At 44.4% G+C, this 72,089-nt stretch overlaps 1 protein-coding gene and 1 pseudogene across 1 annotated transcript; both read left to right on the top strand.

The window, feature by feature from the left end:
• The first annotated feature begins 18,434 nt into the window (after positions 1-18,434).
• LOC148543001 (5S ribosomal RNA) lies at positions 18,435-18,553 on the top strand (annotated as a pseudogene).
• Positions 18,554-31,721: 13,168 nt separating this feature from the next.
• LOC148543000 (gap junction beta-5 protein-like) lies at positions 31,722-42,750 on the top strand. Its single transcript, XM_088462667.1, has 2 exons — positions 31,722-31,932; positions 39,537-42,750. Exon 2 carries the CDS (start codon positions 39,544-39,546, stop codon positions 40,348-40,350), a length of 807 nt encoding a protein of 268 aa, XP_088318793.1. The 5' UTR covers positions 31,722-31,932; positions 39,537-39,543; the 3' UTR covers positions 40,351-42,750.
• The last annotated feature ends 29,339 nt before the right edge of the window (positions 42,751-72,089 follow it).

Below are 72,089 nucleotides of genomic sequence, written 5' to 3'. Positions count from 1 at the left end.
ACAATCCCAAATGGCAAAGTTCAGGAAAATTACCTTGAAAAAGACATTTAGATCAAGAGAAACGTAAACTTGCCAATATGCCATTTACGACACGGAGTGGCAAGGAACGGCTAAGGTCGATCCCTAGTATGTTCATGACTAGTGGTTCAGCTTCACATGACGATGGAAGCCCTCCTCCAACTAAAAAAATCAAAAGAGTTAAGCTGGCAAAAGCACAGCGAAGCACTGTGCTTTCTAAGAAGATATCACAAATCCCCAAGGAGAGTCCAAGTGTGGTGGTGGTTGCGATGCCTGACCTTCCCAGCACTGGATGGGAAGAGGTGGCTCTTTCCACCATTTGCACGCCCCCTGCAAGTGCTGAAAGGAGCACCCACAGTCCACTTGCTGATATGCAAATTGAAGATGTCACTGTTGAAGTACAACAGGATGAGGATACTGATGTAGCTGGCGCTGAGGAGGAAGTTGGCGAGGAGGATTCTGATGGTGATGTGGTTTGTTTAAATCAGGCTCCGGGGGAGACAGTTGTTGTCCGTGGGATGAAAAAGCCCATCACGGTCATGCCTGGGCAGAAGACCAAACATTCCACCTCTTTGGTCTGGCAATATTTCTATCCAAATCCGGACAGCAACTGTCTTGCCATATGTACCATATGTAAAGGTGAAATAAGTAGGGGTAGGGACGTCAACCACCTAGGAACATCCTCCCTTATACGGCACCTGCAGTGCGTTCATAAAAAGTTACTGTCAAGTTCAGAAACTTGGCTAAGACCGTAAGCAGTCCAGGGACACCTAAATCCCATTGTCCTGTTGTATCCAAGCGCCTGCAAACCACACCGTCAACTCCCTCCTCATCTATTTCCTCCTTAGTCAGGATCGGAAGTAGTCCTGCAGGCCATGTCACTGGCATGACTGACTCTCCTATCCGGGATTCCTCCGGAGGATCCTGCATTGCTACGCCTACTGCTGCCGCTGCTGCTGTTGCTGCTGCTGGGAGTCGTTCATCATCCCAGAGAGGAAGTAGGAACACCACTACTTTTACTAAACAAATGACCCTCCAACAGTCCTTAGCAAGGAGGATGAAGTACGACAGCAGTCATCCTGAAGCAAAACGTATAACTGAGGCCTTGACTGCTATGTTGGTGTTAGACGTGTGTCCGGTATCCGCCATTAGTGCAGTGGGATTTAGACAATTGATGGAGGTAGTGTGTCCCCGGTTCCAAATCCCGTCTAGATTCCACTTCACTAGGCAGGCAATACCGAGACTGTACAGAGACGTCAGAAAAAGTGTCCTCAGTGTCCTGAAAAATGCCGTTGTACACAATGTCCACTTAACCACGGACTTGTGGACAAGTGGAACAGGGCAGACTAAGGACTATATGACTGTGACAGCCCACTGGGTAGATGTATCACCTTACACCGCAACAGCAGCAGCGTCACCAGTAGCAGCATCTCAGAAACGCCAGCTCGTTACAAGGCAGGCTACGCTGTGTATCACCGGTTAGAGAAACTGAGGGAAATCATCGCCCAGTGGCTTACCCCACTTAGACTCTCCTGGGGATTTGTGATATCTGACAACGCCACCAATATTGTGAGGGCATTACATCTGGGCAAATTCCAGCACGTCCCATGTTTTGCTCACACAATAAACTTGGTGGTGCAGAATTTTCTGAAAAGCGACAGGGGCGTGCAGGAGACGCTTTGGGTGGGCCGAAAAATTTCTGGCCACTTTCGCCATTCAGCGACTGCGTGCCGAAGACTGGAGCGCCAGCAAACACTCTTGAACCTGCCCCGCCATCACCTGAAGCAAGAGGTTGTGACGCGGTGGAACTCAACCCTCTATATGCTTCAGAGGATGGAGGAGCAGCAAAAGGCCATACAAGCCTATACATCCACCTATGACATAGGCAAAGGAGGGGATATGCACCTGACTCAAGCGCAGTGGAGAATGATTTCCGTGTTGTGCAAGGTTCTCCAGCCCTTCGAACTTGCCACACGTGAAGTCAGTTCAGACACTGCCAGCTTGAGTCAGGTCATTTCCCTCATCAGGCTTTTGCAGAAGCAGCTGGAGAAAGTGAAGGAGGAGCTAAGACGGAGCGATTCCGCTCGGCATGTGGGACTTGTGGATGAAGCCCTTCATTCGCTTTGCCAGGATTCCAGGGTGGTCAATCTGTTGAAATCAGACCACAAACATTTTGGCCACCGTGCTCGATCCTAGGTTTAAAGCCTATGTGGTGTCTCTCTTTCCGGCCAACACAAGCCTGCAGAGGTGCAAAGACCTGCTGGTGAACACTGTCAGCTGAAGCGGAACGTGACATGTCAACGGCTCCTTCTTCATTTTCTCCCGCAACTGGGGCTGCCAGGAAAAAACTTAGGTATCCTAAGCAACCCGCTGGCGGTGATGCAGGGCAGGCAGGACCAAGTTTGAACATCTGGTCCGGACTGAAGGACCTGGCAACAATTTCTGACATGTCTACTGTCACTGCATATGATACTGTCACCATTGACAGAATGGTGGAGGATTACATCGGTGACAGCATCCAAGTAGGCATGTCAGACAGTCCGTACCTGTACTGGCAGGAAAAAGAGGCAATTTGGAGGCCCCTGTACAAACTGGCTCTATTTTACCTGAGTTGCCCCCCCTCCAGTGTGTACTCCGAAAGAGTGTTTAGTGCAGCCGGGAACCTTGTCAGCGAAAGGCATAGGCGGTTGCTTCCACAGAATGTGGAGAAGATGATGTTCATCAAAATGAATTATCAGCTCTTCCAGGGAGACCAGCCTCCAGAAGGTACAGAGGGACCTGTGGTGGTGGATTCAAGTGGGGACGAGTTAATACTTTGTGAGGATGAGGATGTACACACTGAAGAGGGTGAGGAATCGGTGGATGAGGAGGATGAGGATGACATCTTGCCTCCGTAGAGCCAGTTTGTGCAGGGACACATTAATTGCCAGCTTGTTTTGTGGGGGCCCAAACGAACCAATCATTTCAGCCACAGTTGTGTGGCAGACCCTGGCGCTGAAATGATTGATTTGTTAAAGTGTGCATGTCCTGTTTATACAACATAAGGGTGGGTGGGAGGGCCCATGGACAATTCCATCTTGCACCTCTTTTTTTTCTTTGCATTATGTACAGTTTGGGGCCTAGTTTTTCAAACTGCCATCCTGTCTGCCACTGCAGTGTCACTCCTAGATGGGTCACGTGTTTGTGCCGCCCACTTGTGTCGCTTAGCATAGTCATCCAGCTACCTCGGTGCAACCTTTTGGACATAAAAACACTATTGTGAGGTGTGAGGTGTTCAGGATAGACTGGAAATGAGTGGAAATTAAGGTTATTGAGGTTAATAATAGCATAGGAGCAGAAAAACCTACAAATTCTGTGATTTTAGCTGTTTTTATGCTTTTTTTCAAAAAAATACAGATCCAAAACACAAAACCCAGAACCCAAAACACGGAAGGGTGGTTTTGGCAAAACCAATCCAGATCCAAAACACGAAGAAAGATCCAGATCCAAAACCAAAACACAAAACACGAAAAGTGGCCGGTGCACACCCCTAACATATACATATAATACATTTTTATATATATAAATTGTCTGGCCCCTTATAAAAATGGGCGTTATGGGGGATGAAGAGGAGGGGCGGCCGATACCGGAGGGAGTGGCCGGATATCTAGAACAGCGACACTAGCGGCGGCTACCAGAGCCGCCGCTGCAGTCTCTACATTGCCAGTGATCACTATGTGATCACTGCCGGAGCCACAGCGGGAGGGTGTCCCGCTGGCGGCCCAGACACATAGCACAGCGGCGGCTACCAGAGCCGCCGCTGCTGCTTCTCAGCCAGTGATTACTATGTGATTACTGTTTTGCTGGAGCCGCAGCGGGAGGGTGTCCCGCTGGCGGCCCAGCTATTTAGCAGCAGCGGCGGCGGCTACCAGAGCCGCGCTGCTGCTTCTTCTACACAGTGATCACACTGATCACTGTGTCTTCCAGGAGCCGCAGCGAGAGGGTGTCCCGCTGGCGGCTCCGATACATAGCAGCAGCGACGGCTACCAGAGCCGCCGCTGCTGCTTCTGCTCAGCCAGTGATCACTGCTGTGCCGGAGCCACAGCGGGAGGGTGTCCCACTGGCGGCACGGCTACTCAGCAGCAGCGGCGGCGGCTACCAGAGCCGCGCTGTTGCTGCTTCTGCACAGTGATCACACTGATCACTGTGTGTTCCTGGAGCCGCAGCGGAAGGGTGTTCCGCTGGCGGCTCCGATACATAGCAGCAGCGGCGGCTACCAGAGCCGCCGCTGCTGCTTCTCATTAAAGGGGGTGGGGCCGGCCGGGCTGCCCGATCACTGCTGGCCACAGTGATCGGGTCACAGCAGCAGCCGGGGCTACATGAGCCCTGGCTGCTTCCACTATTGAAGTGGCGCCGGGAGGGGGGTGCCGATTGTGCCCGATCAGTGTCCAGCAGTGATCGGGAAACACAGGACAGGGAGCTGCGGGTGTAGAGGGACCAGAAGGTCCCTCTGATATAGGCGGAAGTGGGAAGATTAACTTCCCATAGCCGCCTAGTGGCCATTTCTGACTGGTCGTATCAGATACGACCATGTCAGGGAAAGCCCAGCCTGGTGTGATCGTATCTGATACGACCGTGCCAGGCAAGTGGTTAACTAGACGCACATTAGCGAATGCATAAGATCCTGTATGAAAATGCTGTTTATTAGCCTCATGCGCACGCATCTGCCCCAAGTTAACTAGCGTCTTTCTATCAAACCCCACATACTTACACATTACATATTTACATACAAGGTTCCATAAGCTTTAAAGTATAAGATTCAAGTTTGTTCATTTAATATAATTGCTGTGAAATAAAGGTTATTTAGTAGCTAAGGTTTAATACATGATAAGTATGCTGTGCTTGGTATTATACTGATCCGCACTCTTTCAACAGTATTCCGGTATCATCGGTGTGGAGATCGCAACATGCATTCTCAACTTATGGACCGCAGAGACTTCAAGCAACAAAATGTATATTATATGACCAACTGTTAGGATTTGCATGAGGCGGGAAACAGAGGCAACCATTTGTCGGAGGCTGGATTGTGTCTATTTGAATCAACCTGTTCAATGCTCTGTAACAGATACATCCCCCTTGGGAACCAATGGCATCATTGGGTATAAATATGTGTGCTCTGACCCTGGGATTTAAGTCTTCTTGCTTATTGCTGATTGACGGAGGTTATCTTGCTGATGCCGGGATCTGGTCCAGAACGCTTGTGTATGTATAACTGTACTTGGGTCTGTATAATTTCTTTACGCTAAATTGTACTTAGATCATAGCGTGTAACTGGCTGTACTTTTACTTGAATAATACTTTGTGCTTTGGAACCACAGGTTCAAGGTCTGGAGTCTTTATTTACTGTATGACTGCATACGCAAAATAGCGTCATCCTTAGAGGTTTATAGGAAGGATATTAGAAGGTATAGGCAGGAGTGTATAGAGGTTCAAATTCAGTATTGTTAGCCCTTAGCAGAAAAAAGGTTCCCCACCCCTGGTCTACATGTTCTAATCTGAACCAGTTGAGGATTTTGGAGGGGTACACTTTGTTAGTCATTCATTTGTTAGTATTATAATGTACTGATTCTGAAGTGTTTTGTTCAATTAAAACTATACAGGAAACCCTGATTTTCTCTGTCACTGCATTGGTGCAAAATCATATCCTTTTGTAAAGTGCCATGCACCTCTCCAAAGGGTAAGACAGGATAGTCTTTAAAAACCAGGACAATGAACAAACTATTAGACTTCCTAGTAACAGAGCGATAGTTGATGTCCTAAGTAGGTTCTACCTCAGTAACGTGATGTTATTTTAATGTGACATTATATTAAAGTGAAGAGTCTCCTGTGTAAAATAGTTGCCTAACCTACAGTAATCTCACACTGTAAATGTGCTAATAATAATATTCTGTATATGGCTGTAAAAATAAAAGTCGCCCTACAAAGAAAACTCCAGAGTCAGTTCTAAGGCTAATAATGAAGAGAAATTTGGACAACAGGTACAGTACTTAAGAGAACACGCTAGCAATTTATTGAATACATTTGTTATGGTAATGATATGGTAATACACCATCTTGCATGAATTTGATATCCTGGAGGCACCCGCATTATTGTAGTTATGATATTACAAAATTTACCAACATGTCTGTGTGCGCTCCATGTTACTTCTTCAAAAAATCTGACCTAATGGCTCTTCAATTAATTTATATCACCATACAGATTTACACACATTACCTATCCTCAAATCATGCCAAATAGCCCCATTAAGCACACCACAAACTTTGTTACTTAGCCATCCAAAGGCATAGCTTAAATACCTAGGGCCTGATTCAGAGACGAAGCAGTGCTGATGTTCCCCCCGTTGAAAGATTTTAATGTTCTTGCGCATGAATGAAAATTTTGGAAATCCCTTATTGCACATGCGTGAACCCAAGTGTCCTATGCCATTCTCAATTCCGTTTGGCATGCCTAACACTTGAGAATGGTCTTGCGATCTCCGGGTGGAGACTGAGAGGTGGCCTAAAGTGATCGCAAAAAGGCTTCTTTTCATGGGCGTGTTAGGGGAGTGCCACAGGTGTGTCTGGGAATGATGCATTCCCAATCGCAAAACCACTGCTTGAGAGGCCATTTTAGCTGGATTTGAGGATGACAGCTAGAGCAGACCTTAGGCTACCGTAAATGTCGATGGTGTGATGAAAATCGCAGCACGCAGACCGGCGGCCAACAGGCAGCAAGTGCTATTTGAACTTGACACTGGGCGCAAGCCAATCACGGCTCGCAGACCAGCAACCAAAGAAGCAGCCTCAGTGAGCCAATCACAGCTGCATCATAGCTCTGTCCATCAGAGCTCTACGTCAGATGCCGCCACGAAGAGCCTTCAGTACGGCAGCAACGGTCAAAAGAAGAGGACTTTGTGTGAATAGCTCCTGTAGTAGATGCTAGATGCTAAATGAAGCTCTCCACTGCAGCCTCAGCCAGCTTACTGGTAGATGGTAATCTGCCACTCCTCCCTCCCTAGACCTCCAGGTGTCCGGCATTAAGCCTGTGGGTGAAATCAGGCCTCAGGCCTGTGGGGCATGTTAGGTGGGAAGATTGTCCGTGCCATAAGTAAAAGTGACTCTGGGCACATTATGCACCCTAAGGTAGCCTGAGCCCCTGTTGAGTGACTGGGTATTAGGCCCAGTCCACTCTTAACAGATAGGTGAGGGGGGGTCCTACTGTGTGGCATAATATGTATAAGGGGTACTACTGTATGGCATAATATGTATAAGGGGTACTACTGTGTGGCATAATGTGAATAAGGGTATTAGGCCCAGTCCACTCTTAACAGATAGTTGAGGGGGGTCCTACTGTGTGGCATAATATGTATAAGGGGTACTACTGTATGTGTATAATGTGTATAAGGGGTACTACTGTGTGTCGTAAAGTGAATAATGGGTAAATAGGGTGTACAAAAAATTTGGGTTTGCAGAGAGTCACCGAAATCCTAGTACCGATCCTGACAACCACATTACCAACCATCTCTGAATCAGGCCCCTGGTGCACAAGAGGTCTAATTTAGAGATGTACGCTAATGCCACCACAGCTGCATACTTGTATACAGTGACTGTTGTGCGAAAATATGCAAATGTCAAAGCCACCTGGATTTGTATTGAGACGTCCACCGGTGTCTTTGCAAATCCAAGTGACTCTGTACAAAGACACATCTAGGTCATAGACCAGTTAATTATGAGACTTCTGAGTAGCCCTATGGTCACGAAGAATTGCCGCAGTGGCAGGCTGAGACACACCCTGAAAATGGTAGCGTCACACCTGTATTTTCATATCCAACCCCCCATTGTCACTCATAAATCTTCCCTGTCTTTTGCAAATAGATCCTCACTGCGAGTGACCTTGGTAAAAATAAGTTGTGGCCTTGCAGGAAAAGTATGTGACCTTGTAAGAAGGCCGTGTCTATATCATTACGGGAAAGTGCCCAGGATTCACACAATTATAAGCATATTCAAACTGGGAAGAAAGAACATGTATGTCAGGGCAGGGCCGTAGCTAGGGTAGTGCGGCCAGTGTCATCGCACAGGGCACCACAGGTCAGGGGGCGCTGTTTGGGCCTGTCAAATTTCTGTTTATTATCATTCTTGCTTGTAACTTCCTTTTATTTCATCCCCAGCATCTCCTGGCCTCTCCTATCTCTTCCCTGGCCCTTCCCCATGGAGCCATGGCCCTTTTATGGGTGCATTATGTCCCTTTGAAAAAAGAGGGGGGCGCCAATGCTCTTCAAGGCACAGGGCACCAAAATGTCTAGTTACGGCTCTGTGTCTGGGGAAGCCATATTATTTGTAGATCGTCAGGAGCAGATGCAAATAACAGATGATGAAGATAACTGGCTGTTTGCAAATCCTGCTCTGGTAGTGATTTTTTTTTTCATTGTTATGAATATGATTTATGAGCTTATTCAATCAAATTAAGATGCATCTAATATACAGATTTGTCCTCATACTGTACACTGTGACTTCAGCCTAGCCAAACAGTCCTTCTCAGGGTGCCAGGTTCCGGGTGACTTGGCCATGCTGAGCATCTTTCTTGCTGAAAATGTGCATCTTATTCACATAAATAAAACAACTGGGAGGGACAAAACTACTTTGCTAGATTACCCTGATCAATTTGATATGTGACACATATGTGTGTGAATGAGTCTGATGGCGTGATTCAGCAAGCAACGCAAGGGAGAGAACCCACGGTGCGAGACGATATTTACGATCTGCGCATGCCTATGCATCGCATTGTGTGTGCGCGAACAGGTCACTGAGTACGGTAAGGGCTCTCTCAGAGTACACAGGGAGCCTGCAGAGACCTTCGATGTTGATTGACAGGAAGTGCCATTTGTGAGTGGTGACAGGGGGGTGGTCAGCCGAACGCAGACGTGCCAGTGCATTCGCACGCCGTCACAGGGGCGTGCATAAATTTATTTCAGCGACGCCGCACGCAGCCAGGTGCCTCTCTGCGTGCTGGCATTTCTCAAAACCTGCGGCATTGTCAGGTCTACCCTTAGCTTACACGCAGCTTCGATGGCACTCGATGTTCACGATGTTTATGCTGTCAATCACGGCATAGGTGGGTGACTTTATGTTTTGCTGGGTGCCTGCCCCATGTAATACAGTAGTTGCATGCCATAGTATTTATTTAATTGTGTTTTTTGTTGCCACTGGTTTTTTGGTTTTGTGTTTCTTCTTGTTTATTCATTTTGTCCTGGTTTTTCCTGTGCCTACTGTATATATGTATTTTCTGCCCCTGTGCTGTCTTTGGGCAAAATTTACTAAGCAGCAGGTTCTAAACCCCAGCCGTTTGGTAGCGGTTTGACGGCGGGTTCTAAACCCTTGCGGTTTGGCGGTGGTTTCTAAATGACAGCCCTATTCTATTCTACTCTAAAATTTGTTTTGATGGTGGTTTTTCAGCGGCTTTTGCCTTAGTAAATCTGCGGTTTGCAAAACCTCCGGCAAACCGCCACCAAACCGCCGGGGTTTACAAACTGCCACTTAGTAAATTTTGCCCTTTGTCTGTATCCCTCCCTCTTTTTTACTTGGAGCTCCTTGTCTCGCTTAATTTGGCAGGGGGGAGGGTGTTGAGAGATTTTTTTAATTTTACCTGACTAAACAGATCTGATTGGCTAAACAGTCCAGTGTGTGGAAGAGTTTTCTGTACATTTTGTTTTGTGGGGAAAGTAAGGTAGAACAGCAGACCATGTGCAAGTTTAAAGCTACAAGTTATGGTATATTTTTATTTGGTTTTGTGGTGCACTGACCTTCGTGACTTTTGGCCTGATTCAGAGTTGTAGCTATTGCGTTCTTGTTCACAATATATTGGCGGAAATACACTAATAACTAACAGACTCCCCCATCTAAAATAATAATGTGTGACAGACTGCACAAATGTTGTGACACCCCCTTCCCCTCTCTGCGTTGTATGCGGAACCTCCGGGAGTTGAGAACACACCACCATATACGCAATATCAGCTACACATCACCTCCTCAAGTAAGTCCAGGGCTGTGCAGATTCCGGGTCAACTGTTTCTCTGAAACTGGTTGCTGAGACACTGGTTCTGTGATTGGGGACACAGCCGCGATCGCAGACACAACCATGAAACTCCCATAACACACCCTTGGACTGGCCGCTTTTTGAGAACACTTTTGGCCACCTTTCCAACTCCACCCAGGAATGCCCATGGATGGCAGTGGTCTGTATTCTCAGGACCTTACGATTATGGTGACATTGTAAATGGCATCTCAAACTTTAGTACACATGTGCGAAGTGGGATTTTACAAGGCGTTACGCACATGCGCATTAGCTAAAATTTGCTCAACTGTGTGAATATTGGCATAGCGTACAAATCTGAATCAGGCCCAATGTTTAAAGCTGCATCCCATTATGGGAGCAGCAAGACTTCCCTCACAGGATAATTAGTCATGTTTGCAAGGATGAGTTGGATACCCATATGCTTGTTGTGTTGGTCTCCGCCTGCAAAGTTGGTTGTATATGATATGGTTTTGGCTGTCCTTTACTTGCCACCGTACATAATATTTACTTTCATTTTAAATAAATAGCTGACCTAGGGCCAGATGATGTACGCTATGCCATTATTTTCAAGGGTTGAGAGATTACTGGCTGTCTGTGCATGCATCTGAGTCGCACCGTGCATGTGTCAAGGTACATTACCGTAGTTGCTCGCAGGGAGTATCTTTTCACAGTGTGGTTGACAGTCAGGGAGCACCAGCTAAAAATGCAGGCATTTCACAACCTTTTTTAGTAGCATGCCAGGGTCTTAATTCCTACGTTCATTCTGCAAAACCATGGAGTTACTCAGGACTGCTAACATCGAATGTTCTGTGATCGATGCTGCGTCTTTGTACACAGATGCTTGGAGTTGCAAAGCTGCAGGCGGGCATCTCAATACATATCCTGGGGGTGGCTACATTTGTATATTTATGCACAGCAGCTGCGTTCAGGATCACAGTTGGTCTGGCAATAGTCTACAAATATAAATCAGGCCCCTAATCTTAATGTCAAAATTACTGTGTCCGTGTCTTTATTTTAGTGTTAAGATGAAATTGTTATTTTAGTGTTAATATCTATAATGTGGCTTGCACAGGAGACACCTTTCAGCCAATAGGAGGTTTAGCTGGTGGTAGAAGCAAAACACTGTTGTCAGAGAAAGCACGAGCAAGCAGCTAAGGTCCAAGCATCACATTCTACAAAATCAAACAAAAAGTGGGGTTACTGCATACCTCCCAACTGTCCCGCATTTAGCAGGACAGTATGAATACCTAATAATCTTTATACCCAAATGTTGCTATTTAGCGTTGCAAGTAGCACAAGAAATAATTGCTTTCCAGACTTTGAGTGTGGTTCCAAAGCACAAAACGTTATTATTCACATAAAAGAATTCAGTTACACGCCTTGATCTAAATACAATTAGCGCAAAAGATTATACATTCAAAAGTACAGTCGATACATACGCAAGCGCTCTGGATCCAGATTTCCCAGCATGAAACGTGAAGCCTCCATCAAAAGAAAGAATATGATGACTGACTACTGGACATAGAGCGCTTGAATATATACCCTACAGAGAGTGAACAGTACAATAGAAACGAGTTGGCATAATCCCATTGGTTCTTGCTCTTGGTTCTTCTGTTACGATACAGTTCATAGGTCAGTTTGTACAGTGTTAGTTCAGCCCTCCAACAGCTCTTTGTTTGCGTTTTAACTAATCAATAGACACTACATACAAAGTTCATTCTAACACCTAACTCTCTATAATCCATAACTTGCAGACGCATGTTGCGATCTCCATGCCGATGGAACCGGAGATCTGCAAATAGACAGTGGTTTACAATGGTACCAAACATGGTCTGCTTATCATGTACTAAACCTTAGATATCAAATACATACATTTAACATCATAATTAATAACTTTAATATAAACCATAATGTGCAGGAACCTTTTATGAGTGCGTGTATATTTATGATTATATGTAAGTATGCATTGTGTGTCTTCATGCAGCGTAAAAGGTGCGCTGTATGCAGGGGTTGTGTACAGTGCATAACATGCGCTGTGTGTTTTTGTTTCTATTTACAATAGCAACTGTGTATATGTGTGCAAGCATTGTGGATACACATGCGATCGTTTAAGTGTATAACTATATATATATATATATATCTTTAAACAGTAACTGGTTTTATTAATACTTCTGTCTGGCCTAAGTTATCAGAGATGGCCAGCAAACACTTGATGGAATCACAATGTAATCAAAGGCCTATCCAGCCTACTTGGAAATGTAAATGCAAGTTCGTTTAGGCATACAATGATAGTCAGACTTAAAGACAATGGTTCAGTTAAAACACTTGTCTGCACCTCACAGTATCTTGTGTATTCCAATTAATAGTCCCAGACATGTCCACAAGACTTGTCTGTCACCACTGAATATATAAAGTCTTTAAATATATATGTGTATTCGTGCGCATTTATTAGGTAAAGACTTTAACAGTGTGCAGCAACACGGCAGATGTACACAATGTTAAAATAGCGCCGTGCACAATGATATTATACTGACTACGCCAGATGGCGTCATACAGACTATGCAAACATGGCATCTTCATATACTATTTTTACAATTTAGATCTCAGCCAACCATCCGGCTTTGACAACAGGGACTCTGGGACTGTCACACTGTCCTACCCACGGGCCACGGTGTCCCGGGGGGGGAGTTGGGGAGAGCACATACTGCTGTTCTACATAGCAGAGCAGCAGGTGTGCAGAAGGTGAACAAATTTCATGTGCATGCGCATGGCATTTGTTCACCTGTGTAGGGAGAGCCTGGGGGCTGCCCAGCATCTCGGAGTGTGCTGGGCACGCCCCCTATAGGGACATTAACAGGGGTTGCAGCGCGACTCTGCCCTTTTTCCACCAGGCCCCACCCCTTTCCATGAAGCCCCGTCCCCTTTTTGGATGCGCGCCTTCCAGCAGGGCCTTCCTACCTATATATCTGTCTGTTATTACCAAGTTTTGTTCAAATAATGTTTACAATTGTAAAGCTCAACGGAATATGTTGCGCTATATAAGAAACTGTTAATAAATAAAATAAATAAATCACAATATATAATAAAACACGCAACTCTGTATGTTTATTAACTGTATAATACTTTGAATCTTTTAATTATCAGTATGGTGATTTGCGAATAAACCTTTATGTTTATGTCCCGCTGCTAGGTTAATTATTTGTCTGTGAAGATGCCAAGTGAGGGGGAGGCTAACAGATTTATGCAGTATGTAGCCCAGTAGGATTTCCAGCAAATTATCCAACAGACAGATCAGATATTGGTAACATTTATTGGGTCTTATTCATTTGGGACTTGCCATATCGCAAACTTGTTGTTGGCCTGTGGCGTGTCACCGCCCCCTATCTTAGTGCCACAATGCTCATCCCCTACCTGAAGAATGTTTGTGTTTGCGAGCAGAATCTTGGCTAATTTGCATTGACACAGGAAGCCATACACCCAACTATGGTTAAATACCATATCATAAATATTATTTATTATACAATTCCTGTAAGCCAATCTGACATTAGGAATTGCTCCATCTTCTTGTTTCTCATAGCAAGCAGGCTCATGTGAGACTTTTCTGTTATTTTTATTCCTTTTTGTTTATAAGAAAGTTATTTGCCTAAAACTTTCATTCTTATCTGTTTTGTATATACGTAAAGCATTGTGAGTATCTTTCTCAAATTAAACTTCATTTAACAAGATTGATCTCTGTGATTCTTATCAGATCCATTTTGCTTGTAGTTTTGCTCAATCCATGCTACATATCTGTACTAGAAATTATTATTTGGGCAATGATAACTGGGACTTAATTGTAGTTGTGTGTGCCCTTTCAGAACCAACTTCCATGATGTCATTATTTTAACAAATAATTGCGCTAATCTATATATTGGATATTCCAATCAACTTAAAAAATAGAAGTCTGGTTTACATATAAACATAATATTTAATTATAATGAAGACATAAAAACACATTAAACAGATAACATCACATCATGATATAAATTACGTTAATAGAAGCTGGAACAGTATACTACACTGTATTAACTACTATCCCATCAAACTATATTTTTTTTCATCCTTTTAAAAGATTGATTTCTCCATAGAAAATGACACTTGCTCCTTACATATCCGATAGTTCTAGATGCGGCAGCTGGATAATATTTGATTTGAGACACTATATCAAATTCTCCAGCAAACATCTATAAATAACAACCACATGAATCAACCAGACATGATATACACTGTTGCAAGTAAAGTTAACTGTTTCAATCAAAGAGGCTTGCTTCGTGATACTTGTCAGCAGTATATACCTGAGAACATGGACGGCAGACCTGACTATCTCAATATCGTCATATACCTAACAGGTCTGCACCAGGTGATAGTATAGGTCTAGATGCTGGCTCTGTAATACTGATCAGCAGTGTGAGCCTTTATGTGTCTGTTAAGATCCTTGGTAGATGATATCATTGTCCGCAGAAGTAGCTCAATGCAGTAACAGCCAGAGAAGGAGGTATGCAGGTGTAGTCAAGAAGCCCCACAGTCCACAGACCACAGTTCACAGTGTGAAGGTTCATCAGAGGATTGTATGTAGGAGTCCATGGTCAAAGTTAAATAGTATCCTCTATTAATTCATTAGCCACAGCTGTGCAACTTCAATCATGGATATTTGGAAGATTAACCCTATCTTTAGCATCCTATATATACTGATACATCACATTTCTCAATGAGTGTATTATTCAGTACAATAAATAAATACATTTAAAATATGTATATTAAGCATGTTACTAGACATTGTTCATTAGTAATATCTAAACCAGACTTATCTTAATCATGATGCAACAAATAATCATTGCAATAGAACACAAAAATATATATTAATATATATATATATATATATATGCATAAGAAAGAAAAATATATATATATAAGTAAGAAAATGTATAAGAGAGCCTATAAAACAAACAATAAGTTAAATATCTATCTATCTATGTATACATATATATATATATATATATATATATATATAAATAAATCACAACAAAAATCTACTCATTTTACTTCAATCATGACCAAAAGGGTCTTACGGAACTAGAACAGATGATATACAGACAATTAATCCACTTCAATTTGGATACACTCATTAAGTCCCTCCAGACAGAGGGTTCTTAACTTGTGGATCCAATAATAATAATTTTCTCTAAAACATACTGTAGTTTCCTATATCTAATACTCCCTCTACTAGTTGGGTCAATATATTCAATGGTAGTTAGTTTAAGACAAGAAGGGTTCTTGTTATGCTTTTCTGTGTAGTGACAAGAAAAGCTATGTGAATTTAAGCCTTTTTACAATGTTTCTTCTATGTTCTAGAAACCTACTTTAAATCATTCTTGTCATTCTACCAATATATTGCCAATGACACCCACATTTAACTAAATAAATTATATAAGCAGTATTACAATTAATAAACAAGTTAATGGGAAACTTTTCCCCTGTGGTAGTGGGAGAGATACTGGGGAGTGTAACCATTTCTGTAGACAGAGCAGGTGGTAGATTTTGATTAACTCTGAGTCAGACCCACTTCATGCAGACTCAAGTGAGGGCTGATCTTGACAAAGTTACGGACAGAGGTTAAATATTGGAGTACCATAGAAATGACAGTATTGAGGTATTTTAACAAGTTTGTTCCCTAACCAAGCTTTCTATAAAAAAAAACAATTTTAAAAGTGGATTACTGATTTTCAAAGATTTAAATGATCCCCATACCAATTACTGCACCATCTAGTCTCAGTCGCATCACCCTGTTCCAGACACGCCATGGCGCTCAAGGCTGCTCCGTCTTGTCTTAAGTTGCACTTCAGCCCTCAAGGTTGCACCACCCTGTTTCAAGTCACACCTCAGCCCTCAAGTATAGTCTCAAGTCACATTTCAGCCCTCAATGCTGCACCTTCTAGTTCTGGTCTCACCACGGCCCTCAAGGCCACTCCATCCTGTCTCAAGTTGCACCTCAGTCCTCAAATCCTGTCTCAAGTCACACTTCAGCCCTCAATGCTGCATCGTCTAGTTCTTGTCTTACCACGGCCCTCAAGGCCACTCTGTCCTGTCTCAAGTCGCACCTCAGCCCTCAAGTCCTGTTTTGCCTGTTTTGGCCTTGTCAGTCTACTCTTGCCTGTCTTGTCCTTGCCAGTCTTGCCTGAAATCCTGCATACCATAGACCTGGTTGCTCCTGCCCTGCAGTTCATATCATGTGTCTAGTCATTCCTTTTCTAGCTTCCGAGCTGCACTACAGTCCCTAGACATTCCTCAGATTATAGTGACCTGCCGCTGCTTGTGTTCCCTCTGTGTTGTGACATCTTTCTGCAGCATTGCACCAGCTAGCTCCAGTTGTGGAAGTACTGCCACTCCTCTACCTAGTCTTGTCCATTGTCAGCAGTCCTGCGGTCTCATCATCGTGTGAGATCGTAACAGATGTGTGGGGAAAAAAATATACAAAATTAGTATTATTATTGTTAAAGAATTGAGCATACTCTTCTAATTGTCAAGATGAATGTTCTAAAATAACTGAACAGACTCTTACCTCATGGTAATGGAGTGAGTACTGGAATCAAATCTCTTCTCAGAGTCCTACTGTACTTAACTAAGACCAATCCCAACTGATCCTTCTCTTTCACAACATCCTCCTCCGACTTTTTCCCGCTCCATTCCCACTCCATTTAGGGGTCCCTCAAGGCTCCGTCCTTGGCCTCTATTCTTTTCACTTTACACCTCCTCAATTTATCAGCTCTTTTGTCTACAGTACAATCTTTATGCTGATGGTGCTCAATATGACCTGTCCTCCCCCGACCTCTCCAATTCCCTCCTTTCTGTCTATCTGATATCTTCTTTTAGAGGTCTCCATGCTTTAAAAAAGGGGTAATAGCCACAGGCACTGAAAATTAGGATATCTACTATACAAAATTTAAAGACAAGGGGTGACGTTCCACGCTGCTGTTAAAGGTTGCAAACCAAAAGTGAAAAACAGAAAAGAAAATAACAGCGCTGTGGACAACCCAAATTAATAATTAGGCATATATCGTGATGGCATAAATATCAATTTACCAAAGATAATATGTGAAGAAAATAAATAATAGAGATGATTTATAATAAAAATGTTTAAAATATATAATGATGAAAACTGTTCTATAATAATGTTAAAAAGAAAAAATAAATATGTATGTGAATGTGAATAAACAATTATGCCATATGGTGTTAATAATAAATAAAAAAATATATCAGTTTATTAATTGCATATAATCAATTACAATACATATAAAAAAATAATTAACTGATATGAAATGAATAAAGGTATTTGTGTTTAGAACACCACAATAAATGGGAGATGGTTCTGATAAAGCATACGGTCCACATACTCTGTTCTGGTCCACACAATAAAGTGGGAGACACCAAAATTCATGTCCAAATCCAAGTCAGCCAATGCCTGAATATATGGCTGGAAAAGTGCAGTGCCCAGGTGCATCAACAGGTGCAATGATGTAACACTTCCAGTGCTAAATAGTAACAATCATTAAGCTCGTACTCATACCTTATACTCATTGCTTTCTGAACACTGAAGTGAGATCCGTGGTATGTCCCTGCATTGATGTCCGGCGATTGAGCCAAATTTATGTCAAATTTTATGTCACCAGCCTTGGAAGCAGTTTCTTTGACACCACTTCACCCTTAAGCTGCGGACGCAACCTGGTCATACGACATGCGCCTTGTACTGGCTTTCCAGTGGGGACGCAGTGGGATTAGATGGACATTGCATTTTTTTCATGGTACTCTTGGTTCGATGTGCTATTTACAAAAAGGATAGTATATGACCATATGAGTGGAGGCACAACATTGGATACAATACTTAGTGATTTTTTGTTTGATGGAACTCTGATACTTTATTTAAGTGTTATGAGCACTGAGGATATTGGAACATTGAGATAGGTAAAACTCATATCTCTTTATTTTGATACGCTGTTAAAATCAATATTAAGTGATTTATGTGATATCTGGGGTGGCAATACCACCTTATCATATATTTACTGAGATATTTACACCTATTCTGTTCAGCTACACTGGTATTATCTATGATCAAGTATGAACTAAACTGATTGCATTTATGTGTAACAAATAAAGTATGCTCATGCATAACTTTTTTTGATTTGAACATCATGTTTTATTAATAAAATGGACTATACATTTGTGACAGTCCTACATTTATTTTTGCTCTGACTGTGTGCCGGTGTGGAACACCATTTTCCTATTATTTTAAAACCTACAGCCATACATTACTTGATTTGCCCAATCTCGTCTGATCTTGGAAGTTATACAGTAATTGGCCTAGTTAGTACCTGGATGGCAGACCACCTGGGAATATCAGGTGCTGTAGGTTAAAAGCGGTTACTTGGGAATAAGAGGCACATGGTTGAGAAACTTTTGGTGCGACAAGTTTTCTTGTGATGTGTCATTGCTCTATCAAATTTTTAAATTATAATTTTTTTGTTCATTTGCAAGAATCATTTATGTACAGTGGATTATAGCTTTAAAAAAATATATATTTCACCATATAACATATGTATTAATATTAATTAACATATGAATGATATAATTCTCAACATAAGTTTGTTAGCTGCAGGTAATTAATATACTATACCTGTAAGCATTAATGATTATATCATATATAGGTACCTTTTAATTTTACAGAAATACATTAAAGGTTACATTTTATCAGTTTTTTTAACTATCATAAAAGAGTGCCCCAGCGACCAGCCCTTCTTTCTTTCTTCTCACTTATATTGACGTATTCATACTTGACTTTGTGAGCACCACCAACAACGTATAATTAAATATTATAGTACTATATACTAGATGGTTGGTTCATATTTATATTGTTGGTTCTGTGCGGAATCTCCCCCTTTTTTGTCTCACATACATTGTTTATCAGTGATGCTAAGTACCTGAGTGTAAGTGAATTTAAGTAATGTCAAAGTAACCAATGTAAACAGTGGAAATGGGTTGAGATTTAGTAGATTGCCTCAATCTTTCACTGTTTCTATCACAATTTCTGATCCTTCTGAAACTTAACTGCTCCACCTGCAACTTAGTATTTATCATACTCAGAGTAATCCTACCTGCATTGTGAAATATGGTAGACATATCATACCTTGTGGAAAAGTTGCACAATTCCCACAAGGTATGATATGTCTACCATATTTCACAATGTATTGATGTCTAACCTCTTCCCAACCTCCTATATTTTACCTATTTTGTGCCATACTACTTTCTAACAGCCTTGACTACCACAGAACCGTCTGTTGCTACAAGTTTATGGACTCTACACAAGTACACATGTAACACCCTAACTGGGATTGGTTTGCGCTGTGAGGTGTATAATTCTTACCCCAGGAACAACTGATTACACTTGAGGTTTTTCCCTTCACAAAACAGATTCTCAGTCATGTAAAGAGGGGTTCACTATTTGCACAATAAATTCGTGTCCGATGTCCCTCTTTTTATTAAAGGTAAGTATTATTGTACCAACAGTGTAGGTATTAGAACAAACATCAATACAATTAAATCATACAGAACAGAGATTGTCACTTCAGGTGAGTAAATCACACTGGAACTCTGCTGGATAACCGGTTTCTCCAGTCATGATTCCTGGATCATTATGCAATATTAACAATGCACAAATACATACACGATGCAATTCTTAACTGAGGACCTGATTCAGCAGTGCACACAAGTGCACTGCTGAACACAGATACCCAGTTACCACCTAGCTCCATCCACCATTGTGGCCACCGCTGGTCGTGATGGTTATCCCAGCCTGTGACCTCTGTTGCAGTGTTGGGATTGCAATTGAAGCAGGAAATGTCATACACCTCCATCTGCATTTGCATTATTGCAAGGATTGTGATTGCAAAGCTGCCTGTCACTTTGCAATTGCGATCCTTGCTGAATCAGGCCCTGAATCCTGTAGCTAATGGTAGCCTAAGTGAATCTCACAGTTCCTGACACTAAGGTAAATAGTTCTACAGTGCAATTAAACGTCTTATTAACTTAAACTATAAGTGTGTTCAAAACAGTATATTGCAATACTGCTGGCCAGCTGGAACTTTAAAGGTGGTGCACGGAGGTTATTTTTGTAGCAATTATAATCCAGAAGCCTAACTATCCAGATCACAACAATTAAGTTTCACTGTTTCTCCTGGATGAAGTTAACTCTCCTGTCACTGAGGACTGTGGTATATACGTTTCTGTTCTCACTATCCTTTCTAGGCAGGAATAATGATCCAAGCTGATGCCTAAGAACTGTCTCTCTTATGAAGCAGGTCTCCACTTAAAAGAGTTTTCATTAATCTTTGTGTATTTGTATGACATGATATCTTTTAGGCTATCCTTTATCTCAGTTTACAGCTGATTAGATTTATCCAATCTTTCAGTAAAATGTCTTTACTGTAATTACTGCAGATTAGCGGTGTAGTTAATTATACATCAGTCCCTAGAACCTGTAAAAGCTGGCCTCTGAAGTGGATAATGCAGAATAATATGCTGAACTCAGTAGAAATATAAATTCTCCCTGATGGCTGCGCTGTGTCTAAAGTAGTTGGTAGTGATAGAGCCACTGACTCCTGTCACTCACCACCTCTCCGTCGGCCTCCTATAGGGGCAAAGTTTGCCTTTTGCAGCCTCCCAGCCACCTTATAGGGAGTGAAGTCTGATACAAATAAGGGAAAGGGGACAGGAAATATCCTAAGCACTGGTCCAGAACACAGAGGTTATCAGGAAAAGGTAGGTGTAAACCAAATCGTATAAGAATACAGGAATTTATTATAACCAAAAATCTCTCTTTTTGGGGTGCGCCCTTGAGAGTAATATATATATATAATATATATGGTTTCAGGGAGTGAAACCATATATAATATATATGGTTTCAGGAAGTGAAATCTGCCTGCTGCCCGGCTATTGCCTGTCTCCAGTTCTTTGCCTCTGATTGGCTAGGGAGGGCCGGCTTATCCTCCTCTGATCCGCCCCACTCTGCCTCCCAATCACAACAGGAAGGAAGCAATGGGAACGCTGTACTCTCTTCTCCGGTGCCGTCCCAAGCTCCGGACTGAACCACCGGGACAACGCTGCTTTTCCAGCACCTTCGCAAACACATAGGTAAGAGCCACCAAGTGCAGGGGACTCTTAAGCTGGGCATCCACTATACAATTTTGTGACAGATATCTGTCCAATCTGGCTGGTTGGAATGAAAGCCTGGTAATGTATGGGAGCAAATGACAATCGTCCTTTTGCTCACAAACACTGGAAAATAGCCAAAAATGGTTGTTCAGACAATTGTTTATGTGAGGATATGGGGTTCTCTCAATCACCTAGACACCAAGCAGATGAAACCAAAGTGATGGTTTATTTTTCCACAGCACACAGAAGTAGATAATATATAAGGACAAGAGTTAAATACAGTGAACAGGCAATAAACAGGTAGCAGTCCAGATTGGGCCAGTCTCAGCAGTGTATAACATCCCAGAACAATTCCACGAAATAACTAGAGATGCACAGTCCCACAGGAGAAACTATCACTGATCACACAGCAGTGAATAGTGTATAAGTCCCATGTTATGTAAGTGTCTTAAAGAGTGGAAAAGTGTCTCACCAGAAAAAGGCAGGAAAACTTGGCTAGATTAGTTGCCTGCAAGGAGGGCAGGATAAATTGGCTAGATGAGTTGCCTGCCAGGAGGGCTGGATAACTTGGCTAGATGAGTTGCCTGCCAGGAGGGCAGGATAACTTGGCTAGATGAGTTGCCTGCCAGGAGGGCAAGATAACTTGGCTAGATGAGTTGCCTGCCAGGAGGACAGGATAACTTGGCTAGATGAGTTGCCTGCCAGGAGGGCAGGATAACTTGGCTAGATGAGTTGCCTGCCAGGAGGGCAGGATAACTTGGCTAGATGAGTTGCCTGCCAGGAGGGCAGGATAACTTGGCTAGATGAGTTGCCTGCCAGGATGGCAAGATAACTTGTCTAGATGAGTTGCCTGCCAGGAGGGCAGGATAACTTGGCTAGATGATTTCCCTGCCAGGAGGGCAAGATAACTTGGCTAGATGAGTTGCCTGCCAGGAGGGCAGGATAACTTGGCTAGATGAGTTGCCTGCCGGGAGGGCAGGATAACTCTTCTAGATGAGTTGCCTGCCAGGAGGGCAGGATAACTTGGCTAGATGAGTTCCCTGCCAGGAGTGCAGGATACAACAGGCTGAAAATAGTACAGGTGTAAATGTACAGTTTGATTACACACAGTAGGGCTTAGAAAGTTGTAGCTGCTGATTACACAGAGGAAGCACGGACTCAAAGGCTTGAGCCTGCATACACTGAGCACAGCATGTGGATGGTGAAAACAGACAGCAAGCTAACGGCAATCAGAGCAGAGTGGAACAACAGTCTGAATAACTGAGCTACCTGCTGAAGCCTGGAAGGCAGCGTGGAGGGAGACGGAGAGTCGTAAACAGAAGCTGCGGCTGAAGTGTAGACAATCACGGAGGATAGCTGGAACAACCAGACTGAACTGTAGGAGAAAACTCTATAACCGGCGAGGGGGAATGAATCTGGAAGCTACAAATAGGAGGGGCGGCCAATCAGCAGCATATGGGAGTATGAGTCACTCTCTGCAGCATCCCCGGTGCTTGGTAATCAGTGGAACCAGGTTCTGAATATTGTGAGCCAGTGTAGGTCCAGAGCCGGTGGGAAACAAGCCACTGCCATGGCTTGTGACTGTACCCCCCTCTTGATACGGGGTTGAAGAACCCCCAGAGCCTGTTTTAAAGGGAAATTCCTGAAAAAACATCCTCTTCAACCTGGGAGCATGTAAGGCATCTTCTGGAATCTAGGACCGTTCCTCCGGACTGTAGCCCTTCCAATGGACCAGAAACTGAAACCGACCTCTAGATACTCTAGAATCCAGCACTTCCTCAACCACAAACTCCTGTTGACCGTGGACCACCACCAGAGCAGGCCTGAAAGAACTCCAGTTCCCAAATCTATCTGACTTATTGGCTGGCTTTAATAAAGAGGCATGAAAAGTGTTGTTAATCTTTAATGAATTTGGAAGTTGGAGTTTGAAAGCAACTGGGTTAACTTGAGAAATGATCCGGAAAGGACCAATAAACCATGGACCCAATTTTTGAGTGGGTTGCCGGAGTTTGATATTTCTATTGGACAGCCACACTAAGGCCCTGATTCAGAGCCGGATGCTCTGACAGAGCGCTCGCTCTGAATTAGGGCAGTCCTTCTTGATTTTTAGAGCGGCCTCCTGGCCGCTCGAATAGCTGTGGGTGACCACCCACAGTTATTGCAAGCGGCCAGGAAGATGGTCGCAATGGTCAAGACCATCGTGACCATCCAGCTTGCGACAAGACCCTTGTGGTAGGGTCTCATTGCCGCAAGCCTTAGAGTGCTTTCGGCTCAAACAGAGCACTCCCACTGACATCACTTGTGATGTCAGTGGGGCCGACCCCAGACGGTAGGCGTTCCCATGGGAACGCCTCCGTCTGGGCAGCCACACCCCAGCACACCCACCAAAGGGGGCATGCTGTCACTCAACATCGACAGCACACCCCCTTTGGTATGAGACCCGGAGCGAAGGTTTGCCCGTCGCTATGCGGGTCTTGCGCATGCGCACTGGGCCACCATCAACTCGCTTGCGAGTGCTCAGTGCTCGCGAGCGGGTCTGAATCAGGCCCTAAGTCCCTCCTTTTGAACGTGCAAGGCCTCCAATGTCTATCTGCCAATTTCTTCGAATGGAGAGATGCCTTGAGGAGATTATGATGCACCTTGGCCCAAATACCACGGAGTCTGGAAACAGACCCTGAATCAGAGGATGTGGAGAAAGATAAATCAAATGAATTGGCCTGAGGATGTTGGCTAGTCACACAATAGAAGGGTGAAACTGAAGATGCAGAGTGACAGGAATTGTTAAAAGCAAATTCAGCCATGGGAAGATGAGACACCCAATCATTCTGGAATTTTGAGACATAACACCGTAAATATTGCTCCAGGGTTTGATTAGAATGTTCTGTCTCCCCATTAGACTGTGGGTGATATCCTGAAGACAAGCTGAGACTGATACCCAGTGCAGTGCAGAAACATCTCCAAAACCGTGCAAAAAATTGCGTCCCATGGTCGGAAACAATGTCACAGGGAAGACCGTGCAAACAAAAAATATGTTCCAAGAAGAGGACAGAAAGTTCTTTGGTGGACGGCAATCTGGACAGAGGAACAAAGTGTGTCATTTTTCTAAAGCGGTACACGATAGTCCAAATAAATGAACTGCAGAGTGAGGAAGGTCCACAGTGAAGTCCATCGCAATGTGTGTCCAGGGTTTTTTTGGTGTGGAAAGAGGAAGCAGTAATCCTGATGGTGGGGTACGAGGAGTCTTGTTACGAGCACAAACCTCACATGCCAAAACAAACTCCCGAACATCCAAAGCCAAAGATGGCCACCAAACCGCATGAGATATTGATTCAATTGTCTTATTGATGCCTGGATGTCCGAAAGCCCGTCTCACATGAAAGTCCTGTAGGACAGCTTTTCTCAAATTTACAGGAACAAACAGGCGATTGGACGGTCTACCAGGAGACGAATCCACTTGAAACACCAACAGATCCTCAGCCAAATTTCGAGATAAAGCCACCTGGATACAAGATCTGGGAATGATGGATTCTTTGATCACAGTATCCTGTTGGACAGGAGTGAAACTCCTGGACAATGCATCATCCTTGATGTTAGTAGATCCAGGTCGAAAAGAAATGAGAAAATTAAATCTGGTAAAAAATAGTGCCCATCATGCTTGCCTGGAGTTAAGCCTCTTGGCTGATTCAATGTATGCCAAATTGTTGTGGTCGGTGAGGACAGAGATCCAGTGTTTGGCTCCTTCAAGCCAATGTCTCCAATCCTCAAAAGCTAACTTAATGGCAAGAAGCTCCCTGTTCCCAACGTCATAATTACACTCAGCTGAAGAAAATTTATGTGAAAAAAATGCACATGGATGGAGTTTCCCATCCAACGGATTATTCTGAGAAAGAATAGCTCCAGCCCCAATCTCAGAGGCGTCCACCTCAACCACAAAAGGGAGATCTGGATCCGGATGTTTGAGAACCGGGGTGCTGGTGAAAGCAAGCTTGAAATGTTCAAAGGCCCGAACTGCCTGACTAGGCCAGTTAGAAGCATCTGCACCTTTCTTGGTTAACTCTACTATGAGGGCAACAATGGAGGAAAAAGAGCCAATAAATCTCCGATAGTAATTGGAAAAACCAAGGAAACATTGAATGCCTTTCAATGAAGTAGGCTGAACCCAGTCCAATACTGCTTTTACCTTTCCAGGATCCATGGAGAAGCCATGAGGAGAAATAATATAGCCAAGAAAAGATACTTGCTCCACATGAAACTCACACTTCTCCAACTTGGGAAAACAACGAATTCTCTCTCAATTTAAATAGGACCTGACTGACATGCTGGTGCATGGAGTGAGAGTAAATGAGGATGTCATCGAGATAAACAACCACAAAAATGCCAAGAAACTCCTGGAGTACATCGTTGATAAAGTCTTGAAAGACTGCTGGAGCATTAGCCAAACCAAACGGCATAACTAAATTTTCATATAAGCTCCACGGAGATCGATCTTGGAAAAAATGGAAGCTTGCCGGAGCTGATCAAAAAGTACCGAGATCAAGGGCAAAGGGTACGAGTTTTTGATGGTGATTTCGGTTAATGCCCTAAAGTCAATGCAAGGACGTAATGACCCATCCTTCTTCTGGATGAAGAAGAAACCAGCCCCAACCGGAGATTTAGAAGGATGGATGAATCCTTTAGCCAAGGCATCCGCAATATACTCCTCCATTGCCTTATTCTCAGGAATTGAAAGAGAATAGAGACGACCCTTGGGTAACTTGGTTCCTGGTAACAGCTGTATGGCACAATCATACGGATGATGAGGTGGTAGAGAATTGGCCTTTGATTTATAAAAAAACATCTGCGAAAAGATGGTATTGAGCAGGAAGTCCTGGAAGAGACTCTGAGACAGCAGAGATAGCCGTCCGGATGCGTGTAGATAAAAGGCAATTTAGACACGCTGGACTCCATTTGACAATATCCCCCGTAATCCAATCAATGACGGGATTATGGGTCATTAACCATGGAAACCCCAAAATGATGGGAGCAAAAGGACACTGGAGTAGCATAAAAGAAATCATCTCCGAATGCAAAATTCCAACTGAGAGACGAAGAGGTGGTGTCTTGAATTTGATAAGACAATTAGCCACCAGACCACCATCTAACCCACAAATAGGAACCTCTTGAGGTAAAGGAACTGCAGCTAAACATATGGAATGAAAAAATGATAAGTCCATGAAGTTCCCAGCAGCACCGCTGTCCGCAAACGCCGATACAGAATGGACGGACTGCGACAGATGTACCACCGCAGGAACTAGCAATCAATTTTTTTGAGGAAACAGATGCCAGGCCTAAATGTAACTCCTCCTTTACATTCAGACCCAATCTTTTACTGGCCTATGTGGGCAAGATTTCAGTGGATGATCTCTAGCTCCACAATATAGGCCGAGGCCTTGAGATCGTCATCTTTGTCTCTCCCTGGGCGATAGCCGGAAAGCTCCCAGTTGCATGGGTTTCTCAGAGTCCTCCGCCAGCAGCCAGGAAGGTGAACGAGGCGACTGTACAGAAAGACTGCGTTCTCGTTTGCATTCTCGGAGGCGACGGTCAATACAGATGGCTGAAGAGATTAAGTCGTCAAGGGACTCAGGTGATGGATGTTGGACCAAAATGTCCTTGATGGCATCCAAAAGACCCAAGTGGAATTGGCTATGCAATGCCGGGTCGTTCCATCCTGAATCCACTGCCCATCTCCGAACTCTGAGGAATAATCCCTGCCGAAGGGCCCGCAGCTTGGATTCAGCCAAAGAACTACAGTCAGGATCTGCATACAAAAATAAAAGGGCATTAAAAAAGGCATCTACTGAGAAAACCACAGAATGTGTTGAAGCAAGACCAAATGCCCATGTCTGTGAATCTCCTTGTAAGAGCAAGATCACTAATCCTACCCGCTGAGTCTCGGATCCAGAAGATAAAGGTCGGAGATGAAAATAGAGTTTACAACTCTCACGGAAGTTCAGGAACTGAGTACGGTCTCCAGAAAACCTATCGGGGAGATTAATTTTAGGTTCCTTGGGAACGGCTCCAGGAGTGGATGCCCGAACATCCTCAAATCTTATAGAGAGCTCCTGAACTTTTTGTGTAAGCACTTGGATCTGTGCGGCGAGGATTTGTGCAGGGTTTTGAGCCTGCTCCATAATGAAGGACACGGAATGCACAGACTTAAATACAAAGTTGGCCGGTTATAATGTTATGTAAGTGTCTTAAAGAATGGAAAAGTGTCTCACCAGAAAAAGGCAGGAAAACTTGGCTTGTAGAGAAGCCTGCCAGGAGGGCAAGATAACTTGCCTAGATGAGTTGCCTGCCAGGAGGGCAGGATAAATTGGCAAGATGAGTTGCCTGCCAGGAGGGCATGATAACTTGGTTAGATGAGTTGCCTGCCAGGAGGGCAGGATAACTTGGCTAGATGAGTTGCCTGCCAGGAGGGCAGGATAACTTGGCTAGGTGAGTTGCCTTTCAGGAGGGCAGGATAAATTGGCAAGATGAGTTGCCTGCCAGGAGGGCATGATAACTTGGTTAGATGAGTTGCCTGCCAGGAGGACAGGATAACTTGGCTAGATGAGTTGCCTGCCAGGAGGGCAGGATAACTTGGCTAGATGAGTTGCCTGCCAGGAGGGCAGGATAACTTGGCTAGATGAGTTGCCTGCCGGGAGGGCAGGATAACTTGGCTAGATGAGTTGCCTGCCAGGAGGGCAGGATAACTTGGCTAGATGAGTTCCCTGCCAGGAGTGCAGGATACAACAGGCTGAAAATAGTACAGGTGTAAATGTACAGTTTGATTACACACAGTAGGGCTTAGAAAGCTGTAGCTGCTGATTACACAGAGGAAACACGGACCCAAAGGCTTGAGCCTGCATACACTGAGCACAGCATGTGGATGGTGAAAACAGACAGCAAGCTAACGGCAATCAGAGCAGAGTAGAACAACAGTCTGAATAACTGAGCTACCTGCTGAAGCCTGGAAGGCAGCGTGGAGGGAGACGGAGAGTTGTAAACAGAAGCAGCAGGTGAAGTGTAGACAATCACGGAGGATAGCTGGAACAACCAGACTGAACTGTAGGAGAAAACTCTATAACCGGTGAAGGGGAATGAATCTGGAACCTACAAATAGGAGGGGCAGCCAATCAGCAGCATATGGGAGTATGAGTCACTCTCTGCAGCATCCCCGATGCTTGGTAATCAGTGGAACCGGATTCTGAATATTGTGAGTCAGTGTAGGTCCCGAGGGAAACAAGCTGCTGCCACGGCTTGTGACATCCCCTCAAGCATTTCTGGGACCCCACACATAGAAACTATCACAGATCACACAGCAGTCATAGCCCCTAGGTGAAACCAAGCGTTTCCAGGATCCCATACAGTAGAAGCTAATCACAGAACACACAATTTCCAAAGTATAAATCCGCACAGAACTGGTGATGCATTCCACTAGCACCTTGGCAGAGTGAGACCTCTTAGCCAAAGTCAGCGACTAACATTCGCAGCTGCCTTTGGTGACTTCTTTTGAAACCTTCAAATTTCCCACGATATTTTGACCACCCAGGGGAGTTGCATTGTTCCCTGATTGGTGTGGGTCTCTTAATCTCCTACCTCCCCCAGATATTACTTCCCTGACGAACACCTGCTGGGTTGGCTCCGTGTAGTCTGCCAGGTGTCAGTGAGGCACAAAAGCAGGCAAATGGAAGGAGGTGTAAATCCTGAGCGACCCCTGTGGAGGCGGAAATTAATTTAGGAGATCTTTTGTTCTGTGAGGTGTTACATTTCTCTACTGGTTATGAATAAAACAGGCATATGGACAAGGGCTAAACAAAGGCTAAACATCAAGGGCTAGACAGTACTAAACATTACATTTCCTGACATTATTACAGTAAATAATATACCTGCTAATGGAAATGTATAAGTCCTGTGAATGAACACACATACTCTAGGAGATGGGTAGGGGAACACAAAAGGGCTAAAAAGTTAATTAATCGCTGCAAGGACTGAGATGTTGCAAATACATTTTTAACACACATCTCATTTTCTCACAGGTTAAAACACACAAATGTAACCAATTTGAACTATTTTTTTGTCCTTTTTTCAGTGTTTAAAACCATATGATCGACTGTCATTCCAACCTGCCAGATTGGACAGATATCTGACAGAAAATTGTATAGTGGATGCCCACCTTAACAATATCGCTGCCTCAGACACACTCCGCCCAATGGTCTGTTACCGGTCTCTTTTATAATCTCTCCTCAATCCTCAGCGCGAGCCTGCTGTTTCCTCCCACCACACCCACGTGCCGGCCACTGCTCCCTTTGTCACATATAAGTATCTCGTGCCAGCAGGGTTCCCCCTTTGAGGTTGTAATGGATGAGTCCTTGTCCCGAGGACTCTCGGCAATCCTGCCGTGCTGTTTCTTTTCTGAAAAACCCATTAGCTCATTGGGGGGAACAAGAAAGAACTCCAGCTAACAGTTAAATTATGTGTACAAACGTGAATTACCAAACACTACATATATTTCTACTTTGTGTACATATATGAAATTACTGTCAATCACCAATTAAATGGGGTGCCACACACATATTTATTTATTACCAGCTACTTATATAGTGCACACTTATTCTGCAGCGCTTTACAGAGAATATTTGGCCATTCACCTCAGTCCCTGCCCCAGTGGAGCTTACAATCTATGGCCCTCATTCAGAGCCGGACACAATTAGCGCTCGCTCGTCCAGAAAATAGGGGTGGCTATTCAAATGAATCGTTCGCTGTTTGTGGTCTGTTCACGCCTCTAGGTCTGAATGAGCGAACAAAACTTGCGGTCGTTTTTTTGGAAACTACGCCCCCTGGCCGCTCGCATCCTACGTCTTGTCCGCTATTTATTAGATTAATCGAGTACATCGAACAGGGTATGAACTGCTCGCTATTATTGTGGTCGGTTTTTGCTACCACAATTTTGCGAGCAGTTCTGGCTATAAAATAACCCAGTGACGTGGTTAATGACGCTGCTGTTTTAATTATGCACACCCATAAAATGCCCGTTTTGACCTTTAAGCACGCCTGCGTTCTGATCTCCACTCCCCGTTTTCAAGCACCTTCCCCTGTTACCACCCACATACGCCTCATTCTGTAACTCAAATTAGCAGGCATTCGCTATTTTGCGAGCACATGAATTTCGACCGCACTGACTGGTTCGCGTATGCGTATAACGATCCGTACGCATGCGCAGTTGGCCAAACATCGCTCGGAGCGAACGAGCTGCCGCTTACGAGTGGCTCTGAATCAGGCCCTATGTTCCCTATCACATGCACACAAACATACACTCTAGGGTTAATTTTTGTTTGGAGCCAATCGAACCCACGACCTCAGTGCTGTAAGGCAGTAAAGCTAACCATTGCCAATAGTGGCTTAGTGCTCCAAATCTTAGCATCTCAACTAGGCTGATTGCTTTCCATGAGCCTCCACAATTGCCCTATCACCTGGTCCCAAACTAAACAGGTCCACATGATCTTATCATCTCTTTTTCCACATTCCTCTAGAATGTAAACTCTTTTGGACAGAGTCCTCTCTCTACACTCTATCCCTCTACATTGTTTGACCCATGTCAATGTATGATGCAGATTTTTTTTCTGCCTGCCATACAAATTTTATTGCATATGTGCAATTATTTTTCTGCTCAGCTGTATGTTCCTTGTCTTGTCTCAGGCTGATTGTTTCCTATATGCCACTTCTTGTTCTTTTTATTGTATATGCTACTCAGTTATTTGTAGGAAAGTCCAGGGATGGTGAAAAGCAACAGCACTGATTGAGAGTTTGATTGGAAAGGAGAGATTAATGGAAGTGAATAGTTCCAAATTAGTGGTGTTGCATCATGTGTCAGCAAAAATATGAATGGAAATAAAGATGAGCTTCAGATAAGAAGGTTCTAGGGGAAAGGATCTAGGATTGAAAGGTGTGGGGAAGTGCTGGGCTTTGGGATGAGGCATACTTGCCTACTCTCCCAGCACAACCGAGAGGTAACTGAATTATGGGAACTGCTCCCAGCAGCTGCCTGGAAAGGTATTCAAGTGTCCCAGTGCTGCTACACTTAAATCTGCACTTCAGTGTGCTTCCATTTAAATATTGTCACAAATCCTTATAACACAATTATTGACTTTAGAGCAAGGCACTGATTAATCATTATCTTTAAGAAACAATTGCTGCACATTTTAAACATAATCACTTTTAGACCTTGCATATACGTGCCAACGTTGCTAATGGGTTAATGTTTTCAGACTTATTTCTTGAAGAATTCCAGAACACACCTTTACCTGCCCACTTCCCACAGATTGGCTATGAAACATAAAGATCCGGTTTGCTATGAGTATGTGTGCAGAGAAAGCTTTGAAATAAGAAACTATAGACACTCCCTGGGAGCCGGGACCTGTTTGTCTTTCCTTTACAACTAGAGACAGACAAAAAATAACCCTACAGACAAAAAAACCAACAACAATCTTTTGTATCTAAGTACAATATGGCAATGCTTTACAGATACATTATACTTATCAGGACTTTTTAGAACACTGAAAGGTAAGTGTCTATTTCTCTATATCAAGTGAACTACATGTGATTGTCCGTACAGAATAGGTGTCCACAGACTTTTATCCAGAGTATGTCGAAATGTTTTTTAACTGCAAGGGCAAATAGTCAACCAAATCTTCAGAATATGTAATGGGGGAATAAACTGTATTTGTAATTATCTCTGAAGTCTGTGTTGCTGTTTAACAGATATAAAAATCACAATTACATACCACATAAATATTCTTTATGTTTAATTAGCAATACACTAACTGAATAGGCTCATACACTTGTTGGTAGAACGTCTGACCAATAACAATGCTTCTACCTCTCAGACCTCCCCGAAAAACAACAAGCCATCCATAAAAAAAAAAAATTTTTAATTAAAACACACACATGCACATACAAACTAGCTGTCCCTGATTACTTTTCTACTATGAATGTATGTTTCTATAGCATACAGTAGCTAACCAATTCAGTCTGACATTTAAGATGTTGGAAACGTGGTGTCTTTGAGCAGTGGTTCTGAACCTGGGGTACGAATACTCCCAAAAGTACTGGCTGTGATCTGCATGGTAACTTTCAAATATTCATAAATATAATTGATACATAATGAAAGCAGTGTCCTAGGGATTTCAAAATGTATGCATCACAGTAGGACCCTGAAATCAAAGTGAGAAAGTATATCCCGGTAAATGAAAGCATATGTGGGCTTTTATTTTCAATTTTAAATTTGTCATACATTGAAATATGTACAATTATTTTTATTCTAAAATTATATTAACTACAAATGTATTATTTTGCATAAGTTGGGGGTACAAATAATGCAAATTGGCTGTCAGGGTTACCCAGGTAGAACATTGTTGTGAACCACTGTCTTATGGTGCGTACACACGGGACGATCGATAACGATATCGTTGTACGATCTCCTAGGTGTGCTATCGATCATCTAGCACACCACCAACTCACCAACGACTATAGCAATCCGCGATCAACGATTACGCGTCCCTATAGTAACCTGGTCAATATCAACCAGGTTGGACTGCATGCACGGGCGATGAATGATATCGATATCATCCATACGCGCATCGCAGTTTGTTGGGCACCGAAAAATGCACAATATAAATGATAACGATATGATCGATATCGTTATCGTTCATATCGTCCATTTTAATCATATTGTGTACGCATCTTTAGAGCATTTCAGTATTTATTTGCTATACTCTGAATTGTTTCTACATGCTCTGTGTAAATAATCAATTTTAGGGTCCATTTAATATAGGGTCCATATTTTTCTCCATTTGTACTTTCATTATATATCACTTAATAATAAGGGAATATTGTATATTACAGGTGAAATATTGTATGATTTTATATAGGTTAATTTCATTCATTTACTTGAAACTCCTGCTGCTGGTGTTTTGGATAAAAGGTATTTGATACTACTAGAAAAGTAGTGGGTTATGTCGCTATGGAAACAGTGTTAAACTGGGCCTTTTGTGCAGCCATATATTGCTCAGCCCCAGAAAACTCCATATTGCTATACAAAGCCATATATACCGTAGTATAGTAAAACATTTCCATTGGCAGCAACTGTAGTCCTGTAAGTTCACCACATTTTTTTAAATGTACTTATCATTTGTATAAAACCACCAAGCTATACATGTTCCTTCTTGTCAGGGCATGCTATTTGTTGTTTTACATGCACCAATATTCCACTAAACTGAATATCTTGCAGTGCATACTGGTCTGGAAAATATATAACACAATAGCAAAAAAACATAGAATCATATTTTATATGTCCAATTTTCCAATTTTATATAATACAAAATTGATGCATTGTAATCGATGTGAAATTCTGGAGACGAAAAAATTTCCCATCATTATACTGCTAAGAATGTAATGAGGTTATTTTTTTGGTATTAACATATTAAAATAGGGGTTTAGCTTTTATCGTTATTCAGTGGAATCCAATGGGAAATTCTTTTGTCTCTGTAATCTAATGGGAGAAAACAAATCCATAAAAATAAATGAAACATCGCTGAGTGACTGTGACCCGAGTTGATCGGGACCTCCCTTAACTGCTAGCCAACCACATAAAGGACCTGATTCAGAGATGGACGCCAATGCGATCGCAGCTGTTTTCGCACAGTACGCAGCTGTGAAAATATGCTAATAGTTCCAAAGATCACCCAACCATAGGGACGCTCACTGCTGCCTTCTCATGTGTGTACAATTTCTCTTACCTGCATAAAAATTGGTAACATCAATGCACATTGAGCAGCCATCTTGCCCTTGTGGAAGGTCTGCAGCTCTCCTAACAGGCAGTGATCTCTCATGCTGTATAAACGATCGCAATAGCTAATTTATGCATGCCCATGTAAAAGTGTTTAAACTGTATTACACCTGCGTTTTTCTGACCCCCCTCATGTTACCTCCCCCAAACGCTGACTACCTATCACTCATTTTGTGAATGGGTTCTCTGTGAATGCGGAATCGCATGCGCAAAGGCAGTGGCAAAATTAGAGAGTGGTGGGCCCAGGTGCAAGAATATGCTTTGCCCCCCCCCACCCCACCAATTCCTGGCACCCCAACATTTATTCACCACCCCCCCAGTAACTAAATACAGTGTCTGTCCTGCTGCCCAGCCTTGTTTTTTCACCACCCCTCACTGCCCCCCGGGTCAGTAAATCCAGTCTGTCCAACCCCAGTGTGCCAGCCTCTTTCCCCCCCAGCGTGTGTCAGCCTCTTTCCCCACCCAGCATGTGTCAGCCTCTTTCCCCCCCAGCCCCAGCTTCTCAGCCTCTCCCCCCCAAGGTGTGTGTCATCCTCTTTCCCCCCCCCCCTAGCCCCAGCTTGTCAGCCTCTTTCCCCCCAGCATGTGTCAGCCTCTTTCCCCCCCCAGCGTGTCAGCCTCTTAGCCCCAGCTTCTCAGCCTCTTACCCCCAGCCCCAGCATGTCAGCCTCTTCCCCCCCAGCGTGTGTCAGCCTCTTCCCCCCCAGCGTGTGTCAGCCTCTTCCCCCCCAGCGTGTGTCAGCCTCCTTCCCCCCCAGCGTGTGTCAGCCTCCTTCCCCCCCAGCGTGTGTCAGCCTCCTTCCCCCCCAGCGTGTGTCAGCCTCCTTCCCCCCCAGCGTGTGTCAGCCTCCTTCCCCCCCAGCGTGTGTCAGCCTCCTTCCCCCCCAGCGTGTGTCAGCCTCCTTCCCCCCCAGCGTGTGTCAGCCTCCTTCCCCCCCAGCGTGTGTCAGCCTCCTTCCCCCCCAGCGTGTGTCAGCCTCCTTCCCCCCCAGCGTGTGTCAGCCTCCTTCCCCCCCAGCGTGTGTCAGCCTCCTTCCCCCCCAGCGTGTGTCAGCCTCCTTCCCCCCCAGCGTGTGTCAGCCTCCTTCCCCCCCAGCGTGTGTCAGCCTCCTTCCCCCCCAGCGTGTGTCAGCCTCCTTCCCCCCCAGCGTGTGTCAGCCTCCTTCCCCCCCAGCGTGTGTCAGCCTCCTTCCCCCCCAGCGTGTGTCAGCCTCCTTCCCCCCCAGCGTGTGTCAGCCTCCTTCCCCCCCAGCGTGTGTCAGCCTCCTTCCCCCCCAGCGTGTGTCAGCCTCCTTCCCCCCCAGCGTGTGTCAGCCTCCTTCCCCCCCAGCGTGTGTCAGCCTCCTTCCCCCCCAGCGTGTGTCAGCCTCCTTCCCCCCCAGCGTGTGTCAGCCTCCTTCCCCCCCAGCGTGTGTCAGCCTCCTTCCCCCCCAGCGTGTGTCAGCCTCCTTCCCCCCCAGCGTGTGTCAGCCTCCTTCCCCCCCAGCGTGTGTCAGCCTCCTTCCCCCCCAGCGTGTGTCAGCCTCCTTCCCCCCCAGCGTGTGTCAGCCTCCTTCCCCCCCAGCGTGTGTCAGCCTCCTTCCCCCCCAGCGTGTGTCAGCCTCCTTCCCCCCCAGCGTGTGTCAGCCTCCTTCCCCCCCAGCGTGTGTCAGCCTCCTTCCCCCCCAGCGTGTGTCAGCCTCCTTCCCCCCCAGCGTGTGTCAGCCTCCTTCCCCCCCAGCGTGTGTCAGCCTCCTTCCCCCCCAGCGTGTGTCAGCCTCCTTCCCCCCCAGCGTGTGTCAGCCTCCTTCCCCCCCAGCGTGTGTCAGCCTCCTTCCCCCCCAGCGTGTGTCAGCCTCCTTCCCCCCCAGCGTGTGTCAGCCTCCTTCCCCCCCAGCGTGTGTCAGCCTCCTTCCCCCCCAGCGTGTGTCAGCCTCCTTCCCCCCCAGCGTGTGTCAGCCTCCTTCCCCCCCAGCGTGTGTCAGCCTCCTTCCCCCCCAGCGTGTGTCAGCCTCCTTCCCCCCCAGCGTGTGTCAGCCTCCTTCCCCCCCAGCGTGTGTCAGCCTCCTTCCCCCCCAGCGTGTGTCAGCCTCCTTCCCCCCCAGCGTGTGTCAGCCTCCTTCCCCCCAGCGTGTGTCAGCCTCCTTCCCCCCCAGCGTGTGTCAGCCTCCTTCCCCCCCAGCGTGTGTCAGCCTCCTTCCCCCCCAGCGTGTGTCAGCCTCCTTCCCCCCCAGCGTGTGTCAGCCTCCTTCCCCCCCAGCGTGTGTCAGCCTCCTTCCCCCCCAGCGTGTGTCAGCCTCCTTCCCCCCCAGCGTGTGTCAGCCTCCTTCCCCCCCAGCGTGTGTCAGCCTCCTTCCCCCCCAGCGTGTGTCAGCCTCCTTCCCCCCCAGCGTGTGTCAGCCTCCTTCCCCCCCAGCGTGTGTCAGCCTCCTTCCCCCCCAGCGTGTGTCAGCCTCCTTCCCCCCCAGCGTGTGTCAGCCTCCTTCCCCCCCAGCGTGTGTCAGCCTCCTTCCCCCCCAGCGTGTGTCAGCCTCCTTCCCCCCCAGCGTGTGTCAGCCTCCTTCCCCCCCAGCGTGTGTCAGCCTCCTTCCCCCCCAGCGTGTGTCAGCCTCCTTCCCCCCCAGCGTGTGTCAGCCTCCTTCCCCCCCAGCGTGTGTCAGCCTCCTTCCCCCCCAGCGTGTGTCAGCCTCCTTCCCCCCCAGCGTGTGTCAGCCTCCTTCCCCCCCAGCGTGTGTCAGCCTCCTTCCCCCCCAGCGTGTGTCAGCCTCCTTCCCCCCCAGCGTGTGTCAGCCTCCTTCCCCCCCAGCGTGTGTCAGCCTCCTTCCCCCCCAGCGTGTGTCAGCCTCCTTCCCCCCCAGCGTGTGTCAGCCTCCTTCCCCCCCAGCGTGTGTCAGCCTCCTTCCCCCCCAGCGTGTGTCAGCCTCCTTCCCCCCCAGCGTGTGTCAGCCTCCTTCCCCCCCAGCGTGTGTCAGCCTCCTTCCCCCCCAGCGTGTGTCAGCCTCCTTCCCCCCCAGCGTGTGTCAGCCTCCTTCCCCCCCAGCGTGTGTCAGCCTCCTTCCCCCCCAGCGTGTGTCAGCCTCCTTCCCCCCCAGCGTGTGTCAGCCTCCTTCCCCCCCAGCGTGTGTCAGCCTCCTTCCCCCCCAGCGTGTGTCAGCCTCCTTCCCCCCCAGCGTGTGTCAGCCTCCTTCCCCCCCAGCGTGTGTCAGCCTCCTTCCCCCCCAGCGTGTGTCAGCCTCCTTCCCCCCCAGCGTGTGTCAGCCTCCTTCCCCCCCAGCGTGTGTCAGCCTCCTTCCCCCCCAGCGTGTGTCAGCCTCCTTCCCCCCCAGCGTGTGTCAGCCTCCTTCCCCCCCAGCGTGTGTCAGCCTCCTTCCCCCCCCAGCGTGTGTCAGCCTCCTTCCCCCCCCAGCGTGTGTCAGCCTCCTTCCCCCCCCAGCGTGTGTCAGCCTCCTTCCCCCCCCAGCGTGTGTCAGCCTCCTTCCCCCCCCAGCGTGTGTCAGCCTCCTTCCCCCCCCAGCGTGTGTCAGCCTCCTTCCCCCCCCAGCGTGTGTCAGCCTCCTTCCCCCCCCAGCGTGTGTCAGCCTCCTTCCCCCCCCAGCGTGTGTCAGCCTCCTTCCCCCCCCAGCGTGTGTCAGCCTCCTTCCCCCCCCAGCGTGTGTCAGCCTCTTTCCCCCCAGCCCCAGCGTGTGTGTGTCAGCCTCTTTTACCCCCTCCGTACCACCGCAGCTTACCTTATTTCTCCTCTGCGGCTCCTCTCGATCCTCTTACTTCAGCAGCCCGGCCCCTTTTTATGACACGGCGCCGTGTCATAACAAGGGTCCGGGCTGTGGCTGGTTTCTGTCATGTTGGAGCCGGAGAGGCCGAAGCGGGCCCGCTCCGGCTCCAACCATTTGTTAATGGGGACCAGGTCGGCGGGCAGCGGCGCTGTAGGATGCAGACGGCCATGGGCCCCTGCACCACAGCGGGCCCCGGTGCAAGGCACCGGCTGCACTGCCGCTAGTTCTGCCCCTGCGCAAACAATTGCTCGATCTGCATAAAAATCACCATTGCGTCCGTCTCTGAATCAGGCCCAAAACCAACAGTCTTATACCTGGCTGAGCAACCAATAGGACTCTTGATCACTCCATGTCACAGTAAATAAGAAGGATGCACATGTCAATTTTTATGTTGTTTTTTTTCCACTCCATTGAATTACAGAAACCAAAGTATTTTCCACATAACAATAATAATCCTGTGACAAAGTCTTGAGGATTGTTTCATTCATTTTAAACTTTATTTTTAAATGGGTGTAAATATGTTATTTACTTATTTATACACTTTTAGTGGCCTATTTACGTAAATAAATTTGCCAGATATCCATTTAATATCTCATGATATCAGCAGATGTAGGGGGTACTACAGCAGATATCTGTGACATATGCTGTGATCCGCTATAGGTACTTGGCTCATGTAGCTCATGCCATCTTCAGATGACATTAGCCATTGTAGCCTATGGTCTATGGATTGTAAAAGTTACTGGCAGAGGGATCTGCTGGCACATGCGTGGTCTGCTGACCATGCATTGTGTAGTTATGCAGCCGGCATCCGTAGAAGAAGTGAGAGGAGGACAAGTGAAGTGATCGCATTAGTGATCACTTCACTACTAGCACAACACAGGGACAGGTTTCTTTTGCAGCCCCTGTCTGTACATATTTATTTTAATACATCGAGGCAAGACTTTTGCCATGATAAGTGGTGATAAGAAATCATAATTATTGGGTCAACCAGTTAATTAATAAATATGCCCTTTAATATAATGGGTTTTGTCTTAGCTATGCTGTTGACTATACTGGGTTCTTTAAAGTGCAAAAGCTGTTATTCCATATCAGTCACCAATGCAGCCTTCAGAGGTCATGAGGACTGGTATGAGCTCCAATGCTTTTTAGTGCTGGGCTGGTAGCACATGGGAGGGTGCATTTATAGTTTTTCTTTTTCAGTCCTCCTTCCTATATAGACAACAGGCCTCTGCCTGTCCTGGGCTGGGTCAACTATGACATAGCTGGAAGCATCCCAGGCTATGTAGCACTGGAACTGGATGAGGATTTGGGGGCCACCATGCCCATTCATTTATATACTCAGATTTAGCGACTGATGTATCATAGGACCTCTGCCATACACACTATGGTGTTGGCAGTTTATTATCGTTGAGGTTATAGTGAAGCATTATCACGAGAAAAAAGAAAATTGAAAAGGCTCCTTTTTGTTGTATGCCATATTGCCAATCTGGTTAGGGTATAGTAATGCAAACAGTTAAGCATTTGAACATCCTGTTACATGAATAACATGTGTTTATTTTTATCTACAGATAAATTATGAATTGGGGAGTTTTCCAGGGTCTCCTAAGTGGAGCAAGCCATTTCTCCACTGCCTTTGGGCGAATCTGGCTGTCAGTAGTATTTATCTTTCGGCTTTTGGTTTATGTGGTGGCAGCAGAAAGGGTCTGGGGTGATGAGCAAGGAGAATTTGACTGCAACACAAAACAGCCTGGCTGCACCAATGTCTGTTATGACAACTATTTTCCAGTATCACACATAAGGCTCTGGGCTCTCCAGCTAATTATGGTCACCTGCCCATCTCTTCTTGTTATTATGCATGTGGCCTACAGGGAAGATCGGGAGAGAAAGCACAGGGAAAAGCAGGGAGAGAATTGTGGAAGGCTGTATTTAGACACTGGAAAAAAAAGAGGTGGTTTATGGTGGACTTACTTCATAAGTCTTATAGCCAAAGCTGTGGTGGATTCTGCGTTCCTTTACATCTTTCACCATATCTACCCGGACTATTCTCTCCCCAATGTTGTCAAGTGTACATTGTCTCCATGTCCCAATATTGTAGACTGCTTTATATCAAGACCCACTGAAAAAAATATTTTCACCCTATTTATGATTATCACTACTGCTCTTTGCATTTTACTCAACTTGATTGAGATGGGATACTTGGTGACCAAGAGGTGTTGTGAATGTTCTGCCCAAAGGACTCATTCCACCAGATATCAAAATAACAATGCCATTACATTCTATCAGAAGCAAGATACATGTCGTGACAATAATAAGTTAAATGAAGAGCTAGACCAGCTGCATCCTTCCATTTATGTGACACCTCCAGAAACTAAGTTAAAATGAGATTAGTAGTTATAAACTGTTGCATATTATTGTAACAGATTTAACATGAGTACAAGTCAAAATAAAATGTGTCACACTTAAAGGAACAACATACTGTAACATTCCTTCAAGAACATTTATGTGTGAGAAACAAGAAAGATAAACATTCTACATAATGCAGAATCATTGTTCAAGAACAGTTTTACATCCACAATCTTAGTTCTAGTTTTCTACTCTTTTTTTATATACTGACTTGAGATTATATAGCATGAAGATAACAAAGTATATTCCAAGGAAAAAGCAATGGCATAGCTGGGAGCCTTGCCAACCAACCATTATATAACTGTCTTATTTCTTGTAGTGCACATGATGTTATTGTTCCCTTAAAAGTGTAAAGGTCAGACTCATAAACTTGATAAGGTGCATACAGTAATTGCACTAAGGTCTCTGAACCATGAAATACCACAATGCAGTACATTTCGCTCATTATTGTTTGCTGTCCATCCTGTCATTAATATACTGTACACGTGGCACACAGGAACGACCCTGAGAGAAAGCAGAGGAAGAATTGTACAAGGGTGTATTTAGACAACACAAGGAAAATATGAGATGAGGCTTTAAAATAATGAGACTGATGCTATAATTTATGTTTAATTATTTTAAGTACATTTTAATTCTATTCCCCTTCTATGTACTCCTCTTCTGCATCCACACACTGCTGCATTCTTATTTTCATTTTCAATTGCTCAAAGCCGTACTCTAGCTCTTTATCTGTCAGCTATCTCAACAGCTGCAAAGTTTTCTTTTTTACCTCAGTAAGTATGCCAAACGGGTTCCCTTGAGTACAGATTTGACTTTGGGGAAAAGAAAGAAGTCACACAGTGCTAGGTCTGGCAAGTATGGAGGATGTTCTATACTGCAATCTGTTTCTCGGCCAAAAACTGTTTCACAGAGAGAGCTGTGTGGGCTGATGCATTGTCCTGATGGAGGCTGAAGCCATTATACCACAGCTCTGCCCTCTTTCTTATGATTTATTCCCACAAAGTTGCTAGAACATTTTTGTAGTAATGTGGAGTCACTGTTGTGCCTTCTGGTACCCAGTGTTCCAAACTACTGTAACATCCTCAATATCAAATAAAACAATTAATATGGCTTTGAATTTTGATTTGCTTTGACATGCTTTCTCCATTTTTGGTGATGAGTGTTTTCCAGTGCATGGACTGGAGTTTAGTCTCAGGATTGTACTGGGAGAGCTATGTTTTATCACAGGTAATGACTTTATCACAAAATGCGAATCCGCTTGAATTTGTTCCAAAATGTCTGTACAAATTTGCTTTCAATTTTCTTTCCGCTTGGCAGTGATAAGCCTTGTCATGTTAAGATCTTGATGCAAACTTGCCTAATAGTTTCTGTGTCAGTGTTTCATATTCGTGCTATCATTCTGATGGAGTTGACGGTAAAATCGAACAATTTTCTCACTTATTTCCACATTTTCATTTGTTTGTGATGTGCAAGGCCTTCTGGGATGTTCATCATCTTTGACCTCCTCACACTGTCACTAAATTTTGTGCCACTCAAACATCCGTGCACATGACATACCATCTGCCCCATAAGGCTCGGTTAGTATACGGAAAGATTCAGTGGGTGTTTTGTTACATTTAACTAAAACTTTTAAGATAACATGTTGTTCTACTTTTTAACTAAGCATTTTTATGATCCACAGGAAAAACACAACTTCTTCGAACACTGCGTGACAGCAAACTATTTGTGCGGGAGGGGTGAAACTTGCAAAACCTTTTTGGAATAATCCAAGGTCAACGTTCCCCCACTCCCTTTGAACTCACGTAGTATGATTTATTTTTTACAAGCACAGTTTTGTTATTTAATAGCCATACCTTGTATATGTTCTTGTTTTTACACATTACTAATTTCTGCAATATATTTTCTTTGCAATGTAAACACACTATAAACTTAACAGTAGCAGGTGAGGTCTATTTACTAAGCTTTGTTAGGAGATAAAGTGAACATGATAAGGTACCAGCCAATCAGCTCCTAACAGCCATTTTTCAAACACAGCCTGTGACATGGCAGTTAGGAGCTGATTGGCTGGTACCTTATCACCGTTCACTTTATCTCCTAACAAAGCTTAGTAATTAGACCCCAAAGTGTACTAATGTAAAGCTAATTTAAAGCTACACTTCCATCCCCCAGGAAAATCGGTTATCAAGTCCGAATTAAAGCAGGCATAATAAATGTATGAAAAACATATTCCATACTGTGTAGCATGTGTTCTCTTTTCAAACTATCTTATGCAATGCACAACAAATCTTGACTATATGTAGAATATTTATAACATAATCAATATGATATCTACAATTGTTTGTATTGAAAATAAAAATATTTATTTTTTTAGATTTTTATACTGCTTGTTTAAAAAAAAAACTCATATTGCTAATGCAATAAATTGGGTATATTTATGAAACTTTGGATGTGTCTTTAAATCGCATAAAGATTCCGGTATATTTAATTATTTTAATGTGTATTAAAGTAAGGTATAAATATTTCTAAATAAAAAAAAATGTTTCTGTGCTGCTGTTAGTATGAAACAATCAGTTAATCAGCATTATATTATGTCATCTCTCCTGCTGAGTCCCCATCGTCACTTCTGTTGGGTCCCTGCGAATTGTTATCAGCACACGCTATCATAGGCTTATTCACAGAGCCGGCCCTAACCAGTTTGATGCCCTAGGCAAGATTTTGGGTGGTGCCCCCTAACACAGTCGCTAGTTCCGCCTCTGACCCAGCACCCCTCAGCTCAGCAGCAATCAACCAGCAGTACAGATCACAGCAGCAGCCAGCAACATCCATCACCCCTCAACCATTGCAAACCTCATCCACAGAACTATAACTGGACACTTTGGTGCCCTGTGCCAGCAAGAGCATTGGCACCCCCACACCACTGTTTTTCTCCCTGCAGATAGGCCCAGGCTACTGGACTCAGCCAAGAACCATGAGAGGAGGAGCTGCTGTGGCTAGGCATGCCCAGCACCCTCCTCCAGTGGCGATTTTTGTTACTGCCCACTGCTTCCACTGTCTCTGCTCCCGTTGCTGCTGGCTGTATGAGCTGCCGCCCGATCAGAGCTGAGCTGAGAGCTTTGATTGCAGTAGGACAGCAACAGCAGAGGTGCCATCTGCCTGTTCTGGTCCCGCCGTTGCCTGTTGTCAAGCTGAGCTGTCCCTAGGCTGGAAATGCATGCCCCTAGGTATTCCAAATGTCCTAGGCATTTGCCTAGTTTGCCTATGCCTAGGGTCCGGCTCTGCTTATTCAGATCTTCTATCATTCATGCACTGATCGCTTGGTTATTAGAGTTCTGGGAAAGCCAAACAATGGAATGTTATAAATCTTTAGTAGCACTATGATTCTCATAATGTATACATTAGCAACAATGGATCTAGCACAACTCAACCGATTATGGATGCAAGTTGTGCACTGTGCATCAATATTTCACTAAAATGCATCATTAAAACTCCTAACTTGCATTTATGTGCAGCGCTAAATCAAGACCATTGTGTCACAAAGTAGGTCACAGAGTATGTGGTCACAGCTGTGCATAATGTGAGATGACACATGCTATATATACTGTATGGCTGATATACAGTGGTAAATGCAGAATTGTGCGCAACTCCATTCTGCAGACAGATCTTGTGAAATTCAGCTCTGCACATGCTAAGTATATGAGCACACAGATCTATGGGAAATTCTGAGTCATACATATCTCAGTCACATTTCTATTTAAGGCTGAACATGTGTTACTGGGTGATAATGGGGCTATCGCCCATAGGCATAGTTAGGTGAGTGCATGTTGAGGGTGTGCATTTGGAATTGCAGTCTATGCAGATTTGTGCGTACGCAGAGTTCCGTCTGATTTCAGGCAGATCTCTTGCATCAGGTATAGGTCTGGTGTATGTGCATAATATTGATGACAGCTATTTAACAAAGCATATGCTATACTGTAAACAGGGGCAGAGTGTTCACATGTACAGCTTGGTATACGGGTAAATATCTGCATTTAGTTCCACGCATACAATACAAGTGCAGTTGTGTCTGTCTTGCGTGCAACTTTGAATCTGTGCCATAATGAGAAAAAGGGACGCTCTAGGGTGCAATACAAAAATGGTATTTGTATTCAACAAGAATTCCCGTTGCTCGGCACCTGTACCTCGGGAAGCACATTTGGAATATATAAAATGAAGAGTTTGCAATTTACAGTAATGCTGGCCTTGTCGTAACATGTATTCAAAATATTTATAGGAATGTACATTATATAGAAAGAAAGATCATGTTTCAGAGGAAGATTCCTCAGTTTGTTAGCAATATGCACTTCTTGGTTTAGAATCTCCTAGAACACTAGCTCTATAATTTAACACTTCAGTGCCTATGAAAATTATAGATAGGTTTTTCCTGAGAACTTGATTAGAATCACATACTATACATAAAGCTGCATTACTACCTGCATCATAATCTGTTTTGTCGAACTTGTGAGGGTAAAGTTGATGGGAAGAAGGTCATGTAAGAAAAATGTGGTGGACAGATGTGCATGTAAAGAAGAGCTACTGGGCAGAGGGGCATGCAAAGAAAATCCAGGGGCAAGGCAGGATCATGTGAGGGAAAACTTATGGACAGGTCTGGTAGGTAAAAAAAACTGGTTGGGAAAGGGGCATGTGATAAAAATGCTGTGGGGCAGAGTGGGACATATGATAGAAAAGCTGGGAGGCAAATGTGCGTGAAAAGAAGACCTAGGTGCATGCGAGAAAAAATTGAAGGGTAGGGGGACACAGATGGTGTAATGGTTAGCATTACTGCCTCACATCATAGAGTTCATGGGTTTTATTCCCACCACCAATATTTTTTCTCTCATTTAAAATAAAGACCTGGAGGTATATTTACTAAGCCGTGACTTTTCAGCCATAATTGTTGGTAGTTTTGGCCATTGTATTAAAGTAAATAATATTAAATGCAGAACATGCATGGTTTTGAAATCGATATAACTGCTGTTTTAAATCTCATAGGCAGAACCACCAACAGATGGCAGATTTCAAATGCCACCGCTTAGTAAATATACTCTTATGTGTATTTTGCAGGTATACATGCATTTCATGATACCTTTAAATAAGTGCATCATACAGAGACAAGACACTCAAGCAAATCATTACAAAAAGTGTCTTTCACTTGTCGATTGTGTCAAGTTTTCTTTTTTCTTTGTTTTCTGAAAATCTCTAATATTTGGGAAAACCTGCCTCTAGAAATCCTGCATTAGATCCTGGTCATAAATGGAACCTGGACATCAGTGCATCTGGACTGCAGCCTCACTGTCCAATCAGGAGAAGGTAAGAATACTTAGTTTTAATTTACAAAGTTAATTGTGTGAGATCAGTGGCGTCCCTCCACTGGGTGACACCCGGTGCAGTGAGTAGAGTAGTACGAGTGGCGAAGCCTGTAAAAGGGGTGAGATCTCGCTGTACTAGGCATGGTCACATGACCCGAACCCCCCGTTTTGGTCTTTCCAGGGGTCCTGGAGGTGCGGACTTCCCTCAGGGACCAGTCTATTTGTAGTGCCAGCTCCCTCACTGTAATGCTACAGTGCAACACCCGGCTCCTGTCACTGAGTCGCCACTTTGGTGTCACCCCTCGGTGGCCCGCATCCCCCTTGTGACATCAAGGGGGGATGCCACAAGTGGGACGCGGGCCAACAAGAAATCTTGAATCCTCCCTAATTATATGTCGGTGCTTCAAGTTTGAAGAATCATGAAGAGCCTTTCCAACTGCTGTAGGAGAGGAATGCATAGTGCTAAAGTCAGTATCATTACCGCAAAATTTACCAGGATAGTGGTGGAGATTCATAGGGCAAGATTTATCAAACCATCTAAAGAGGACAAGTGGATGTTTTGCCATCGCAACCAAATCATTTGTAGCCAGGGGTACCGAGAGGGGGGGAGCGGGTACTAATTTCCCAGGCTTGCTGGAGTGGCCCGGCGGGGGCTTGGGTCCGGCACTGCTCCCCCCCCTCTTACATCACAGCAGCCCAGCACACGCTACTGTGTGTTGGGCTGCATTGGGAGACTGCTCGTTGCTACTAAGAAGCAGCCACAGCAGTCTCCTATGCCTGTGGGGGGAGCTATCAAGCTGATCGTGCCCCCCACTGATTATGCACCAGACTGAGGGGGCTCACTGCGCCCCCTCCCCAGCGCTGCACAAAAGGTGGGATCTACCTGTAGCTGGTAGCCGTAAAATTGTAATTGCATTTAATTTATACTGTGTTACATATTACAATATCGCTAGTGCTTCATGCCTTTATTCTTTTCAGTTTTTTTATGATTGGACTGAAGATTAAGATGACCAGTCAGAGATCAATGTATGAACAATCTATATTTGCAAAGGCAGATAATATTAATCACATCACCCCATTGTTATCCTGACAAGTATGCTAAATGTCCTCCTGGACAGACCTTTGTTTTTCAACTGCTCAATCCATCGTTTTACATAATAATTCTAGATCAGTAAGGAATATTCTGCGAGAAGCTAACAGGAAGCTGGCAATTGAGGGACACAGTCCTGCTAAGCTTAGTAACAGTGGTGGAACTCCCGGAGACAATGGAGTCATTTGCCTCCGGGCTCCAGCCCTTAAGGGGGCACCTGGCTCCATTGTCCCCTGGGCCGTTCTGGGCACTGCTATGGAGATGGAGCGCCGCTGATCGGCGCTCCACCTCCAGCGGCTTCGCACCCCCTATTTGCCGGGCGCCCGCTGAGTGTGTTACCAGCGGGCGCCCGGCTCCTTCTTTCCCCCCGGGGATAGCCGGAGGAACGGAGCTCACTCCTGAACTTTGCTTCCGGGTCCCGCAATGCACTATGGGAGTGACGTCATGATGTCACTCACATAGTTCTGAGGAGCGGGCTCGGGGACGGAAGGCAGCAGCACTGGGGGTTTCAGGTAAGAATTGTTTTTTTGCTGTTTTTTTATGTGAGTGCGCTCGCGGGGGGGGCTCACTACAGGGGGCATTACTGGGAGCACTACAGGGGGCTTACTACAGGGGGCATTACGGGGGCTTACTACAGGGGGCATTACGGGGGCTTGCTACAGGGGAATTACTGGGGGCTTTCTACAGGGTATTACAGGGGGCATTACTGGGGGCTTTCTACAGGGGGCTTTCTACAGGGGGCATTACTGGGGGCTTTCTACAGCGGGCTTTCTACAGGGGGCTTACTACAGGGGGCATTATGGGGACTTACTACAGGGGGCATTACTGGGGCTTGCTACAGGGGGCATTACTGGGGGCTTACTACAGGAGGCATTACTGGGGGCTTGCTACAGGGGGCTTGCTACAGGGGGCATTACTGGGGGCTTACTACAGGGGGAGTTACTGGGGCTTACTACAGGGGGCATTACTGGGGGCTTTCTACAGGGGGCATTACTGGGGGCTTGCTACTGGGGGCACTACAGGGAGTTTACTACTGGGAGCACTACAGGGGCCCTTACTACTGGGGCACTGCAAAGGGGGACCACTACTGGAGGTACTGCATAGGGGGACCATTACTGGGGGGCACTACATAGGCGGCACTGCATAAACGGACCTCTACAGAGGGCACTGCACAGGGGGACCACTACTGGGGGAACTGCATAGGGAGGCGGGCAGCTGGGGCTGGCATAGGTGCTGGGGGGGTTGTACATTTTAATTTGGGGGGGCACCAACATTTATCTTGCCTCCGAGCGCCTGAGATAAAGTTACACCACTGCTTAGTAAATAACAACTTTGATAGCTTGTTTCCACACACTTTCTCGGATGAATAGGCAGAAGTTTACAATTTCATTGCGATTACTGTATCGTTAAAGCACCAGCCAGGACTCATCTGGTGGGATAAGACCATAGAGGGAAGCCTACCACAGGTCTCTTCACTGGTCTCTGGACAAGTAAACTTCTTGTATTTTCACAAATACACTCACCTCAATATGGCCCAACATAGTGTAGCAACCCTACAATCTCTTCCATGTGACATACGTAGCTATGTCTTGTCACTGATATATAACTAGACCTCTCTCAATTGTACTTGGGCATTCCTCCAATCAGCAGTAGACTTTCATAAACAGCCACTGCATTGAATCTGTCCTGCTCCAGAGACAGCTAAGCAGTGGCAAACGACATTTCCTGAGGTGCTTGCTATATATCAGTGCCAGATGGAGGTCTCAGGGTATGGACCTCCTACATTGTCAAGTCGGCCTTCCACGTAATCAAATTAAACAGATAAAATAGGGGTTTCCTAAGAAAAAAAACACTAGAAAACACTCTTAAAATATGAAGACTAGAAGAAGGGATCACAATGATTGCTTAACATGCTCTATCTGCTATTTACAAAAAAGGCAGAATTTTACAGGTAGCTGCACATAGCCCAAAGTAAAGAAATGTTAGTAGATGGAACACATGTATTTGGCCAGGAGGAAAACATAATTAGTGCAGCTGTGATATATTAAAACTTACCACATATTAAATAATACAGTAACAAAGTGCTATTATCCATAATAATTCATTTTTGTTGTATACAAATCTCCAGTTCATGGACGACCTTACATTATTGTAGACAAATTTGCATTTTTATAAACATTCAAACATGACTTACTAATGGAAAGTACTAAATTTATGTAATTGTCACATTTTATTTATTTATTTATTAACAGTTTCTTATATAGCGCAGCAAATTCCGTTGCGCTTTACAATTTGAATCAAGTTTAACATTATACTGGGTTGTAAAAGACATACATACATGACATACATAAGGGTAAGAGGGCCCTGCTCGCAAGCTTACATTAAAGAAGACACTGTCAAATGCGTTCTCCGATCAATGCATTGTATTCGGCTCATATCAGGGTCATTGATGTAATATTTCAAATACATTTTTTAGACATGCGAAATACCAATACACCATGAAACAATCTCTAGTCAATATTTTGCAGCTTTCATTCACAGATTTTCTTCACCATTCTCACTGAAGGTTCCTGGTCCATGTTCGAGGTTTGCCATTCAAAGTTTGTATTCTAAGTTAACAATGATCTTTTGAATCTTTTCTAAATACTATTTAAATAATAGTCTTAATTATTATCAAAATATTTACATTTTGTTACATCAAACTTTGAATACTAATGTGTTTAAAGTTTGCTGTCTCACACTTGAGGTTTGTCATTCTCAAAGAAAAAACACCAAAATGTATTGATTGATTGCAAATCAAACATGTACAACCCAGGCAACATGTGGGTCCATGTGTTCGAGGATGTGAAAACTGGTTCATTTGCATACAATTCTACTCAAAATTGATCAAACATGGTGAACCTCGATGGTTGGCTTTCTAAGATATAGCTATTTTAACATCTAAAATGTAGAAAATTTGAAAATTTAAGACTTGACATAAACTATACTGGACACCAAACTAATTATTTGCCGTTGAACCAATTAGTCTACTACTAAAGGATTCCTTATTGTCGGGCAAGCTTTTATAAGTCTCGCCAAACAAAATGCAAACTTATGCAGATATGCCTGTCATAGGCTGTATCACTTGCAGGCACCTGATAGATCGTACACACAATAATGTTGAAGACAGTAGCCAGCACCTACTATTAGCAGGTTCTGAATAACTGTTTAGGGTTCACCTAATTGGTTAGACTTATGCTGCCCATCCACTAAGCGATTAAACCTAGAGATTGAGCGATAACGACTGTCGTTATCGCTCAATCGCTTGGTAATCGCCCGCAAATAGGGCAGTAATATGTTAAAAACGACCAGCGATGTGCGTGCCCGCTGGTCGTTTTTAACATCTATCATTGTCCGAACATGAAGGTCAACCTGACGACCGCCGTCAGCTTGCCATGTTCGGGGATGATTGATCTGCATACACTGAACGTTCAGTGTATGCACTTCACCCCTAGGGGGACGACGGCACGATTATGATGTCGTAATCATGCCATTGTCCCCGCATCTAGTAGTGGATGGGCAGCATTATATTACATGATTTTGTTGGTATATTTTAGTATTTTGTATAATTTTATTCCAACACAAGAAGAAAGATTATACCTGCTATACAATAAAGGTTTTTTATTCATATCAATCCTGTACACATGTATTTTTTGCTATTAAAACAAATGTTAAAATGTTTATCCTGATTGTGACCTTGATGGGTGTAAGCGTATTTGGGCATAAGTACTGTATGCCTATTGTAAGTCTACTTACGCAGAGATGGATATATCTTAAGATGATACCAACTCAGCATCTGTGCACTAAATACACATTTTTTACATGTGGCTTTTTAAAGCTTTGTTTGTCCTGCATATATGTCCGACTCAGTATCAGACCGATTTCCACAATGTACACAATATCTTAGTCACAGTGTGCTTCAAGCAATAGCAGCAGTGCAAGAAAGGAATAGATGATATAGCAGATAAAGTCCTTAGGGTCTTTAAAATAAATAGGGCACAAGTTGGAAATAAATTTGGATACAATATACTGTACCTTCTATATTGTATTGCAAATTTAAGCCATCATTTATTCAAAATATGCAACAAGAAGACAAAAGGTGGGATCTACAGCTAGCTGGTAGCACAATAGGTGGGATCTACAGCTAGCTGGTAGCACAATAGGTGGGATCTACAGCTAGCTGGTTATCACAAAAGGTGAGATATACACCTAGTTGGTAGCAAAAAAGGTGGGATCTATAGCTAGCTGGTAGCATAAAAGGTGGGATCTACAGCTAGCTGGTAGCACAAAAGGTGGGATCTACCTGTAGCTGGTAGCCGTATTAATTTTATCTTAAAACTGATCCAAAAGAGAAAGAACAAATAAAATATCTCACTGTTATGGCTATGTTTATTGTTTGCTGATTTAGGGCCTGATTCAGACCCACTCGCGAGCGGCTGTCCGCTCGCAAGTGGGTCGATGTTATGGACTGAGCATGCGCACGACGGAGGGAGCTCCGTCGTGCGCATGCGCCAGACGCGACAAGCGAAGGAAAGTCCTTCGCTCGTTGTGTCCGATCAAAGGGGGCGTGTTGTCAATGTTGATTGACAGCACGCCCCCTTTGGTGGGCGTGCCGGGGGCGTGCCTCCCTGACGGGGGCGTTCCCACGGGAACGCCTCCCGTCAGAAGCCGGCCCACTGACATCACTAGTGATGTCAGTGGGAGTGATTTTGGCTCTGATAGAGCCAAAATCACTCCGGAGCTTGCAGTTGAAAACCTCAACCGCAGGCTCCGGCTCGCAGTTTTGATGGTCGCGATGGTCACGACCATCGCGGCCATCACAATGCACGCTCGTATAGCCTGTGGGTGGTGACCCACAGCTATACGAGCGTCCAGGAGGACGCTCCATTTTCATGGAGCCCGGCCCTCATTCAGAGCGTGCGCTCTGCTCAGAGCGTACGGCTCTGAATGAGGGCCTTAATCCCTTTGAATTTAAGACCTAAATTATTTTTCTTGAAATACACGATTAACTCATAAACTGCAATTTTAGTTAGCTACTGCTTGTAATCCATTTTTACTCATGCATCTGTGATATACAGTTTGGTTGGCTTATCTGTTTAGTGATTCAGTACAATAACTAACAAGACTGGTAGAGCTGCAGTCAGAGATTATCAGGGAAGGGTTCCAAACTGCCAGCTCTAATTAAAGTTCAAAAGGTCAATAATTCAGATTACCTCTAAATGTATCAAGTGTCTGAAGAAAGGTCAAAAAAACTACAAACTTAAATTTCAAATGCTAAGAACAATGCAGATATTTCTCTTTCAACTAGTAAATACTACTGCTTATGTCTTAAAAGTTATTTTCTTCAGTTTGAGAAATAGTTAATAAATAAATACAGTATAATCACAATCCACATGTCAGTTTAAGATAGTTAAATGTGCATTTTTTTCAGTAGCATCTAGTGCTACGAACATTTTCAATATCCAATTGCTGATTTATATTCTAGCTATAACAAAATTTGTAATTTTAGTACAATTGGACTTGCTATTAGTTTTAGGGGCCTATTCATCATCACTTAATTGTTGACATGCTTTTGTGAAAAATAAGTGTTATGGTTATTCATCAAGTTCCGAAAAAGCATTTTTTGGGGGATCTTGATGGTGTTACTGAACGCCACCCTGAAATGGCGTTCAGCCCCCGATAACCTTCACAGACTGCTGTTTACACGGCAGCCTGTGAAGAATTACATGCCAGCCACAGCACAGGGATCTATTCAGATCCCTCCCTGCTGTGATGTGCTGCAGACATGTGGCCCGACTCGCCAAAAGAAGACAGATGAGCCGGGCTAAGGAGAAGGAGGGGGGCCAGACACCCACGGGGAACAAGTTTGACGGTTAGCAGGGTCGGCGCTGCCATCATGCAGTTTTAGGCAGGTGCCTAGGGGCGCCAACCACTGGAGGGCGCCTCTGAGTCCGTCTACCAGAAGTCTGAAGGATATCTCTCATCTACATGCTGCCAGCGGCAACTGCGGGTGGGTAGCTTTTCCTAGTGGCTCTCGAAGCTTGCATTAAAAAAATAGTCTGTTGTTATCCCTGTGACACCAACCATGGCATCCTTAGTGCTATTTAGGAGATTTCCAATCTTGCTGCTCCATTCATCCACAATCCACCCACCTCTCTCCCTCATTTCATTACTGACATATCTCTGTGACATCCAAACTTCTATCTGTGATGTTCAGCCCTCCCTTCCCTGTGCCCCCAGGTTGTTGAGAGAGTCAGTTTTTGAGCATTTACACTACATTGGGCATTTATTTCCACATCTCTATGTAGGTCTGCATATGGGTGATTCCTTATAGTGGTTAAACCCTGTTCAGTACATATGGAGGCAGATGTACTAAACTCTGGGAAGAGATAAATTGGAGAGTGATAAACTACCAACCAATCAGCTCCTAACTGTTTTTCAAATACAGCCTGCAACATAACAGTTAGGTGCTGAGTGGCTGGTAGTTTATCACTTTCCAATTTATCACTTTCCAGAGTTAGTACATCTCCCCCATAATGTCCTGTTCTGGGATTTTTATGCTATTAATGCAACATCTAATAAAACATTTTCTGTTCAATGTCGTTCCCCATGTGGGAGATTCTCAAAGTCAGACTCTGCTTTTAAAGATACTGTATTTTACTAATAAAAAGTTTTCTCATTCATACAACATCATTCATACAGGCTCACAGAAACAGCTGATATAAGCAGCAACAGGCGTAGCATTCAAGGATCCTTCTGAGGAACCACAGATAGGAGAGGAGTCAGTCATTCTTATGAAATTGGATGCAGGACTACTTCCAATCACGATTGAGGATGTTGATGATGATGCAGTTGTTGGTGGTGGAGATTGTAGGTGCTTGGATCCAGAGAGAAGGGAGCAGCTAGGTGACACTGGACTGATTGCTGTTACATTTTTTTAAGCCAAAGTTTCTGAATTTGAAAAACCCTTTTCAATTTGATGAATTCGCTGCAAGTGATGTAACAGGAAGGAGGTTCCTAGATGGTTAAGGTCCTTATCTCTACTCACTATTACTTGGCAATGGTTACAGATGGCTTGACAACTGTTGTCCGGATTTGGGTGTAAATAATTCCAAGTTAAAAGAAAAAAGGAAGCCCAGCGCTGATATGTAAATTTAATAATAATAATATCAATTAAATAAATAATTCCACACATGAGAAGTGTTTTTTTGGTCCTTTGCCCAGGCATGACAACAAAGGGCTTTTTCCTACCATGGGCAACAACTGCTGCCTGATTTAAATTTTTTACACAGATGGTTCATGTGCCTTAGCGAGTTTACATTTTTTTGACACTTCTACAGGGAGAAGGGCTTATCATAAGATGCAGAACCACCAGTCATAAATAAAGGCCAAGGTCTTATCCTTTCCTTTCCACTTCGTGTAGTTAATGGAATATTGCCAATTTTTCCTTTCTCTGCAGCTAACTTAGCTTTTAATTTTTTTTTTCTTTAACACTGTAAAACATTGCTTGCTCGATTTTAGATGCCTTGACTTAAGCCCTGTATGCTCTTGGGCATCGGCTTTAGTAGATGATGTAAATGGACTAGTATCGTCATGACTGGTGGCACTGGCAGCAGCTCCACCACTAGTATGTGCTTCCTGCAGTCTCAACTGATCATTCTCCATAACAAACACGAATGAAGTGGGGTTCAGCACACATGTCAATTTGTACCAATTTTAAATATTACACTGTGGTATCAATGACCTACAGTGTGACAATATTTTTTACGATTACCTTGCGTTTCCACTAACAATGTCAATATTTTCTACGAATACACTGCATTTCCACTTACAGTGTGACAATATTTTCTACGAATACACTGCGTTTTCCACTTACAGTGTGACAATATTTTTTACAAATACACTGCGATTTCCACTTACAGTGTGACAATATCTTTTATGAATACACTGCATTGTCCACTTACAGTGTGACAATATTTTTTACGAATACACTGCATTTCCACTTACAGTGTGACAATATTTTTTATGAATAAACTGCGTTTCCAAGTGGGGTGAATATATTGTGGGCAATGGAGGAGGTGCCCCTTCACTGCTGGCGCCCGGTGGCAGGCGCCTCCATTGTCTCCCATAGTTCTGTCCCTGCCCCATTACCTCTGTGGCACATACATGCGGTCATGGCCACTATATAGTACAGACATGCCGCCTCTATAATGTTGTTACCCCATCTGGTCCCGAACAGCTGGACAGCGATGTTGGAGGGGATGTCTGGTAGCATGCTGTTTATCACCCAATCAAAAAAATGCCACTGTCAAACCAAGCTATGAGCACTGGCATTTGTAGCACTGGTAATGTCTAACTTCTCCTTTTATTAGACAGTACACAGCATAAACACAGCACACAATAATAATAATAATGCTATGACTATAACAGGTGGTTCCCCTTACTGTGACTCCTATATCTCATCAGCATCTTTATCCCAGTCACTACAATTCACAGTCCAAGTTGCTTTAGCTGGGCATAAACTATGAGATAAAACTCACCATCAGACAGACAGACCAATTATCTGACATTACCATACACTAGATTATTGTCTCTCTGTCTGTTGGTGAATATATCCACTATCAGATCTGAGCACCTATTACCGCATCTGTCAGGCACACTTAAATTTTTCTCATGTCCAATAGAGTGATAAATGGTGCTCGGTCGCTAAACATTGTGCCATTATCGGCCCGATCAACCGATAATGTGATGATCACACCAATAATTGCACAGTGTATGGCCGCCTTAAGCCTATGCTTTACTCCTCTACCCACATGGTAGGGACTGATCTCAATGTTTTCCAGCTTTCGTGGGTGCAAACTGTAGCAAAGTCTGTGGAAGCTTCAAGATCCACCTGTGACTGAACCTTCACCATCCTGCAACCTGTCCAACTAGAGCATAACCCTGTACTAGCACTGTACAGGAGAGAATCCTTTCCTAACCTGTGTCTGCATTTTAGACCTTTCTCATGTTCTTACTCCAAAGGGCTGACCATGGATCCCACTGTCTTCAGCTCACTAATATAGGTACCCTGCAGTATGTGACTCTCGCATATCTGAAAAAACAGGATGCTACTCTTAGGGGGGAATTCAATTCAACGCAAATTGAATAGCGGCGGGAGGGAGCTTCCGGAGCTATTCAATTCAGCCCACTGTTATGTTGGAGAATGCTGGTTCTCGCAACTTAACATGGGTGTTTAGGAGCAAGAACCAGCATTCTCTGACTTAAGTGCCGGGCGCGCGGCTGTTAGCGCTGCGCTAAGCAGGAAAACAGCTGCGCGCCCTGCACTTTTGTCGGATTTCTCCTCGCATCCCCAGAGGGGTGCGAGAAGAAATCCTTAGCCCGACGGAAACTCTGTATCGAATTGAATAGCTTCGGAAGTTCCCTCTCGCAGCTATTCAACATCGCATTGAATTGAATTCCCCCCAGTGAGATGCTTTCTGCCTAAATAGAGATGCAGATGCTAGGATGCATATTACTGTACATAAAAGGTTTATTTACAAAATAGCAGCAGTGTCATTAATACATGGCTTCATTAATACAATACAAGTAATGTTAACTCATTAACCACTGACAGTTTATCAATCCTTTGTTGAGCCCATTTTTTGATGTTTGTGCTTGTCACATTCTAATCAATATAATTTTTTATGTAGTATTTACACAAATTATAAATACCATTAGACCTCTTGCTCTGTTTAACACATCAAATACAATATAGCTAAAATGGACAAAAATGCGTTTTTGTTTCATTTCAATTCAATAAAGTGAATTATGAGCAAGTGCAATGCTATGGTTTCTGCTTAAGTATTAATCCACCTTTCCAAAATTGTAAGCATTCTAGCATTTTACTGTATGTGTAGGTTAGCACAAAAATATGTACTTGAAAATTATAATCCAATCTTTGTTTCCCCATCTATTTCATAAATGGTGCCCCAACATGTGTTCAGGCCAGTTAGGAGCAGATAGAACAGAATGCACCCTTCCCCTATCTATGGAAAACATAATTTTTCCATAGGGCAGGACAATATTATTGTTACGGCGTGTGGGGTCCTGCGGGCTGCGCTGTTCCCCTGCAGGAAGGTGCCAGCCTCCTGTTGTTTGACACGTGCCTTGATAGCACTCTGCCTCTGCTCCCCTTGCACAACATAGGAGCAGACACTCTACTCTCTTCCAGGTTTATGTCCGTGGTCATGTGACTGCTGATGTCACACTGGCACCAAACTCAAACAGTCCAGTCTTTTTAAACTTCTCTGGCAGTGTGTATCACTACCATGTGACAGTATACTCTGGCCCTAACATAGATGCTGCTAAAAGTCTCCAGCTTGGTGGTGGTTATACAGTAGGAAAATAGGGGGAACCTCATGCCAGTTTTTCCCCTGATTTTCCTGTACCAAAACGGGCTCAGAAGTCCAGAGTTGGTTATGCTTTTGTAGGAGGACCCCACTCCTTTTATTTTTCTTAAATTTTAACCCTTTCTTTCACCTAAAACTTACAGAAACACTACATACTGTAGATCACACTGATCTGTACAGTGCTCAACAGAGTCTATATAGAAGAGGCAAATATAACTGAACTCGCACACGATACAACGCCATCAGTATAACCATTGAATCAAAACAGACAGGCAAACACGATTTTATATAAATCCGTGTGTTTGATCGAAAAAAAACACGTGAGTCTGAGCAATGTCCAGTGTGTTTATTCCCGACCAAACATGATTCTAAGAAAACATTCCCCTTGGCAGGGCTAGCGCTACTACTAGGCAGCTTTAGGCAGCTACCTAGAGCGCCGGCCACTGGAGGGTGCCGCAGGAAGTGTAGTGCAGACCGCACATAAGTGCAGTCCGCACTACACAGTAACAAACACACAGCTGCCACCGCCGGCAGCTGTGTGTTTGTGTTAGCAGCCAATGAAAGTCAAACAGACTCTCATTGGTTGCTGCACCCACTGCCAGAGCTGGGCTGGAGCTCACTCATAAGCTCCATCTTCTGGCTTCCGCAGTGGGTGATGAGAGAGATGCGGTGATGTCTCTCCCATAATGCAGAGTTGGCCAGCTCGGGAGGACGGAGGAGCGGATGCAGGAGCGGGGATTAAGGTAAGTGGGGTTTTTTTTGTTTTTTTTTCGTATATGTCTGTCCTGACCTGCTGGGGGGGGGAATATTACTGGGGGTACTATATAAAGGGCACTGCATCGGAGTGACCACTACTGGGGGCACTGTATAGGGGGGGATTACTACTGGGGGGACTATATAAGGGACACTATATAGGGGGGACTACTATTGGGGGCACTGCATTGGTGAGACCACTGCTGGGGGCACTGCATGGGGGGACTACTACTGGGGGCACTATGTAAGGGGCACTGCATCGTAGGGACCACTACTGGGGGCACTGCATAGGGGGGATTACTACTGAGGGCACTATATAAGGGATACTGCATATTTGGGAATTCTACTGGGGGCATTATATAAGGGGCACTGCATAGGGGGACCACTACTGGGGGCACTACAGGGGGCACTGCATAGGGGGGACCACTACTGCCTAGCACCACTGGGGGTACTGCATAGGGGGGGACCACTACTGGGGGCACTGTATAAGGGGCAATACTGGGGATACTGCATAGAGGGGACCACTACTGGGGACACTGTATAAGGGCTTGTGTAGCTATCCGCGGGGAGGGAGGGTGCAAGGCTGAAGAAATGCCTAAGGTGCCAAGAAACCTTGAATCGGCCCTGCCCCGTGGCCTATCTTACCCTGTCTAGTGGAGTTATGTCATGGTGTCCTGCACTTCTCCTGGCTGCTGCCAGCATTACTGAGCATTAGCATCACCATTTGCTTACAAACTTCTTGACTGCATAGGCAAAACAATATTGGATTCAGTCAGGTGAACACTTCCCTCCAGCCAGATCTCAGAAGCTGTGCTCACATGATCTTTGCTATCAATGGAAGGAGAGAGCATCTTATTTAAAGCAGCCTTGTGAGTTGCTCATTGCTGAAACAACTGATTTCCTAGGAAGATGATCCTCTATAGCTCTGGGCGTTAACTGCTTTGCTCCGGCAGCGGCTCCAATTTGTCCACAAGTGCTCCTGTCACATTCAAGTACTTGTCAGCAAGTGCTCCTGTTATCTGCACATATACTTGCCTGTCCTGTTAGCATGTCCTGTGCTCATGACTTCCGTATCACTCCTGGGACTCCACTGGTGCTTCAGCATGTCCACCTGCTGCTGCTATTGCAATGATTCCTCATTAAATTTTGGGATTCTCCTACAGCAAGGTCTCTGCTTCATCATTTAGCATTCGTCCTCAGCAGTACTGTGCCTCCATCTAGCCCTGTCTCACTAGTTATACTGGTCTACCTGTTAGCACACCCTATGTGTTGGTGTCTGGTCTCTGAGTTTCGGTTCAGTTCCTGAGTCTCAGTTTCCAGTTCTGTGCTGGTGAGTGGGGCCCAAATCTGGGCATTCGGATGCACAGGTCTGAGTTCCACACCTCTAGTCATAGTCCTCAGTTCAGAGTTTGTGATTCCAGGCTAATTCTATTTGGTTTTGAGTCTCTACTTGTGTTCCCAGTAGTGGGTGCCAGCCTCTAGTTCCTGGCATCCAGATACTGAGGTTGAGTTTGCCGTGAACGGTTCCAGGGACTCATTCTGGTGGATTCCAGTCCCTAATTTCAGCCCAGTCTCTGGTTCCAAGGTCATTCCTTATTCCCAGTGTTACTCTGGTGTAAAAAAAAGAAAGAAATAATATTGTTCTTTACAATGAGACTACAGGTCCCAAAAGATTGTCCCACGGCAGTTGTACAACCACAACTGCCAGCAGGCAGCTGGCACCTGTACCCCCAATGTAAATAAAAAATAAATAAATATAAAAAAAGACAGAAGGGAATAAACCAGCACCATGGAGATGGTAAGTATGTAGTGTGAGCATGCATGAGTGTGTAATATAGAGTTAAACCCTTTTTTGTCCACTTCTTTTTTATATGTTCTATACAGTGGGGGTACAGGTGCCAGTGGCCTGCTGGCACTTGTGGTTGTACACATGCTATGGGGCAGGTTTGCTGTGACCTGTAGTCCCACTGTAAAGAACAATAATATTTATTTCTGTAACACAATGACCCCCGCATCCATCAACTCCAGGGATGCGGGGAAGAGCCTAGGCTTTTGGCCCAAAGCTGGTTGGTTCTCAGGTGGGGGACCCCATTTTATTATTTATTGGGGTCCCCACTTTCCCAGGATTGGCAGCCCAGGGCTGACCAGTTTGGAGCTGGTTTACATTATGGCAGGGGGACCTCCAGTAGCGCACACAGGGGGGTTTCTGAGTACCCAGAAACCACCCCTCACAGACTCCATGTTCTTAAACCCCACCCTCCTCCCGCAATTCGTGGGTCAAAAAGTATGAGGTGGAGCTAATATGATGAATTCCATTAGAATCACGTCATTTGGCTTGTGAATCGCAGCATTTTGACTTTTTCAGTTTGTCCATCTGTTTGTGGATGGTAAGCTGAAGACATCTTGAGTTTCATTTGCAAGGCAGAATATAGAGCATGCCAGAACTTGAATTGAACTCCATGGTTGGATATAATCTCACCTGGACATCCATGTAAACAAAAGATTTCTTTAATGGAGACTTGGGCTAGCACAGAAGCAGTGGGAAGTCCTTTCAATGGAATGAAGTGGACCATTTTTGAGAAGCAATCAACCACTACCTACATAGTGTTTTAATGATTGGAAAGTCCATGATAAAATCCATAGATATATGAGTTCATGGTACAAGTGGTACAGGAAATGGAATCAGGAGACCTGCAAGAGCTTGGCTCGGGGATTTATGCTGAGCACATTTAGAACACGCTAATACAAACTCTTTCACATGTTTGGCTAATGTGGGCCGCCAATAACTTTGTTGGAGAAGTTCATGAGTCTTGTGTACCCCGGCATGACCAGCTAATCAAGAGGCATGGGGTCCAATTAAGAAGTTTCTTGCAGAGATTCTCGGCAACAAACGTTTACCCCTGGGGTGTATAATAGCAGTGGAAACAGCGGCCATTGAGAGAGTACTGATGACTGATGATAGGATGAATTTCTGGTATAGTAGAACTGTTACGGACAGGGATTTTTGTGAACCTGCGGTGGAAACAGAAGTGGAAGAAGGAAGAGATTTAAATTGGAAAGTTGGTTGTTTTATATGGATATTACTAGACATAAAAATATACAGATAGTAACTAGAGTCCAAATGTAAATTAAACTTAGAACTGGGGTATGTGGATGATAGGTCACTGTAAGGGGAGAGAACAAAGTCAATGTCCAGGAAAGTGGCAGAGATGGCTAAAGTGAAATCCAGAAATGATGCAAATATGGCTGAATGAGATATCCTGAGGGACCACTATACTTTTATTTGCAATCCTGATATCCTGTAGAATGGCTTGAATGAGATATCCTTGATGAATGGCTGAATGAGGAGTTAATGACAGGTTCAAACACAGGAGTGGGTACTCTGTGGGAGACAGGGCAGTCACCACCGAACTGGAGGTTGTAAGACTGGTCAGAGTGGTGCTGGGAGAATTGTGGTAGCCGATTAGCTGACAGGAGGCAGAGGTAGCACCGGAGCAGGAACAAGGCTTAGGAGCACAGGGAACTCTCTCACAGCAAGCTGTGAAACACTTTGCACTGGCAGGGAGCTCCAAACCCCCTTAAGTACCCAGTAGCAGAGTGTGAGTGGCTAGAGGGGAGTGTGAGGGGAGAGATCACCTGATGCATCAGGATAGGCCCACTATGTCACATGACCTGAGGCAAGATGGCCGCACCCAGACACCTGCAACATGGTGATGCTGATAGCCTTACCCCTGCCAGCAGGACTCACAGACATCAGACCCCCGCGTGCACTCAGCGCCAGTCTCCAAGTACCAGCTCCCCCGCCAGAAGGGCCACACCACAGCGTCCACACTGGTAAGCACCGCAGGCTCCTGGGAAGAGATACCCTGGTTGTGACAAGAACCCCTTGTTCCATGGAGCAAACACAGGGTGTCTGCTTTCCAATTACTAGCCCCTGAAAGGAAGGTCACTTGAAACTCAAATCTGGAGAAGAAAAGAGACCAACGGGCTTGACGATTTTGTGATCAGCAAAAATAGTAATAGGCAATTTAGCCCTCTCCAACAGGTGTGTTACAACAATGCATGTTCTGTTAATGACATCTCAAGTTGAGACCATTAAACGAATGATGTATTGATAAAATTAACTTAAAGCATGGCGCTTTATTATATTATGATACAAATTATATAACCTTTATTTTAATCTGTTTTTTCAAAAGTCTCTTTTTTATATTAGCAGTGGGACTGAAAGTTCAATTCAGTGTTCTAATTCCATGCATGTGCTGTGCTACCCAAACACCCTCCCCAACCCCATAAGCACAGACACACACTGAATAACAGTAATAGTTTTCACCATGGTAAATGACATATCCTGTAAATCAATAGGCCCATGTAAGTACTAGATTTGAAATTGTTGTAAGTACAGTAATAGTGGAAATAAATATTTTGCCTATTTACCTTATAATTAATTGAGACCTAAAAAAAGACCTGTGCAAGACTTTACACCATATCTTTACTGTTTCCACAGACACACCTACATTTGAACAGATGGTTCACTTATTATCAAATATGTATTTATTTTTTTAAGTACTGCAAAAACATTTTTTGTATCACGGAAGAACTAATTTAAGAAGACTTCTTCATACTTTTACATGTCTGTGCTTATCTGAGTCAAAGAATAAAAAGTAATTATTCATTCCAAGAATAAAAAATGATATCATGTTCTACACAAGAAGTTACATGTCTACCTGTACAGTGAGTGCATTGAAAAGGATTTGTAGGGTGGATTGCCAAAAACACCTACAATATACAAGAAGCAGCCCCAGGCATCTACTTCTATTCAGACATCTATGAAAAACAAGTCTGTTCTCGGAAAGCTTGATCACGGACGCAAGTTCATACAGCAAGCTTTATTATTAATAAAGCTGAATGTTTTTGCAGACATTAGAACATGAATCAATGTAACACTCAATTAAAGATTCTGTTCAACAAAGACAGCTACTTACGCCATGTTGTTTCTCCACATGAGGTGTAGTCAAAGGCATTGAACTCTGAAGGAGTGGCACAGTTGCTGCCAAAGCAGCATCTGTCTCTGGCTTGAGGAGTGCATGTAAGCACACCATGCTGCCTGGAAAAGATCCTTAGTAGTTAGTGCCAAGCTTCCCACTCCCAGGCTCCTCTTCTGTGACAGAAGTGGACAGGGGATGCCCATGATGTAGTACTGAGCACATACAATCCCTTTTTATGAACATTGCTCAAGTGCAAGCATTTCCACCAGCTTTAAGGATTTGTCTTCATACCTACCTATAATGTCAAGGAGCACCACTACATCAAGCCCCCTCACCAGAGTGGTCTACCACTTAAGACACAAAACCAGTCCTGGGCTTCTTAACGCAAAATCTGGACATTTGTTTTCTTTTAGATATATAGCTGACTCCCATGTTGACTTGTGTTCTATTTAGTCCATAACTTCACTGTTTATGTTTTACTGATTCATTAATATTATGTTGGCTTTCATGTCTCTGGCACTGGCCTGGATGGGGGTCGAGAGAACTAGTTTCTGTGAGCTCTCCATATGATTCACATTATATTTTCTCTCACTGTCCGCTATCTATACACCCCTATGGGTCCTGATCCCGTAGGCCTCATGTTGAAATACTATTAGTATTATTCTGGGTTCTTACTCAATTATCAGTAGAGATGTTTGTACAGCCTTTTTCTCTGCTTTAAACTCTGCCCGGCCCGATTCTCTCCTCCTACTCTGATATCTGCTTTCTTCTCTTGATTTGGTCTTTTTTCTCTCACCCCTTTTTTACCATTGGTGTTTCCCTTGCCTAAGGGGTTTTCTCCCCACCTTAACTTTTTTGCTCTCTTCTCAGTCCTCATGTCTCGCTAAGCAGCAATAGGTTCCTGTCTCTACATTTCTACTACACTATCTAGGGAATCGGTATGATTTACCGCCGGACCCCTGCCCGGCGGTTGGAATCCCGACAACAGGAGGCTGGCAGAGGAGGAAATCCCGATTGTCGAAGGTAAGTATTAGCTAACCTATCTCTATCCCCCTAACCCTAACGCTCCTTTAGGGTGCCTAACCCTCCCCTTTAGCCCCCAGTGCCTAGCCCTAATCCCCCCTCTAAGTGCCTAAACCTAACTCCCCCTTCACCGCTGCCTAAAACTAAGTCTCCCAGGGGGTGCCTAACCCTAAGTCCCCCCCGGGGGTGCCTAACCCTATCCCTCCCTCCCCCTAGCCTAACCCTAACGTCCTGGGGGGTGTCTAACCCTGTCCCACCCGGGAGCCCTAAACCTAACCCTCCCCCACGCGGCTGTCCGCAGCCGCCCCCGGCATCACTTCGACCGGGATACTGGGTGCCGGTCCCCCGGCGTCGGTAAGATGACAGGTGTCTAGATTTAGATGCCTGTCATTTAACCCTCACTGGGATAAAGCAGTCGGTAAGCCGGCTGTCAGGATTAGGTCTGCAGGCTTCCCGACTGCATACCTCTTTAGTCCTCCTCCCTCAATTCACTCTATCTTTAGTGGCTTAACTATATAACCTTATAATGCCCCCCAAGCCCCAAGTGCACAGGATGTGCTGTATTGTTTTGTTGTTTGCTGTGGTCTGTTGATCAGTCACAGTTCTCTCTTCTCCTCAACTCTAAAGGGGTTGCTATTTTGTTACATCACTCCTCTCCATTTCAAGCTAACTCCTCGCACATAGGGCTGCTTCCCATTTCTTGATTGATGGCTCCCCCGTTACTATTGTCAACTTGTATGCGCTGCATGTTGCCCAGGGTGTCTTCTTCTTGTCTAAACTCTCCACAGCTGCTAAGAGAAAACATTATAAATTGGGAGCAATTTTAATAATGTGCGCTCCCCCTCAATGGACAGAATAGGACCTTCTAAGATCTCCACTGCCCAAGTTAGATAATCTGTATGGCTTAATTCTCAACTGAAGTTGTACAACCTTTAAGATTCTTGGAGGGTGCTTCATCCCTCTGCACTCGAATATTCTCACTTTTACCCTCTTCATAAGCTTTATTCCTGTATTGATTTATTGTGCATCAGAGTTTTCCCTGGTGTGCTGGACTAACCAATCGACACTTTTCCTTAATTTTTCACTCTCTTCTGCTCCCCCTCATTGGTCTAGATGGCTTGTCGATGACTTCCTTCTACTTAGAGATTATGTTCTCACCCAAATCAAGCAGACCTCTCACGCCATCACTTGGGAGGCCCTTAAGGCTACCCTCCTGCAAATATCCTCCACTCATAAGAAAGCCGGATGACAACAAATTGCCACCCTGACATCCCTATGTCAGCATTTTCCTAAAGACAAGAACTTCCACCATCTCCGATTGAGCAGAAGCCAGTTTACTCAACTCCTATGCTATGTGCACCCTCAAGTGGCTGCAGCAGAGGTTCTATGAGCGTGGTTACAAGGCCGATGCTATCCTTGCACACAAGCTCAGGGCTAAGCGTATTAAAAATTGGATTTTTGCTGTTAAATATTCCTCGTGTAAATTATGCTATGACCTGGTCCCTCAGTCTATAGCAGAGAGCTTTTGCAATTTCTATTTGTCGCTCTACAACCTTCAACCTTGCGACCTCTCCCTCATGCTCTGTCTTTAGCCATCCGCGATTACCTTTGCTCTAGTGACTTGCCGCACCTTTCTTTACTCCCCTTTCCTCTTCTCTTTCCTTACTAACAGTGCCCCCTCCTTTACTTCCCTTACTTCAGTGTTAGTTTTACCTGTTCTTATTGTGTTCTCTTTGGTGTTTTTTACTGTCTATTGTATTGATCTGCAATCAGTGCAAATGTGGCAAAAGATGCAGTTGCTGACTGTGACACGTCTGCAACCCACCCGTGTCTGGCTACCCCCCTGTAATCATCCAGAAACGCCCAGTGAAATTGTCTCTCTCTGCGTCTAAGTTCTTTCTGCGGATCTTAGTGGTTACCATCAAGATGTATGCGCAGTACGACTTGGATGCATGCAGTGACTGTAGGTGATGGAGAACAAGCAGCTATGAAACTCTCTGGTATTGTATTATTGGCTTAACTTATAATTATACTTTTAATTATAACTTTTATATTGGCTTAAGTCTATAATAAGTTACATAATGTGTCACAGTATAATTTTTTGGGAGTGAGGCAGGATGGATTTGTTGTGGCTCTCCAATGTAGTAGGTGGGGCAATTATTTGACAAAAAAATATTAATTACCTATTCTATTGAATAGCAGTAGAATTTAGTTGTGTTACTCTTTGCTATTCATTATCACTACTTTACAAATGTATAATGAACACAATTTAATTTAGGTTATGTCACCATAAACTGCAAATTCAGTTTGCTTTGCAACTGACACATAATTGCCACTAATTACATGTTTGTGTTTTTTAATTTTAAATATATTAAATAAGAATAGGGATACATCTCTTGCACTTTACTTGTGGGGTTGTCATATCACAATTTATCTCACTACCCATGCCAGGGTTAGACTTACCATTTGGGGTGATATTTTAATCTTCACCTTTGACTATGAACTAATAGTAAATTTTCACCCTCATTATCTGAGGATGACTATCATATGACAGTGCTACTCATTATACTTATGTTCACATTGCTACAAATAGTCACTAGAACGTCAATATAATTTCAGATGAACTTTGTTTTCACAACTGCGTTGGAAATGTTTGCTATTTTTTAGTAGTGGTATTTTTCTAAACTCAAGTAATCCATCCTTGTAAAGGATTAGTCAACATAAACTTGATATTGGAGATCCCCACAATAATAATTAGAGGGGATAGGCAGACTAATTAGTAATAGTGATGCCAGGGGCGTTTTAAGAGAGGAGGGGGCCGTGTGCACTTCTCGTGCGGGGCCCCCTCCTCTCTTCCTGGTGGCTGGCAGCCGACTGACGTGGCTGGCCAGCCACCGGAGCATTAGTAAGACTCCGGGTACTAGAGTGTGCCCGGAGTTACAGTCATGCGCAGAACGCCGGAAAATGGCCGCGGTGGCCATTTTCCGGCGTTCTGTGCATGTTCAGTAGACTCCAGGCACACTCTAGTGCCCGGAGTCTACTGCGCATGCACAGAACACCGGAAACTGGCTGCGGCGGCCATTTTTCCGGTGTTCTGACCAGCAGTGACACCCGACGGGGGACCTCGGACAGGTAAGTTTAAAAAAAATATGGGTGCAGTGTGTGCGGATGCGGGGCCCCCTTGGACCCGGGGGTCTGTGTGCCCCACACACACTGCACCCATTATAGATACGCCACTGACTAATGCGTTAAAAAAAAACTGGCAAGCATGGCATTGTAACTAATTCCCTAGTTGAGATGATGGGAATACGCTCAATATTCCGACAGCAGGGATTCCTGTGGTCAGAATGACGATGCCGGAATCCTGACACTTATCGGAATACTGGCCCCGGTATCTCAACCGCCGGAATACCGAAGGTAAGTAGCGGGGTTGGGGGGAGGGTTAGAGTTAGGGGTTTGGGTTAGACACTAGGTGGAGGGTTAGGTTTAAGCACTATGGGGGAGGGCTAGGTTTAGGCACTAGGGGGGGAGGTTAGGTTTAGGCACCGGAGAGGGAGGATTAGGGGTAGGGTTAGGGGTTAGGTATACTTACTCCAGCTGCCAGGATGGTAACCTAGTCAGGATGGCGGCATCGAGCTTATGACTGCCGAGATTCCGAACACCACCATCCCGTACCCAACCCAAGATGATGATCTACTGCCTGGGTATTTTTATGCTTGAATAGCAAATTGCACATACAAAAAAATGACAAAAAAGGAAAATAATGAATATAAATGTAAACAATTGTAAGGGTGATGAGAAATACAATCATATTTATTTTAAAAATTATTGGATTTTATACCAGATAATTATAATTTCTTATTGTGGCAAAAAGAAAATAAGGTTCACCTGAATGTACTATAATACACGATAAGAAGCCAGTTCCTTCAGTGTATTAGAAGTGAAGCAGGGGCTTATCTATAATGGGTGCAGGGTGTGCAGGGCACATGGGCCCCTGGGTCCAAGGGGCCCCACACCGCATACCCTGCACCCATAGTATTACTTACCTCTCTGGAGTCCCACGTTTGTGTGGGAGTCTGGCGCTGTAAAAATGACTGGAAAATTGTGCATGCGTAGTACAGGGAAAATGGCCACGTGCCCATTTTCCCGGTGACCTGCGCATACTCTTTAAACTCTGGGCGCACTCTAGTGCCCAGAGTCTATAACTCTGGTGCTGGCCGCACACAGCTCAGTGCGCTGCCGCCTGCCAGACAGAGAAGAGGGGGCCCGTGTCGGAGACTGCACACGGGCCCCCTCCTCTTTAGAAATGCCCATGAAGTGAAGTGATCGCAATCACTTCATTTCTCTTTTGGAAACCAAGCTCACTACTATGCAAGCGTGGTCTGCTGACCACATATGTGTGAGTGGACAGTGACTGGGAGGGCCTCTCCCAGTAACTCTTGCAGAATAAAACCCTGCGCTACAGTGGCTAAATGTCATCTGGATATGCATTAGCTACCTGTGGCAAATTAGGCAAAAATACCGCCCCCACATAAACACCTATGGGAGCTGCTTTTGCAAGTGAAAATGGGGGACCACAGTAGATACCTTGTATATCTGCTGCCATCCCCTTTACTTACATTCAGTGGATACTTAATATTTTGCACTCAGGGTAGGCAGGGGAGGCAGAGTTTCCCTTGTCATAGTCCTTCCACTATCATACTCCCTGTCATGCTCCAGAGTTTTGATATAAAAACTGTGTTTTTATACATGTGTGCCTCCCCAGCCATTAACATCACCGCACATCACTGGTGAGTACACCCTGGAAATTGGTATTTTCATGGGATATCCCGCAAATATTAATTGATAAAGAGACCCATTGATCACATGGTGGATTCACTTATCATAATTGTTTTGGGCTTGGGGCTCGGTCCCACTTTGCACTTAATGGTGGTTATTCAATTTTGCAGTATAAATACTTCTTGCTGTGATGCATCTTCCCCTACTTCATCAGAGGTCACTTTTAACTTATCCAGTCCTGCCAGTAAGTAATGATACCCTCCCCCAGGATGATACATTCAGTCCCCTCAAGCAACAAAATAAACAGTGATCAAACTAAGATAGAGGTTCCCAAACGCGGTCCTCAAGGCTCCTCAACAGTTCAGGTTCTAGAGATATCCATGCTTGACAACAGGTAACTTAATTAGTGCCTCAGTCAATTTGAGTTAACCACTTGTGCTCAATCATGGATATCTCTAAAACATAAACTGTTGGGGAGCCTTGGGAACCACGTTTGGGAGCCTCTGGCCTAAGGTATGTAAGTCTTCATTAAAATGTATACTAGATAATAACCATCTTATTTCCTGGCAATATCAATCAGCCCTTTATATTATTATTATTATTATTATTATTATTATTATTATTATTATTACATTCTATTGCATCGTATTGTTTATATTAAACTGCCATCCTGTCTGCTGTCATACTTGCTTCCTCTATCAAAGGATTGTTTTACAGTCATTACAATCCGATTCCGAAAGAAACAACCTAGCAATATACACAAAATTGGCATAATTAAAGTTGCCCTGTTCAGAGCTGTCTGCAACAATAGGTGAAATGCTACTACAGGATGACCAGAACATAGCAAGACCATACAATGCACAACTAACCATAACATAACACACTTTGTAGATGGAGACCTCCTCCTAAACTTGAATACCCATCTCATCAGGGAGGTGTTGCTGCCCCTGTAATGGTGGTGCAGCTTGTAGCATAGTCATGAAGGTTAATGCACCCAAACAAATATACGAGTAATAGGAGTAAACTTTAAACTTGCATTTGGTCTTCTGCTCTACCATTATATCCCGTCAAAGCAAGGTTCTGGTTACAGAACCACAGCATTGCCATCAAGCTCTAAATTATACCCTCCACAACCTGAGACAAATCACTAAGAAAAACCATCAAACCATCCTTGCTCATATGCACCCCATTTGCTCTATAAAGTTATTTATAACAAAAGCAAATCAAAGGATGCCCAACTACAAAACCCCCAACTGACCAAAATAAATCTTGAAATGGCATTCAATTTTTTGGAAGCCTCATCTATGGCAACAGGATCCCAAACATCACACCTGGGGACCATGTGAGACCACAACAGCTTAAACCATGGTCAAGCCGACAACAAATGTCCAAAATCCCTCAACATGATCCGTAGATCCAAAGCCAACTTTTTTCCCAAGTAGTTGTCACCTAAGTGCACAAAGAGAAATGGGAGCACACCATGCTGTGCCGCAGCCTATAACAAATACACCAATAAACCATCCCATAACATGCTTCTGTAGCCAAGCTAATCCTCCCAAAGACAGGATATATCTCAGACTGTGCAGCCAAAAAACAGGACTGGCCAACTGCCCAAGCATTCAGCACAAAACAAAGTAAACCTAGGCCAGGGGAGGAAAGACATATGTAAAAATCAGTTAAAATCAGTAAATGGAAGTCCAATAAACAACACAAAAAAGTAGGGAAAATTGCGGCAACACATAGGGGCATATCCAATTAGCAGTGAGGTTTACCCCATGGCTAATTATCGCGCTAGTTGGGATACCCGCAAGTGATTCCCCGCTGTTGGGCTTTACCTCGCACCTCCTGTAGGTGTGAGGTAAAATCTATGTGAAGCCGCCCTGTTCAGCCTCGCGCGACAGATTATAACACACTGATTCCACAGTTCTCGCGGAATCAGTGTTTTCTCGTGCAAGAGTCATGTTCTAATGATGCAGGGAAAAAGCTATTTAATTGAATAGCTAATCCCCGCATCGCTGGACTTTTGCACGTGGCTAATTGGATATGCCCCATAGAGTAAGTGCGGGAGGGGGAAAGGGGGAGTGAAAAACAAAAGGAACTCGGTGAGAGATAAAAAAATAAAAAATCTCCTGAGGAACATTAGAGCCAATTTTGTCAGCGAGGAAAAATAAAAACCCTCCCAACACTTTCCCTACTTTCCCTACCAAAATTAGAAAGACAAAGAGTTCCAAATAGCAAAAGAAGACAAAGACACGCAATAACAGTTAGGACAATATGGGAGAATGGTAAAACCAAAACAACAGCAACAAAACAGCAGCCCATCACACAAGAAGAACATCAAATAAAGAAAACTTAATAAGAAACTGTATATAACATTCAAAGACTTCCAATGCCCCAAAGCTTGGATTCCTACAGAAAACCGAAATCCCAGAAGTAGCTAACAATGTAGCAGCCCTAATCTGAAACAAATATGTTCTGAAATCCCCTGGCAAGAAGCCAATGTGATATATACTATAGAACATCGAAACCCAGGCAACTAAACTTTCGATTATGATGTCCGGTCAGTATGCAGGAGTCTAAAGCTAGCCTCGTCAGGTTGAGAAGCCACATAAACTTGCGAGTGCACTACTAAATAAATCTGATGGTCCTTGGAGGCAGACAGGGAAATTCAACTGGTTCATTTTGGAGCGCCAAATCTTGAACAGCACCGACCTCTCCCAAATGAGGATATCTTTATGCACTAGCATCGCTGCAGCATGCCACGAAGGCCCCAACTACTCTGAAACCCTAAATACCTTGTGGAAGTCCATAGCAAAGGCCAGCTATTGAACGACAACCCCGCCAGGTAAGAAAACTGTTGGATCAGCCTAATTTCACCAAATGCCTGTTTGACACCCACAGGAAATAGAACCAACTCAGCCTTTGGCTGCAATGCAAAAGGCCCAACCATCCAACCCAGTCGCACATCCTTTACAAATTTTGCTTTTAAAACATCAAGGTATTCCATAGCCAATTTAAAATTCCTCAGACAAGCTACAGTAAACCAGCCCTGTAACCGGCAACCAAAAACCATGATTAAGTCCTTCCCTTAGAAATAATGCCTCAATCCTGTAAGGAAACCAAGATAACCATTTTGCTATGGCTTCCAAGTGAAGGTGCCCCTAGGAGTCTTCTTGAATGAGGTGGTACCACACAGCACAGTGGTATCGAAAAACAACACTGCGGTTCCGGAGACGACTGTGGAATTGCACCATCACTGAAGGAATGGGAAGGTTGAGTGACCATCTGCCATAAATCCAGGTCCTTACACCCA

This window comes from Taudactylus pleione, unplaced genomic scaffold, assembly GCF_031769625.1.
Source record: "Taudactylus pleione unplaced genomic scaffold, aTauple2 ptg000007l, whole genome shotgun sequence".
NCBI lineage: Eukaryota > Metazoa > Chordata > Amphibia > Anura > Myobatrachidae > Taudactylus > Taudactylus pleione.
This window is presented reverse-complemented; position numbering and strand designations above follow the sequence as displayed.

What these genes read in the sequence shown, in the direction of transcription:
- LOC148543000 (XM_088462667.1), top strand. Translation starts at nt 39,544, where the DNA reads ATGAATTGGGGAGTTTTCCAGGGTCTCCTAAGTGGAGCAAGCCATTTC.